This window comes from Lithobates pipiens, unplaced genomic scaffold (assembly GCF_037356315.1).
Source record: "Lithobates pipiens isolate NorthernLeopardFrog02 unplaced genomic scaffold, aLitPip1_a1.2 Scaffold_22, whole genome shotgun sequence".
Lineage (NCBI taxonomy): Eukaryota > Metazoa > Chordata > Amphibia > Anura > Ranidae > Lithobates > Lithobates pipiens.
In genome coordinates this window covers 213,460,569-213,532,657 of record NW_027507784.1, presented here as the reverse complement: position 1 = coordinate 213,532,657, position 72,089 = coordinate 213,460,569, and positions in this window count along the sequence as shown.

The window sequence follows — 72,089 nt, the reverse complement described above, 5'->3', positions numbered from 1 at the left end:
CTGAGGTACAGTTTGCAAATCACTAGCTACTAGGGCCACAAAGGTCCTTGTAAGGACTGGTATAGGTGTACAATATATAGGGTTGTGGTGCACTGCTGCTGACTGTTGCCCTTTTCTGCAGCAGTCCTTTATCAGTGTAGGGACTGAGGTACAGTCTGCAAATCACTAGCTACTAGGTCCACAAAGGTCCTTGTAAGGACTGGTATAGGTGTACAATATATAGGGTTGTGGTGCACTGCTGCTGACTGTTGCCCTATTCTGCAGCAGTCCTTTATCAGTGTAGGGACTGAGGTACAATCTGCAAATCACTAGCTACTAGGTCCACAAAGGTCCTTGTAAGGACTGGTATAGGTGTACAATATATAGGGTTGTGGTGCACTGCTGCTGACTGTTGCCCTATTCTGCAGCAGTCCTTTATCAGTGTAGGGACTGAGGTACAGTCTGCAACTCATTAGCTACTAGGTCCACAAAGGTCCTTGTAAGGACTGGTATAGGTGTACAATATGTAGGGTTGTGGTGCACTGCTGCTGACTGCTGCCCTATTCTGCAGCAGTCCTTTATCAGTGTAGGGACTGAGGTACAGTTTGCAAATCACTAGCTACTAGGGCCACAAAGGTCCTTGTAAGGACTGGTATAGGTGTACAATATATAGGGTTGTGGTGCACTGCTGCTGACTGTTGCCCTTTTCTGCAGCAGTCCTTTATCAGTGTAGGGACTGAGGTACAGTCTGCAAATCACTAGCTACTATGTCCACAAAGGTCCTTGTAAGGACTGGTATAGGTGTACAATATATAGGGTTGTGGTGCACTGCTGCTGACTGTTGCCCTATTCTGCAGCAGTCCTTTATCAGTGTAGGGACTGAGGTACAATCTGCAAATCACTAGCTACTAGGTCCACAGAGGTCCTTGTAAGGACTGGTATAGGTGTACAATATATAGGGTTGTGGTGCACTGCTGCTGACTGTTGCCCTATTCTGCAGCAGTCCTTTATCAGTGTAGGGACTGAGGTACAGTCTGCAACTCATTAGCTACTAGGTCCACAAAGGTCCTTGTAAGGACTGGTATAGGTGTACAATATGTAGGGTTGTGGTGCACTGCTGCTGACTGCTGCCCTATTCTGCAGCAGTCCTTTATCAGTGTAGGGACTGAGGTACAGTTTGCAAATCACTAGCTACTATGTCCACAAAGGTCCTTGTAAGGACTGGTATAGGTGTACAATATATTGGGTTGTGGTGCACTGCTACAGATTACTGCCCTATTCTGCAGCATTCCTTTATCAGTGTAGGGACTGAGTACAGTCTGCAAATCACTAGCTACTAGGTCCAAAAAGGTCCTTGTAAGGACTGGTATAGGTGTACAATATATAGGGTTGTGGTGCACTGCTGCTGACTGTTGATCTATTCTGCAGCAGTCCTTTATCAGTGTAGGGACTGAGGTAAAGTCTGCAAATCACTAGCTACTATGTCCACAAAGGTCCTTGTAAGGACTGGTATAGGTGTAGAATATATAGGGTTGTGGTGCACTGCTGCTGACTGCTGCCGTATTCTGCAGCAGTCCTTTATCAGTGTAGGGACTGGTACAGTCTGAAAATCCATAGCTACTAGGTCCACAAAGATCCTTGTAAGGACTGGTAAAGTTGTACAATATATAGGGTTGTGGTGCACTGCTGCTGACTGCTGCCCTATTCTGCAGCAGTCCTTTATCAGTGTAGGGACTGAGGTACAGTCTGCAAATCACTAGCTACTAGGTCCACAAAGGTCCTTGTAAGGACTGGTATAGGTGTACAATATGTAGGGTTGTGGTGCACTGCTGCTGACTGCTGCCCTATTCTGCAGCAGTCCTTTATCAGTGTAGGGACTGAGGTACAGTTTGCAAATCACTAGCTACTAGGGCCACAAAGGTCCTTGTAAGGACTGGTATAGGTGTACAATATATAGGGTTGTGGTGCACTGCTGCTGACTGTTGCCCTTTTCTGCAGCAGTCCTTTATCAGTGTAGGGACTGAGGTACAGTCTGCAAATCACTAGCTACTATGTCCACAAAGGTCCTTGTAAGGACTGGTATAGGTGTACAATATATAGGGTTGTGGTGCACTGCTGCTGACTGTTGCCCTATTCTGCAGCAGTCCTTTATCAGTGTAGGGACTGAGGTACAATCTGCAAATCACTAGCTACTAGGTCCACAGAGGTCCTTGTAAGGACTGGTATAGGTGTACAATATATAGGGTTGTGGTGCACTGCTGCTGACTGTTGCCCTATTCTGCAGCAGTCCTTTATCAGTGTAGGGACTGAGGTACAGTCTGCAACTCATTAGCTACTAGGTCCACAAAGGTCCTTGTAAGGACTGGTATAGGTGTACAATATGTAGGGTTGTGGTGCACTGCTGCTGACTGCTGCCCTATTCTGCAGCAGTCCTTTATCAGTGTAGGGACTGAGGTACAGTTTGCAAATCACTAGCTACTATGTCCACAAAGGTCCTTGTAAGGACTGGTATAGGTGTACAATATATAGGGTTGTGGTGCACTGCTGCTGACTGTTGCCCTATTCTGCAGCAGTCCTTTATCAGTGTAGGGACTGAGGTACAGTCTGCAACTCATTAGCTACTAGGTTCACAAAGGTCCTTGCAAGGACTGGTATAGGTGTACAGTATATAGGGTTGTGGTGCACTGCTGCTGACTGCTGCCCTATTCTGCAGCAGTCCTTTATCAGTGTAGGGACTGAGGTACAATCTGCAAATCACTAGCTACTAGGTCCACAAAGGTCCTTGTAAGGACTGGTATAGGTGTACAATATATAGGGTTGTGGTGCACTGCTGCGGATTACTGCCCTATTCTGCAGCATTCCTTTATCAGTGTAGGAACTGAGGTACAGTCTGCAAATCACTAACTACTAGGTCCACAAAGGTCCTTGTAAGGACTGGTATAGGTGTACAATATATAGGGTTGTGGTGTACTGCTGTAGATTACTGTCCTATTCTGGAGCAGTCCTTTATCAGTGTAGGGACTGAGGTACAGTCTGCAAATCCATAGCTACTAGGTCCACAAAGGTCCTTGTAAGGACTGGCATAGGTGTACATTATATAGGGTTGTGGTGCACTGCTGCTGACTGCTGCCCTATTCTGCAGCAGTCCTTTATCAGTGTAGGGACTGAGGTACAGTCTGCAAATCACTAGCTACTAGGTCCACAAAGGTCCTTGTAAGGACTAGCATAGGTGTACAGTATATAGGGTTGTGGTGCACTGCTGCTGACTGCTGCCCTATTCTGCAGCAGTCCTTTATCAGTGTAGGGACTGAGGTACAATCTGCAAATCACTAGCTACTAGGTCCACACAGGTCCTTGTAAGGACTGGTATAGGTGTACAATATATAGGGTTGTGGTGCACTGCTGCGGATTACTGCCCTATTCTGCAGCATTCCTTTATCAGTGTAGGAACTGAGGTACAGTCTGCAAATCACTAACTACTAGGTCCACAAAGGTCCTTGTAAGGACTGGTATAGGTGTACAATATATAGGGTTGTGGTGTACTGCTGTAGATTATTGCCCTATTCTGGAGCAGTCCTTTATCAGTGTAGGGACTGAGGTACAGTCTGCAAATCCATAGCTACTAGGTCCACAAAGGTCCTTGTAAGGACTGGCATAGGTGTACAGTATATAGGGTTGTGGTGCACTGCTGCTGACTGCTGCCCTATTCTGCAGCAGTCCTTTATCAGTGTAGGGACTGAGGTATAGTCTGCAAATCACTAGCTACTAGGTCCACAAAGGTCCTTGTAAGGACTGGTATAGGTGTACAATATACAGGGTTGTGGTGCACTGCTGTAGATTACTGCCCTATTCTGCAGCAGTCCTTTATCAGTGTAGGGACTGATGTACAGTCTGCAAATCACTAGCTACTAGGTCCACAAAGGTCCTTGTAAGGACTCGTATAGGTGTACAATATATAGGGTTGTGGTGCTGACTGCTGCTGACTGCTGCCGTATTGTGCAGCAGTCCTTTATCTGTGTAGGGACTGAGGTACAGTCTGCAAATCACTAGCTACTAGGTCCACAAAGGTCCTTGTAAGGACTGGCATAGGTGTACAATATATAGGGTTGTGGTGCACTGCTGCTGACTGCTGCCCTATTCTGCAGCAGTCCTTTATCAGTGTAGGAACTGGGGTACAGTCTGCAAATCACTAGCTACTAGGTCCACAAAGGTCCTTGTAAGGACTGGTATAGGTGTACAATATATTGTTTTGTGGTGCACTGCTGCTGACTGCTGCCCTATTCTGCAGCAGTCCTTTATCAGTGTAGGGACTGAGGTACAGTCTGCAAATCTCTAGCTACTAGGTCCACAAAGGTCCTTGTAAGGACAGGTATAGTGCAGCGATACTACAAAGAGTGACAAATAGTGTTGCCATCTGCAATCTTTGCAGTCAACGCATAAGTCGCGGTAAGCCCAAAACTCACCTAGGGACGACCGCCTCAAGAAGGCACATGAGCTGCCATCACCAAGCCCAGTAGGAGCAACGGAACACACAAAGCCACACTCCAGGCTCTCACCATCCAGCCTCGTCTTCTGCTTCTCCTTCTCCTCTCTCCTCACAATTGTCCTCCACTCCACCTTCCCTCATGCCAAGCTCATGTTTTTCTGCAAAAAGGCAGGCTTCCGTGGGCCAAATGTTAGAGCATAAAAAAATGTTGATGCTGGATAACCCTGTTGCCCAATAGTTGACGGCTGGCTTGTCAGAACTGATAGCCCGCCAACTACTGCTATATAAACTGTTGGACTTGGAGGCATTTCAAAAATTTGTGGCCATTGGAACACCACAATGGAAGGTCCAAGGAAGGAAGTATTTCTCAGAGAAGGGCATCCCAGAGCTATATGGCCATGTTCAGCGGCAAGTGAATGTATCTCTGGCACACAGTGTCGGTGCCAAGATACATCTGACACAGACATGTGGTCTAGCAAACACGGGCAGGGAAGGTATATCACTTTTACTGCCCACTGGGTGAACCTTCTGACGGCCATCAAGCATGTAACCCGTGGTACTCATGTCGATTTGGTTTTACCGCCACAGATTGCATGCAGGCCTGGCTCTTCTTCTCCTCCTCCTCCTACTCCATCTTCCTCCCTCTCCTCCTCGGCTGACTCCTCCTTTTCCGCTGCTAGTGTCTCTTCTGCTGTGCCACCCAAGCTCCCCAGAACCTATTTGACATGCCAGGTGAGACGTTGCCATGCCTTGCTGCGTCTGTTGTCCCTGGAAGCCAAGAGCCACACTGGCCCGGCACTCCTTTCAGCTTTGCATTCACAAGTAGATCAGTGGCTAACACCACTCAAATTGACAGTTGGTAAAGTGGTGTGTGACAACGGTGCCAATCTGCTTAGTGCATTGAAACAGGGCAAAATTACGCACGTGCCATGTATGGCACACGTCTTCAACTTGGTCGTGCAGCGATTCATTGTCAAATACCCTGGGGTCCAGGACATCTTGCGGCAGGCAAGGAAAATCTCGACCCATTTCAGAAGATCTGACACGGCCATAGCTCGCCTTGCTGACATTCAGCAGCGGCACAATCTGCCAGTCAGATGTCTTATTTGCGATTGCCCGACGCGATGGAACTCAACCTTCTATATGCTTGATAGGCTGCTACAGCAGAAACGTGCAGTTAATGTCTAACTGTATGATCTCTGCGACAGAACAGGTTCTGCGGAGCTGGGGTTTTTTTTCACCGCGCCAGTGGCTGCTCATGCGCGATGCATGCAGACTTCTGCGGCCATTTGATGAGATCACCAAACTGGTCAGTCGCAGCCATGGCACCATCAGTGATATGGTACCTTATAAAACGGAAAATCAACCAGCGCTAAACACAATAAAATAAGTGAAAAAGTGAAAAAATTGCAGCTTGAATACTATAGGTCAAAATACCAAATCCCACATTACAAAGTAAAAAAGTAACAGTACAGCGCAAATATATAGTATGAATAATTAAATAACACTCAATAAAATAAAGTGCATGAAACACAAAAGTCCATAAGTGAGAAAAAAGGTGTAGTAATCAGGAAGAGTCCGCTTGTGCAGTGTGTCTTCAATCAATGTAACAAGTGATGATGTGATCCCTTCACCATTGAGCAAGATGGACTCTCACCTCAAATAACGGACCCCTGATATATCAGACAGGTCAGAAAACGCATGTTCCCATCAAGGGTAAATCATAAAATTCAGCAGACAAAACGGGAGTACTCCAAGATAGTGATGGACGAACGTTTCGCCCGGCGGTCGTTTCGCGGCGAATTTCCGACATTCGCGGTCCGCACGTTCGAACGCCTTTTTCCGTCGTTCGCCGCGGCGGACTTACGTGTTTAATGTATACAAGAACTTTAACCTTTGGTGACACGTTTATCATGTGATACAGGACAGCCAATTGAGACATGACAGCACATGGACACTTGTACATTCCCCCTAACCTATAAATACACCCGATCCGGTGGCCATTTTACATTCTTTCTTCTGTTACGATAGGGACAGGTTCCTGTGTGGAGTAGGGAGAGATAAACCACTAGCTATTTGGTACACAAAAGTTCTTTTCAGGACTGGTATAGGTGTTAGGTGTTGATAGGTTTGCTGTGCTGCTGATTCTTGCAGCAGCCTGAGTGTCTTTTGTTAGTTTAGAGAAAGGGAAAGGACGGTGTATGCTACAGGGACAGCCAGATTAGTCTTTCATCATCATCATCATCATCATCATCATTAGCTGTTACTATCAAGGTCCACAAAAGAGCTGTTCCAGTAACCACTAATCGTTCTCTTTTTTTGCCAATTTGTATAGGGACAGGAAGGAAGCAGTGTTGTCAGGCAGTGAGGGTAATTTTAAAGACTTGCTGTTATTATTAGTTCCACAAAGGTTCTTTTCAGGACTGGTATCAGTGGTACAGTAATAGGCTTGTACATGTATAATATTCTTTCTTCCAAATATAGAAAGGATATTATACTTGACTGCTGCCCTTCTGCTGCAGTCTGCTAAACATTCACAACTCACTTGTTCCACAAAAGTTCTTATAAGGACTGGTAACTTGGTATAGGGTGCTACGGTACATAGGCTTGAGTGCGGTACAGTCTGCTGTTCTGTAAGGACCGCTATCGGTCCACAATAGATAGGGTTGACGTGCACCACTGCTGACCGCTGTCCTATACTGCAGCAGTCCTTCAGCGGTATAGGGACTGACGTACAGTCTGCTAAACACTAATACACAACCTGCTTGGTCCACAAAAGTTCTTATAAGGACTGGTAACTTGGTATAGGGTGCTACGGTACATAGGCTTGAGTGCGGTACAGTCTGCTGTTCTGTAAGGACCGCTATAGGTCCACAATAGATAGGGTTGACGTGCACCACTGCTGACCGCTCACCTATACTGCAGCAGTCCTTCAGCGGTATAGGGACTGACGTACAGTCTGCTAATCACTAACACACAACCTGCTTGTTCCACAAAAGTTCTTATAAGGACTGGTAACTTGGTATAGGGTGCTACGGTACATAGGCTTGAGTGCGGTACAGTCTGCTGTTCTGTAAGGACCGCTATCGGTCCACAATAGATAGGGTTGACGTGCACCACTGCTGACCGCTGCCCTATACTGCAGCAGTCCTTCAGCGGTATAGGGACTGACGTACAGTCTGCTAAACACTAATACACAACCTGCTTGGTCCACAAAAGTTCTTATAAGGACTGGTAACTTGGTATAGGGTGCTACGGTACATAGGCTTGAGTGCGGTACAGTCTGCTGTTCTGTAAGGACCGCTATCGGTCCACAATAGATAGGGTTGACGTGCACCACTGCTGACCGCTCACCTATACTGCAGCAGTCCTTCAGCGGTATAGGGACTGACGTACAGTCTGCTAATCACTAACACACAACCTGCTTGTTCCACAAAAGTTCTTATAAGGACTGGTAACTTGGTATAGGGTGCTACGGTACATAGGCTTGAGTGCGGTACAGTCTGCTGTTCTGTAAGGACCGCTATCGGTCCACAATAGATAGGGTTGACGTGCACCACTGCTGACCGCTGCCCTATACTGCAGCAGTCCTTCAGCGGTATAGGGACTGACGTACAGTCTGCTAAACACTAATACACAACCTGCTTGGTCCACAAAAGTTCTTATAAGGACTGGTAACTTGGTATAGGGTGCTACGGTACATAGGCTTGAGTGCGGTACAGTCTGCTGTTCTGTAAGGACCGCTATCGGTCCACAATAGATAGGGTTGACGTGCACCACTGCTGACCGCTGCCCTATACTGCAGCAGTCCTTCAGCGGTATAGGGACTGACGTACAGTCTGCTAATCACTAACACACAACCTGCTTGTTCCACAAAAGTTCTTATAAGGACTGGTAACTTGGTATAGGGTGCTACGGTACATAGGCTTGAGTGCGGTACAGTCTGCTGTTCTGTAAGGACCGCTATCGGTCCACAATAGATAGGGTTGACGTGCACCACTGCTGACCGCTGCCCTATACTGCAGCAGTCCTTCAGCGGTATAGGGACTGACGTACAGTCTGCTAATCACTAACACACAACCTGCTTGTTCCACAAAAGTTCTTATAAGGACTGGTAACTTGGTATAGGGTGCTACGGTACATAGGCTTGAGTGCGGTACAGTCTGCTGTTCTGTAAGGACCGCTATCGGTCCACAATAGATAGGGTTGACGTGCACCACTGCTGACCGCTGCCCTATACTGCAGCAGTCCTTCAGCGGTATAGGGACTGACGTACAGTCTGCTAAACACTAATACACAACCTGCTTGGTCCACAAAAGTTCTTATAAGGACTGGTAACTTGGTATAGGGTGCTACGGTACATAGGCTTGAGTGCGGTACAGTCTGCTGTTCTGTAAGGACCGCTATCGGTCCACAATAGATAGGGTTGACGTGCACCACTGCTGACCGCTCACCTATACTGCAGCAGTCCTTCAGCGGTATAGGGACTGACGTACAGTCTGCTAAACACTAATACACAACCTGCTTGGTCCACAAAAGTTCTTATAAGGACTGGTAACTTGGTATAGGGTGCTACGGTACATAGGCTTGAGTGCGGTACAGTCTGCTGTTCTGTAAGGACCGCTATAGGTCCACAATAGATAGGGTTGACGTGCACCACTGCTGACCGCTCACCTATACTGCAGCAGTCCTTCAGCGGTATAGGGACTGACGTACAGTCTGCTAATCACTAACACACAACCTGCTTGTTCCACAAAAGTTCTTATAAGGACTGGTAACTTGGTATAGGGTGCTACGGTACATAGGCTTGAGTGCGGTACAGTCTGCTGTTCTGTAAGGACCGCTATCGGTCCACAATAGATAGGGTTGACGTGCACCACTGCTGACCGCTGCCCTATACTGCAGCAGTCCTTCAGCGGTATAGGGACTGACGTACAGTCTGCTAAACACTAATACACAACCTGCTTGGTCCACAAAAGTTCTTATAAGGACTGGTAACTTGGTATAGGGTGCTACGGTACATAGGCTTGAGTGCGGTACAGTCTGCTGTTCTGTAAGGACCGCTATCGGTCCACAATAGATAGGGTTGACGTGCACCACTGCTGACCGCTGCCCTATACTGCAGCAGTCCTTCAGCGGTATAGGGACTGACGTACAGTCTGCTAATCACTAACACACAACCTGCTTGTTCCACAAAAGTTCTTATAAGGACTGGTAACTTGGTATAGGGTGCTACGGTACATAGGCTTGAGTGCGGTACAGTCTGCTGTTCTGTAAGGACCGCTATCGGTCCACAATAGATAGGGTTGACGTGCACCACTGCTGACCGCTGCCCTATACTGCAGCAGTCCTTCAGCGGTATAGGGACTGACGTACAGTCTGCTAAACACTAATACACAACCTGCTTGGTCCACAAAAGTTCTTATAAGGACTGGTAACTTGGTATAGGGTGCTACGGTACATAGGCTTGAGTGCGGTACAGTCTGCTGTTCTGTAAGGACCGCTATCGGTCCACAATAGATAGGGTTGACGTGCACCACTGCTGACCGCTGCCCTATACTGCAGCAGTCCTTCAGCGGTATAGGGACTGACGTACAGTCTGCTAATCACTAACACACAACCTGCTTGTTCCACAAAAGTTCTTATAAGGACTGGTAACTTGGTATAGGGTGCTACGGTACATAGGCTTGAGTGCGGTACAGTCTGCTGTTCTGTAAGGACCGCTATCGGTCCACAATAGATAGGGTTGACGTGCACCACTGCTGACCGCTGCCCTATACTGCAGCAGTCCTTCAGCGGTATAGGGACTGACGTACAGTCTGCTAAACACTAATACACAACCTGCTTGGTCCACAAAAGTTCTTATAAGGACTGGTAACTTGGTATAGGGTGCTACGGTACATAGGCTTGAGTGCGGTACAGTCTGCTGTTCTGTAAGGACCGCTATCGGTCCACAATAGATAGGGTTGACGTGCACCACTGCTGACCGCTCACCTATACTGCAGCAGTCCTTCAGCGGTATAGGGACTGACGTACAGTCTGCTAAACACTAATACACAACCTGCTTGGTCCACAAAAGTTCTTATAAGGACTGGTAACTTGGTATAGGGTGCTACGGTACATAGGCTTGAGTGCGGTACAGTCTGCTGTTCTGTAAGGACCGCTATAGGTCCACAATAGATAGGGTTGACGTGCACCACTGCTGACCGCTCACCTATACTGCAGCAGTCCTTCAGCGGTATAGGGACTGACGTACAGTCTGCTAATCACTAACACACAACCTGCTTGGTCCACAAAAGTTCTTATAAGGACTGGTAACTTGGTATAGGGTGCTACGGTACATAGGCTTGAGTGCGGTACAGTCTGCTGTTCTGTAAGGACCGCTATCGGTCCACAATAGATAGGGTTGACGTGCACCACTGCTGACCGCTCACCTATACTGCAGCAGTCCTTCAGCGGTATAGGGACTGACGTACAGTCTGCTAATCACTAACACACAACCTGCTTGTTCCACAAAAGTTCTTATAAGGACTGGTAACTTGGTATAGGGTGCTACGGTACATAGGCTTGAGTGCGGTACAGTCTGCTGTTCTGTAAGGACCGCTATCGGTCCACAATAGATAGGGTTGACGTGCACCACTGCTGACCGCTGCCCTATACTGCAGCAGTCCTTCAGCGGTATAGGGACTGACGTACAGTCTGCTAAACACTAATACACAACCTGCTTGGTCCACAAAAGTTCTTATAAGGACTGGTAACTTGGTATAGGGTGCTACGGTACATAGGCTTGAGTGCGGTACAGTCTGCTGTTCTGTAAGGACCGCTATCGGTCCACAATAGATAGGGTTGACGTGCACCACTGCTGACCGCTGCCCTATACTGCAGCAGTCCTTCAGCGGTATAGGGACTGACGTACAGTCTGCTAATCACTAACACACAACCTGCTTGTTCCACAAAAGTTCTTATAAGGACTGGTAACTTGGTATAGGGTGCTACGGTACATAGGCTTGAGTGCGGTACAGTCTGCGGTTCTGTAAGGACCGCTATCGGTCCACAATAGATAGGGTTGACGTGCACCACTGCTGACCGCTGCCCTATACTGCAGCAGTCCTTCAGCGGTATAGGGACTGACGTACAGTCTGCTAAACACTAATACACAACCTGCTTGGTCCACAAAAGTTCTTATAAGGACTGGTAACTTGGTATAGGGTGCTACGGTACATAGGCTTGAGTGCGGTACAGTCTGCTGTTCTGTAAGGACCGCTATCGGTCCACAATAGATAGGGTTGACGTGCACCACTGCTGACCGCTCACCTATACTGCAGCAGTCCTTCAGCGGTATAGGGACTGACGTACAGTCTGCTAAACACTAATACACAACCTGCTTGGTCCACAAAAGTTCTTATAAGGACTGGTAACTTGGTATAGGGTGCTACGGTACATAGGCTTGAGTGCGGTACAGTCTGCTGTTCTGTAAGGACCGCTATAGGTCCACAATAGATAGGGTTGACGTGCACCACTGCTGACCGCTCACCTATACTGCAGCAGTCCTTCAGCGGTATAGGGACTGACGTACAGTCTGCTAATCACTAACACACAACCTGTTTGTTCCACAAAAGTTCTTATAAGGACTGGTAACTTGGTATAGGGTGCTACGGTACATAGGCTTGAGTGCGGTACAGTCTGCTGTTCTGTAAGGACCGCTATCGGTCCACAATAGATAGGGTTGACGTGCACCACTGCTGACCGCTGCCCTATACTGCAGCAGTCCTTCAGCGGTATAGGGACTGACGTACAGTCTGCTAAACACTAATACACAACCTGCTTGGTCCACAAAAGTTCTTATAAGGACTGGTAACTTGGTATAGGGTGCTACGGTACATAGGCTTGAGTGCGGTACAGTCTGCTGTTCTGTAAGGACCGCTATCGGTCCACAATAGATAGGGTTGACGTGCACCACTGCTGACCGCTGCCCTATACTGCAGCAGTCCTTCAGCGGTATAGGGACTGACGTACAGTCTGCTAAACACTAATACACAACCTGCTTGGTCCACAAAAGTTCTTATAAGGACTGGTAACTTGGTATAGGGTGCTACGGTACATAGGCTTGAGTGCGGTACAGTCTGCTGTTCTGTAAGGACCGCTATCGGTCCACAATAGATAGGGTTGACGTGCACCACTGCTGACCGCTGCCCTATACTGCAGCAGTCCTTCATCGGTATAGGGACTAAGAGTTTTGTCACAGGGTCATTTAAAAAATGACAGGCAGAGGAAGAGGCAGGCCCTTCCGCAGGGGTGGTAGGGGTAGGGCAGGAGCAACAGGCTTGAGCCAAAGTGGGAAGTTGCAGAAGGTGCGTTCAATTACTTTAAAGGATGCACCAGACTTGGTTGAGTGGCTCGCTCAGCCTTACTCTTCTGCACCCTCCTCATCCTCTCGATCTGCACCCTCTTCTTCACTCTCTGCTATGTGCACCCCCAAAGACACTACCACCAACAACACGACCACCACCACCACCACCACATACCTTCCGCTTGAGTCACTGGAATTATTTTCCGATCCATATCAAGAGGACATTTCTGATGCGCAGCCACTCTTGGTATTGGATCAGGAAGAGGAGGTAGCAACAAGCGCTACTCAGCAGTCTGACGCCAGTACCCAGATCAGCCCAAGGAGGAGGTTGGTCCCCGGTGTTGCTGCCTACTCCGAGATCTCTACTTATAGCGGTGGGGAAGGTGACGTTGATGATGACGTGTCTAGTGATGTCACGTGGGTGCCCACAAGAGAGGAAGAGGAGGGGAGTTCAGAGGGAGATATGGACCAGCAGATAGGGAGGAGAAGCAGCAATGACTTACATTGCACAGCAGGGACAAAGCAGACTGCAAATGTATCAGGAGCGAGTCATCGACCATGTACGGTCACATCTGGCGCTCCCAGGACACCGGCACATGGCTCCGCAGTGTGGGCTTTTTTTAACGTGTCCGCTGCTGACAATAGCGTTGCCATCTGCAATCTTTGCAGTCAACGCGTTAGTCGCGGTAAGCCCAATACTCACCTAGGGACGACCGCCTTAAGAAGGCACATGAGCAGCCATCACCGAGCCCAGTGGGAGCAACGGAACACACAAAGCCACACTGCAGGCTCTCACCGTCCAGCCTCGTCTTCTACTTCTCCTTCTCCTCTCTCCTCACAATTGTCCTCCACTCCACCTTCCATCACGCCAAGCTCACATTTTTCTGCAAAAAGGCAGGCTTCCGTGGGCCTAATGTTTGAGCGTAAAAAAATGATGACGCCGGATAACCCTCTTGCCCAACGGTTGGCGGCTGGCTTGTCAGAACTCATAGCCCGCCAACTACTGCCATATAAACTGGTGGACTCGGAGGCCTTTCGCAAATTTGTGGCCATTGGAACACCACAATGGAAGGTCCCAGGAAGGAAGTATTTCTCAGAGAAGGGCATCCCAGAGCTATATGGCCATGTTCAGCGGCAAGTGAATGTATCTCTGGCACACAGTGTCGGTGCCAAGATACATCTGACCACAGACACGTGGTCTAGCAAACACGGGCAGGGAAGGTATATCAGTTTTACTGCCCACTGGGTGAACCTTCTGACGGCCGTCAAGCATGTAACCCGTGGCACCCGTGTAGATTTGGTTTTACCGCCACGGATTGCATGCAGGCCTGACTCTTCTTCTCCTCCTCCTACTCCATCCTCCTCCCTCTCCTCCTCAGCTGCCTCCTCCTTTTCCGCTGCTAGCGTCTCTTCCACTGCACCGCCCAAGCTCCCCAGAACCTATTCCACATGCCAGGTGAGACGTTGCCATGCCGTGCTGCGTCTGTTGTGCCTGGAAGCAAAGAGCCACACTGGCCCGGCACTCCTTTCAGCTTTGCGTTCACAGGCAGATGAGTGGCTAACACCGCTCAATTTGACAGTTGGTAAAGTGGTGTGTGACAACGGTGCCAATCTGCTTAGCGCATTGAAACAGGGCAAAATCACGCACGTGCCGTGCATGGCACACGTCTTAAACTTGGTCGTGCAGCGATTCCTTGTCAAATACCCTGGGGTCCAGGACATCTTGCGGCAGGCAAGGAAAATCTCGGCCCATTTCAGAAGATCTTACACGGCCATGGCTCGCCTTGCTGACATTCAGCGGCGACACCATCTGCCGGTCAGACGTCTTATTTGCGATTGCCCGACGCGATGGAACTCAACCTTCTATATGCTTGATAGGCTGCTCCAGCAGAAACGTGCAGTTAACGTCTACCTGTATGAACTCTGCGAAAGAAACGGTTCTGGGGAGCTGGGTTTTTTTTCACCGCGCCAGTGGCTGCTCATGCGCGACACATGCAGACTTCTGCGGCCATTTGAGGAGATCACCAAACTGGTCAGTCGCAGCCATGGCGCCATCAGTGACATGGTACCTTATGCCTTCTTTCTGGAGCGTGCATTGCGTCGTGTCATTGATCAGGCTGTGGAGGAGCAGGAGCGGGAAGATGAGGAAGTCGCAATGCTGGATGAATTCCCAGGGGGGGCTACTCTATCTGAGACAAGTCAACAACAGGAGTCTGATGAGGAGTCAGAGGAGGATGGTGCCGGGGCGGATGAGCAGGAGCAAGAAGAGCATGCTTTAAACCTTTCTGGGATCCCTGTTGTGCGAGGATGGGGAGAGGAGAATGAAGAGGACGACATTATCCTGGATGATGAGCAGGAGCCAGGCCACCACACCGCTTCCACTTTAGTGCAAATGGGGGCCTTCATGCTCCAGTGTTTTAATAGGGACCCCCGTATAAAAAGCATGAGGGTCAAGGACCAGTACTGGGTGGCAACGTACTTAGACCCCCGGTACAAACACAAAATGGCGGAAATGTTACCGCCGTCGCAGAGGGCTGTCAGAATGCAGCACTTCCAGGCCTTGCTTCGAGAAATGCTGCATTCTGCTTTTGCGTGCGCTGGCAGAGGAGCAATTCCCACTCCCAGAGAAGGATTTGCGGGTACCAATCCAACAGCGCCTGCAAGAAGAGGCCGGTTTGAAGATGTGTTGGTGACTTCGGATATGAGGTCATTCTTTCAGCCGACCCATCGACAGGTGTCATCCGGATCCAGCATCAGGGAACGCCTAGACCGTCAGGTGTCCGACTACATTGGGTTAACGGCCGATGTGGACGCTCTGAGGAGTGATGAACCCCTAGACTACTGGGTGGGCAGGCTTGACCTCTGGCCAGAGCTTGCCCAATTTGCAATCGAACTGTTGGCTTGCCCCTCATCCAGTGTCCTGTCCGAAAGGACGTTCAGCGCAGCAGGGGGGATTGTGACCGATAAGCGTACTCGCCTAGCTCACCACAGTGTTAACTACCTCACATTTCTAAAAATGAATGAGGCATGGATCTCGGAGGAATTCAACACATGTGACCAGTAGACCATGTATATGTCTATAAACTATTTTTTTAATCAAGCACACAGACCTTCTTAATTCATTTGGCTCACTTCCTTGACCCAAAAAAGCACACCGTACTATATGCCCCTACCCTCCTCTTTGAAGAGGTTGAGCGGTGTCATATTTCTACTGGGGCTGCTTATGATATCCCTGTGCTGTGCTGACTTCCTCCTGGGGGTTCTTATTATGAAGGGATCACACTATCCCTGTGCTGTGCTGACTTCCTCCTGGGGGTTCTTATTATGAGGGGATCACACCATCCCTGTGCTGTGCTGACTTCCTCCTGGGGCTGCTTACGGTGCTGCTGTCAGTGCTGTATGTCACGGTGCTGCTGTCAGCGCTGTATGTCACGGTGCTGCTGTCAGCGCTGTATGTCACGGTGCTGCTGTCAGCGCTGTATGTCACGGTGCTGCTGTCAGCGCTGTATGTCACGGTGCTGCTGTCAGCGCTGTATGTCACGGTGCTGCTGTCAGCGCTGTATGTCACGGTGCTGCTGTCAGCGCTGTATGTCACGGTGCTGCTGTCAGCGCTGTATGTCACGGTGCTGCTGTCAGCGCTGTATGTCACGGTGCTGCTGTCAGTGCTCTGTATTACGGTGCTGCTGTCAGATGCCTCTATCACGGTGCATGTGTCATTCCGGTATGTCACGCTGCTGGTGATCATCTCCTGCACCCTCTTCTTTGCCTACCCTGGTCCCTGACCTTCCCTCTCCTCCATTGCCTTCATTAGCTCCATAGTCCTGAATTGTTAGAACAATTTCCCAAATAAAATAAAAATGCTTGTAGTTATCGATCCCAAATTCACCTCATACATGTATTATGTCATTGTCCAGATGGTGGGACTACGTTTTACCCCCTAATAATTACCACGTGGCCGCAAATTCGACATGAAGGTTTGCAAAGTTCGCCTCCCATTGAAGTCAATGGGGCCCGCGGCGAACGTTCGGTTTCGCGAACGTTTGGGTCCGTTCGCATTTCGCTTTCGCGAAACGTCCCGTCGGAAGTTCGTCCATCACTACTCCAAGATAAAATCCTTCTCCATGTCATCAAATCAGTGTGATTCCATATATAAACATAAAGAACAAACAAAATCTAGTGCTCTCCGTTGATGCGAATTTATTAAAAGACAATATTAAAAAGAAGTTACACTCACATTCAGAAGCACTGATCTCCAGTGCCGAGTGCTGAGCATGAAAACAAATGCAGCCCAAAATCCATGCGCGGATCAGTGTGATAGCTTGCGGATGACGTCACGGCTTAGGTCACGTGGTCCGTATGCGTTGTGTCCCAAAAGTAGGCGGGACTTCATCAGCGGCCGTGGCGGTGGTTGGCAACGTACTTAGACCCCTGGAACAAACACAAAAGGATGTAAATGTTACCACCGTCATAGAGGGCTGTCAGAATGGAGCACTTCCAGACCTTGCTTTGAGAAATGCTGCATTGTGCTTTTGCGTGCACTGGCAGAGGAGGAATTCCCACTCCCAGAGAAATAGTTGCGGGTACCAATCCAACAGCGCCTGCAAGAAGAGGGCGGTTTGAAGATGTGTTGGTGACTTCTGATATGACGTCATTCTTTCAGCCGACCCATCGACAGGTGTCACCCGGATCCAGCATCAGAGAACGCCTAGACTGACAGATGTCCGACTACATCGGGTTAACGGCCGATGTGGACGCTCTGAGGAGTGATGAACCCCTGGACTACTGGGTGGGCAGGCTTGACCTCTGGCCAGAGCTTGCCCAATTTGTAATGGAACTGTTGGCTTGCCCCTCGTCCAGTGTCCTGTCCGAAAGGACGTTCAGCGCAGCAGGGGGGATCGATAAACGCACTCGCCTAGCTCACGACACTGTTGACTACCTCACATTTCTAAAAATGAATGAGGCATGGATCTCGGAGGAATTCAACACATGTGACCAGTAGATCATGTATATCTCTATAAACAATTTATTTAATCGAGCACACAGACCTTTTTTCGACATTTGGCTCACTTCCTTGTACGAAAAAAGCACACTGTACTATATGCCCATACCCTCCAGTTTGAAGAAATTGAGTGGTGTCATATTTTTGGGGCCCAGCAGCGAGTTACTGTTATGAGTGCTGCTGTCAGTGCTCTCTATCTCGGTGCTGGTGTCAGTGCTCTATATCACAGTGCTTGGGTCAGTGCACTCTATCTCAGTGCTGGTCTCAGTGCTCTCTATCACGGTGCTGGTGTCAGTGTTCCCTATCACGGTGCTGGTGTGGTGTCAGTGCTCTCTATCTCGGTGCTGGTGTGGTCTCAGTGCTCTTTATCACGGTGCTGGTGTCAGTGATCTCTATCACAGTGCTGGTGTGGTGTCAGTGCTCTCTATCACGGTGCTGGTGTCGTGTCAGCGCTCTCTATCTCGGTGCTGGTGTGGTCTCAGTGCTCTCTATCATGGTGCTGGTGTCAGTGCTCTCTATCATGGTGCTGGTGTGGTGTCAGTGCTCTCTATCTCAGTGCTGGTGTCAGTGCTCTCTATCACGGTGCTGGTGTCAGTGCTCTATATGACGGTGCTGGTGTCAGTGCACTCTATCACGGTGCTGGTGTCAGTGCACTCTATCACGGTGCTGGTGTCAGTGCTCTATATCACGGTGCTGGTGTCAGTGCGCTATATCACGGTGCTGGTGTCAGTGCACTCTATCACGGTGCTGGTGTCAGTGCTCTATATCCCAGTGCTGGTGTCAGTGCTCTATATAACGGTGCTGGTGTCAGTGCACTCTATCACGGTGCTTGTGTCAGTGCTCTATATCATGGTGCTGGTGTCAGTGCTCTATATCACGGTGCTGGTGTCAGTGCACTCTATCATGGTGCTGGTGTCATTGCACTCTATCATGGTGCTGTTGTCAGTGCTTTCTATCACGGTGCTGGTGTCAGTGCACTCTATCACGGTGCTGGTGTCAGTGCTCTATATCACGGTGCTGGTGCCAGTGTACTCTATCACGGTGCTGGTGCCAGTGCACTCTATCACAGTGCTGGTGTCAGTGCACTCTATCACGGTGCTGGTGTCAGTGCTCTATATCATGGTGCTGGTGATCATCTCCTGCACCCTCTTCATAGCCTACCCTGACCTTTCCCCTAATCCATTGCCTTCATGCGCTCCTGAGTCCTGAATTGTCAAAATTTTACATATAAAAAAAGAATGCTTGTAGTTTTCGATCCCAGATTCACTTCATACATGTGTTATGTCAGTGGCCATGTAGTGGGACTATGTGTGCACAGCTAGTAATTATTTTGTAGCTGGAAATATGACCTGTAGGTTTTTAAAGTTCGCCTGCCATTGAAGTCAATGGGGCCTGCCGCAAACTTTGCAGTTCGCAAACTTTCGGCCGCGTTCGCGGTTCGCGTTCGCAAAACGTACCGTCTGAAGTTTGTCCATCTCTTGCTACCGATCTCCCCCTCTGTTGAACCAAGGTCTTTGTATATAATGTCAAAAGCCAGAGGCTCCTCCACTTAACACCAATACTTTCCTCTAAGGACCAGGGGACTTGACCTTACATCTTATCACTACCACACTGACACCTTCCACTTCTCCACACGATGGGAATACACCCATTCCCGATAACCCTTACCGGACCACGCGATACACCATAAGGAAGGTCTTAACACCTTTCCTTACTTCCGGTACACTTCCTACCCCCTTCCCTCATCCTCGGTAATTCTCCCGTTCCTTTCCTCCTAACCCTCTATAACCCCCTCCTACAACACCCCCCCTCTTCCTCACCCACCCCCTTTATACTCTTCACTTCTCCTCTCCCCCCACTGATCCCCATCCCCACCCCCCTCTGACCTCCTTGGTCTCTGCTACCCCAATATCTCGCCCACAACCCTACCCCCCAGGTAATCAATATTTCCATTACCCACCCAAGCGAGATATCAGACAAAAACTCCTAGCTTTCTCATTTACTAAAAACCTCGCCACCCACACAAATGCCAAATATAAGACCTTTCACTAAACATACCACGCTGAAAATAGTATCTCTGAATGCAAAAGGGCTCAATATTCCAGAAAAACATAGCCAATTCCTTACCCAGATGCACAAACTAAAAGCCAACATCGTCTTCCTACAAGAATCACATTTTTGCACAGATAAGATTCCTAAACTCACAAACCATTTGTTTCCAACTTCCTATCACTCTACTAACTCACAGGCAAAAACTAAAGGACTTTCAATTTTGATCTCCAAAAACATATACTGGAAACATATGGATTCACTTATAGATAAAGAAGGCAGATACATATTTTTAAAAGGGAAGATTCAAGGCTGACCTGTATCCTTGGCTAATATCTACAGCCCAAATTCTGCACAAGCCAGCTTCTTTAGGTCTCCCAACTCCTAACAGAGTTTTCTACTGGAATAACCATTTTTGGTGGAGACTTTAATGTGGCCCTATACCCAATATTAGACACTTCTTCAGGTACCACCTCATTGCCCTATAGAACCCTTCGCCATATCAAAATGCAACTTCAAAAACTACTGCTACATGACACATTGCACACCCTGCATCCCAACGAAAAAGATTACACGTTCTTCTCTGCCCCTCATAATTAATATTCTAGAATTGATTACCTCTTCCTCTCCCACGTGACTATTGAACCAATGCTCCTATCCAATCACCACCCAATCATCATGACATTAACTTTCCCAGACATAAATACCTGTTCGAAGACCTGGCGCCTAGACTCCACCCTACTGACAGCAGAAGAAGATATAATAGCCGTTAGGCAAGCCATTCAAAACTTCTTCCTAGAAAATGATAATGAAGAAACTGCTCCACTAACACAATGGGAGGCTCACAAGTGCAAATGGATTGCCTTAAAAACTGCTTGAAAGAAGGCCCATCAAGCCCCATTCACAAACCTGATCCAAAAAATTTTAACTCTAGAGTTAGCTCATAAACAGACTGTCAGGAACCATGAAACAGACTGAGACAGAAGTACAATCAAATCACACTTGTTGATTAATAAAAGTAAAAAGGCAAAAAGAAAAAGTGTAGTCAAGCATAGCCAGAGTCCAGTAGCCAGATCGGGTAGTCAGCTAGTCCAAAGTTCATTAACCAGATTGGGAAATCAGCCAGGCCTGAAGTCGGGGATCCAAGGAGAGCAACTGCAAGCAGGATAGAAGCCAGGAGGGATGTCAGCAAGCCAGTCTTTAAACAAACAGCAGGAGATGGTTCCTTGTGATGTGACCACATGAAGGCAAAGGATAAATGAGCTGGAAGGCTTTAAATAGGCAGGTCAGGCGAGCATAATCGGGAACAGCTGGTAACTGTGGAAAGAGAAGAGATCTGGCAATTAGCCGACAGCTGAACGGCCAGCCCAGAGGAGGAAGGACTAAGCCAGCCCTGACACAGACCCAAGCCCAACAGACATACCTTGACCTTACACAAAACCGGGAACTTCTCTTGACGGAACTATCCCACGAAACAAAACGTAAATCTGTTCTACAACAGAAGTTATTCTACGAATTTGAAAACAAATGCGGAAAATGCCTAGCCAGAGCTATTCAGAAAAATAAAGCCCAGACCAATATTCATACCATCAATGACTCCCAGGGCAGGCCGAAAGTCATAGCCCCAGATATAGCTTCCCAGTTTGAGGCATACTACTCCAACCTTTACAATATTAACACAGAATCAGTCGACCCCACAGCAAATAACAATCAACGCACCCTTATTAAGAACTTTTTACATGATCATTGCCCGAACCCATTGACAAGGAAGATGCCTGTCACTTAGACAATCCCATCTCAGAAGATGAACTAAAAATTGCAATCAAACAGCTAAAATCAGGAAAGAGCCCAGGCCCAGATGGATTTACAGCCATCTATTTCAAAACCTTTACAGAAATACTCACTAACCCCTTCCTCAACTCTCTCTCGTCCTCTACACTCCCCTTCCACAGACTTCTTGAGGCACACATTACAGTCATACCAAAAGATGGAAAAGATACAACACTAGTTGCTAATTATAGACCGATTTCTCTACTAAACGTAGACATAAAGCTTTTTGCCAAAATCCTTGCCAATCGCTTGCTTCCCTTCCTTCCATCTCTTATAAAAAAAGACCAAGTAGGCTTTGTTCCAGGAAGGGATGCAAGGGATAACACGATTAAGGCCATAAATCTGCATCACTGCAACAAACATAAAGGTTTCTTCTTGTCATTGGACGCGGAGAAGGCTTTTCACAGACTGGCCTGCGATTACATGGGAGCAGTGTTGAGACACCTAGGACTTCAAAATCGAATGTTCAACTCAATAATGTCCTATATACAACACCAACAGCTAGGGTACGGATCAATGGCCATCTGTCGGATCCCTTCTCCATAACCAGTGGAACTAGACAAGGATGTCCTCTATCTCCTATTCTTTTCATACTAACCCTAGAACCTCTCCTAAATTGCCTCAGAAACAACAAAAATATTAAAGGAATACCCTTAGTGAATCACACCTATAAGCTAGAAGCTTTTGCTGATGATATTCTACTTTTCCTTACCGAGCCCCATATTTCAATCTTTCAATCAATCCAAATTTACTAAAAGACTTCAAACTCTTCCAACTCCTTTCTAATTTCAAAATCAACTTTTCTAAATCCCATGCCCTTAATATTACCATCCCACAAGAAATAGTTACACAATGTGAAAACAACTTCCCCTTCCAATGGCGACATAACACGATCAAATATTTAGGGATTAATCCAAAAGCGAATCTCTCAGATCTCTATGCCAGAATCTACTTGCCCATTCTCAAAACTATATCCGATGATCTTAGAAGATGGAATAAACCACAATTCCCCTGGGCCGTGCTGCAATTCTCAAAATGAACATACTGCCTCGTATTTTATACATCGTACAAATTATCCCCATAAAACTCCCCCCATCTTTCTTCCTATATTACAAAAGAATGTCTACAAGATTTTTATGGGGACAAAAACATCAGAGAATTGCATATGACACCCAGACGCGACCAAAAATGAAAGGAGGCATTGGACTTCTGGACCTCAAAAAATATTACTGGGCCTGCTATCTTACTAGAATTGTAGATTGGACCTTACACAACCAATGCAAAGACTGGGTTAACTTAGAGAATTTGATGTCCCCCATGCCATTACACTCAACACCCTGGATATCGTCTATCCATATACCCTCCCCACTAAAGGATCACCCTCTTATCAACCCGACACTTCGATCTTTTAGAGAGACGTGCAAAAACTACAGATCTCCTCTGCCCCAGGACCCCTAACTCCTATAAGACTTAACCCAGCCTTCCTTCCTGGAATGTCTACGCAATTCTTAATACAACATTGGAAACACCCAGAAATACTAGTGCACCAATTTTTCCACAACGGCTCTTCACTAGACCGCCTCTTACTGATTCCCACTCACACTGACGACAACCCTATCCCATAATGGACCTATTTCCAAATTCTTACAAGAAATAAATCACGAATCCGCTATCACACAAGAGTTAACCCCATTTGAACACCTGTGCTCCCGGTCCAGCCCCCAACAACACTGGATCTCCAACATATACACTATGCTATTTGCAGATATCTCCCCTAAATATGGGAAAGCCTCCAAGTCATGGGAAAGAGAAATACAATTAGAATTAACAGAAAAAATGGGTACATATATTTACAATCGCCCACAAGGCATCCCTAAATGTCTCCACTCAGGAAAACAATTACAAGACCCTAACTTGCTGGTACAGAACCCCAGCAATCCTAAACAAATACAACTCTTCCTATCCTAGCAAATGCTGGAGATGTGCCGGAGAACCAGGTACATTGCTACACATCATGTGGTCGTGTCCAATAATACAGCCACTCTGGTTACTGGTAAGGGAACTCACAGAAACAATATCTACATATACCTTAGACCACACTCCAGCCCACTGCTTATTTCATCTATCAGACATACCAACTCACCAATATCATAAGACCTTGATCCTACCCCTACTTAACGCAGCCAAAATGTGCATTCCTAGGCACTGGGGCTCGCCTCAAATCCCAACCATCCCAGAATGGTTCAAACAAATCAATAGAATAGCTGAAATGGAAGAACTCATTGCCGTTGCTCGTGATTCCCCAGCCAAATTCACCAGGACATGGGCCTGTTGGAAACATTTCCAAACAACCGATAGGTATCTTGCACTGATGAACTAACCCACAACCAGGCCATACACATATATGACGACCACCTAAGGAGTAAACCACGTGACCACTCACCCCCATCTCCCACCACCCCCCTTTTTCTTCTTTCTTCCTCCACTCCCCCTCCTCAGACGACATGGGTCTCCCACCCCTACCCAAGGGACGAGTATGGAAGACCATATGTCGTTACTCACCATATGCTGTATATAATCCTGAATAGCATTTTCACATGCTTAACCCCCACCACACAAAAGCGACAATAGACCGAAACAGCTTACTGAATAGCGGAGACCGTGGAGGCATCCTCCAATACTCACCATCACCCCATCACTACCCCCCAAACTTAACAACCTAACCCCTCACCCCCTCGCTTCCTGATATACACCAAAATCCAGACTCACCAGCTACTATTTGGCTGCCCAAAACAAGGCATCCAGTTGTAATCTCATACATCTGTAAGCGGATTTGTCATACAGATACCCACTTTACTACTCATACAAATGTAGCCTGCCATGAAGATCTGTACCAAAAGATAGAACAAGATGTAATAATACCTGTGTTTTAGCAGACAAAGAGAAAAAACAAAAGGAAAATTAACCTTAGTGTTATTGTGGGACAGAAAGTATACTGAACATACATAATATTAGTAGTATGAACAACGGTGGATTATGTATTGATCGTTCTACACATACCTTGTCAGTAGGCAAAAAAGAAAATCTTGCAGATGGACGTGCATGAACTGAGTGGAGAGAGCTCAGAAGGTTATCTAGAACCAGCGCATAGAGGTCCCAAATAATCTGAGAAAAGAAAGAGGAGGACATAATATATGATTGATTACAATCATATATAGGCCTGCAATACCTACAGAGTGGTATAGGATTGAAATGAAAATCCACACATCACAGAGTCAGAAAAAACAGACCCACCCATGTCGTTGAGGACTGTCATAGACTCTCCATGATAGATTATCAGGGTGTTGTGTTATGCAGTAATCTCATAAGGACACGCAGGAAGAAATTAGGTTTACCTTTAGGAGTATAGATACCCATGATCCACTCGATGCTGACAGCAGCATAGGACTGTACGCACAAATGTCCGTCTTATGTTGTGCAGCTAATTAGCAAGAAAAGCCTACAGCTGGCCACTAAGATGAGACAGGGGTTGGACGGAGGAGGTGCCCTCCAAGTCCCCGGCACGCAGGCCCACCCCATCCCACAAATAGACACACCGCTGGTGAAGGGTGGCGCCATGACGTCACGCACTCGATGGAAAGAGGCATGTATACAAAGTGGGCGGGTGATCGGCGTCTGTGTCGGTGGCTAGCGGTGCTGTGAGTGTCATGGTAACGAGGATAAACCCCGGCCATGTACGCCCATATAGTGGGAGGCCAAATGCATCAAAACAAAAAAGGAAGACGCAATGGCCCCCGTGCACCAAGTGGACAGTTATGTCCTGAGCAACACATCTCCTATACATTGCAGAGGTTGAGATCATAATCCGTGGCAGCAAAATAGAAGAACTCCCACGTAAAAGAAACATATATTGGCACAAAAAGGAACAACAGAAGAACAGCATGATTATAAATAGTGATGGACGAACTTCCGACGGGACGTTTCGCGAACGCGGACCGCGAACGCGGACCGCGAACGCGGCTGATAGTTCGCGAACCATAACGTTTGCGGCGGGCCCCATTGACTTCAATGGGAGGTGAACTTTGCAAACCTACAGTTCAAATTTGCAGCCACAAAATATTTACTAGCTGTGCAAACATAGTCCCACCACATGGCCAATGACATAACACATGTATGAGGTGAATCTGGGATCGATAACTACAAGCATTCTTTTTTTATATGTGAAATTGTGACAATTCAGGACTGTGGAGCGCATGAAGGCAATGGAGGAGAGGGAAGGTCAGGGTAGGCAAAGAAAAGGGTGCAGGAGATGATCACCAGCAGCGTGACATACAGCAATGACACCTGCACCGTGATAGAGTGATCTGACACCAGCACCGTGATAGAGAGCACTGACATCAGCAGCGTGACATAAAGCAATGACACCTGCACCGTGATAGAGTCACCTGACACCAGCACCGTGATAGAGAGCACTGACATCAGCAGCGTGACATACAGCAATGACACCTGCACCGTGATAGAGTGATCTGACACCAGCACCGTGATAGAGAGCACTGGCATCAGCAACGTGACATAAAGCACTGACACCAGCCCCGTGATATACAGCACTGACACCAGCACCGTGATATACAGTACTGACATCAGCAGCGTGACATACAGCAATGACACATGCACCGTGATAGAGTGATCTGACACCAGCACCGTGATAGAGAGCACTGACATCAGCAGCGTGACATACAGCAATGACACCTGCACCGTGATAGAGTGATCTGACACCAGCACCATGATAGAGAGCACTGACATCAGCAGCGTGACATACAGCAATGACACCTGCACCGTGATAGAGTGATCTGACACCAGCACCGTGATAGAGAGCACTGGCATCAGCAACGTGACATAAAGCACTGACACCAGCACCGTGATATACAGCACTGACACCAGCATCGTGATAGAGAACACTGACATCATCAGCGTGACATACAGCAATGACACCTGCACCGTGATAGAGTGATCTGACACCAGCACCGTGATAGAGAGCACTGACATCAGCAGCGTGACATAAAGCACTGACACCAGCACCGTGATATACAGCACTGACACCAGCACCGTGATAGAGAACACTGACATCAGCAGCGTGACATACAGCAATGACACCTGCACCGTGATAGAGTGATTTGACACCATCATCGTGATAGAGAGCACTGACATCAGCAGCGTGACATAAAGCACTGACACCAGCACCGTGATATATAGCACTGACACCTGCACCGTAAGCAGCCCCAGGAGGAAGTCAGCATAGCACAGGGATGGTGGGAGCCCCTCATAATGAGCATAGCACAGGGATGGTGGGAGCCCCTCATAATGAGCATAGCACAGGGATGGTGGGAGCCCCTCATAATGAGCATAGCACAGGGATGGTGGGAGCCCCTCATAATATGCACAGCAGAGGTACCGTGATAGAGAGCACTGACATCAGCAGCGTGACATAAAGCACTGACACCAGCACCGTGATATATAGCACTGACACCTGCACCGTAAGCAGCCCCAGGAGGAAGTCAGCATAGCACAGGGATGGTGGGAGCCCCTCATAATGAGCATAGCACAGGGATGGTGGGAGCCCCTCATAATGAGCATAGCACAGGGATGGTGGGAGCCCCTCATAATATGCACAGCAGAGGTACCGTGATAGAGAGCACTGACATCAGCAGCGTGACATAAAGCACTGACACCAGCACCGTGATATATAGAACTGACACCTGCACCGTAAGCAGGTGGAGGAAGTCAGCACAGCACAGGGATGGTGGGAGCCCCTCATAATAAGCAGCCCCAGGAGGATGTCAGCATAGCACAGGGATGGTGGGAGCCCCTCATAATAAGCAGCCCCAGGAGGAAGTCAGCACAGCACAGGGATGGTGGGAGCCCCTCATAATGAGCATAGCACAGGGATGGTGGGAGCCCCTCATAATATGCACAGCAGAGGTACAGCCCCAGGAGGAAGTCAGCACAGCACAGGGATGGTGGGAGCCCCTCATAATATGCACAGCAGAGGTACAGCCCCTGGAGGAAGTCAGCAAAGCACAGGGATGGTGGGAGCCCCTCATAATAAGCAGCCCCAGGAGGAAGTCAGCACAGCACAGGGATGGTGGGAGCCCCTCATAATAAGCAGCCCCAGTAGAAATATGACACCGCTCAACCTCTTCAAACAGGAGGGTACGGGCATATAGTACGGTGTGCTTTTTTTGGACAAGGAAGTGAGCCAAATGAAGAAAGAAGGTCTGTGTGCTTGATTAAAAAAATCGTTTATAGACATATACATGGTCTACTGGTCACATGTGTTGAATTCCTCCGAGATTCATGCCTCATTCATTTTTACAAATGTGAGGTAGTTAACACTGTTGTGAGCTAGACGAGTACGCTTATCGGTCACGATCCCCCCTGCTGCGCTGAACGTCCTTTCGGACAGGACACTGGACGAGGGGCAAGCCAACAGTTCGATTGCAATTTGGGCAAGCTCTGGCCAGAGGTCAAGCCTGCCCATCCAGTAGTCTAGGGGTTTATCACTCCTCAGAGCGTCCACATCGGCCGTTAACCCAATGTAGTCGGACACCTGATGGTCTGGGCGTTCCCTGATGCGGGATCCGGATGACACATGTCGATGGGTCAGCTAAAAGAATGACCTCATATCCGAAGTCAACAACACATCTTCAAACCGGCCTCTTCTTGCAGGCGCTGTTGGATTGGTACCCGCAACTCCTTCTCTGGGAGTGGGAATTGCTCCTCTGCCAGCGCACGCAAAAGCAAAATGCAGCATTTCTCGAAAGCAAGGCCTGGAAGTGCTCCATTCTGACAGCCCTCTGTGACGGCGGTAACATTTCCGCCATTTTGTGTTTGTGCCGGTGGTCTAAGTACGTTGCCACCCAGTACTGGTCCTTGACCCTTATGCTTTTTATACAGGGGTCCCTATTAAAACACTGGAGCATGAAGGCCCCCATTTGCACTAAACTGGAAGCGGTGTGGTGGCCTGGCTCCTGCTCATCATCCAGGATAATGTCGTCCTCTTCATTTTCCTCTCCCCATCCACGCACAACAACAGGGATCCCAGAAAGGTTTAAAGCATGCTCTTCTTGCTCCTCCTCATCCGCCCCGGCACCATCCTCCTCTGACTCCTCTTCAGACTCCTGTTGTTCACTTGTCTCAGATAGAGTAGCCCCCCCTGGGAATTCTTTCAGCATTGCAACTTCCTCATCTTCCTGCTCCTGCTCCTCCACAGCTTGATCAATGACACGACGCAATGCACGCTCCATAAAGAAGGCATAAGGTACCATGTCACTGATGGAGCCATGGCTACGACTGACCAGTTTGGTGATCTCCTCAAATGGCCGCAGAAGTCTGCATGCGTCGCGCATGAGCAGCCACTGACGCGGTGAAAAAAACGCAGCTCCCCAGAACCTGTTCTGCCACAGAGTTCATTCAGGTAGACGTTAACTGCACGTTTCTGCTGGAGCAGCCTATCAAGCATATAGAAGGTTGAGTTCCATCGCGTTGGGCAATCGCAAATAAGACGTCTGACCGGCAGATTGTGTCGCCGCTGAATGTCAGCAAGGCGAGCCATGGCTGTGTAAGATCTTCTGAAATGGGCCGAGATTTTCCTTGCCTGACGCAAGATTTCCTGGACCCCAGGGTATTTGACAACGAATCGCTGCATGACCAAGTTTAAGACGTGTGCCATGCATGGCACGTGCGTAATTTTGCCCTGTTTCAATGCGCTAAGCAGATTGGCACCGTTGTCACACACCACTTTACCAACTGTCAAATTGAGTGGTGTTAGCCACTGATCTGCCTGTGAACGCAAAGCTGAAAGGAGTGCCGGGCCAGTGTGGCTCTTGGCTTCCAGGCACAACAGACGCAGAACGGCATGGCAACGTCTCACCTGGCATGTCGAATAGGTTCTGGGGAGCTTGGGCGGCACAGCGGAAGAGACGCTAGCAGCGGAAAAGGAGGAGTCAGCTGAGGAGGAGAGGGAGGAGGATGGAGTAGGAGGAAGAGGAGGAGAAGAAGAGCCAGGCCTGCATGCAATCCATGGCGGTAAAACCAAATCTACACGGGTGCCACGGGTTACATGCTTGACGGCCGTCAGAAGGTTCACCCAGTGGGCAGTAAAAGTTATATACCTTCCCTGCCCGTGTTTGCTAGACCACATGTCTGTGGTCAGATGTATCTTGGCACCGACACTGTGTGCCAGAGATACATTCACTTGCCGCTGAACATGGCCATATAGCTCTGGGATTCCCTTCTCTGAGAAATACTTCCTTCCTGGGACCTTCCATTGTGGTGTTCCAATGGCCACAAATTTGCGAAAGGCCTCCGAGTCCACCAGTTTATATGGCAGTAGATGGCGGGCTATCAGTTCTGACAAGCCAGCTGTCAACCGTTGGGCAAGAGGGTTATCCGGCGTCATCATTTTTTTACGCTCGAACATTAGGCCCACGGAAGCCTGCCTTTTTGCAGAAAAACGTGAGCTTGGCGTGATGGAAGGTGGAGTGGAGGACAATTGTGAGGAGAGAGGAGAAGTAGAAGATGAGGCTGGACGGTGAGAGCCTGAAATGTGGCTTTGTGTGTTCCGTTGCTTCCAATGGGCTCGGTGATGGCTGCTCATGTGCCTTCTTAAGGCGGTCGTCCCTAGGTGAGTGTTGGGCTTACCGCGACTAATGCGTTGACTGCAAAGATTGCACATGTTAACACTATTGTCAGCAGCGGACACGTTAAAAAAAGCCCACACTGCGGAGCCATGTGCCGGCGTCCTGGGAGCACCAGATGTGACCGTACATGGTCGATGCCTCGCTCCTGATACATTAGCAGTCTGCTTTGTCCCTCCTGTGCAATGTAAGTTATTCCTGCTTCTCCTCCCTATCTGCTGGTCCATATCTCCCTCTGAACTCCCCTCCTCTTCCTCTCTTGTGGGCACCCACGTGACATCACTAGACATGTCATCATCAACGTCACCTTCCCCACCGCTATAAGTAGAGATCTCGGAGTAGGCAGCAACACCGGGGACCAACCTCCTCCTTGGGCTGATCTGGGTACTGTCGTCAGACTGCTGAGTGGCGGTTCTTGCTACCTCCTCTTCCTGATCCAATGCCAAGAGTGGCTGCGCATCAGAAATGTCTTGATATGGATCGGAAAATAATTCCTGTGACTCAAGCGGAAGGTATGTGGTGGTGGTGGTGTTGTTGGTGGTAGTGTCTTTGGGGGTGCACATAGCAGAGAGTGAAGAAGAGGGTGCAGATTGAGAGGATGAGGAGGGTGCAGAAGAGTAAGGCTGTGTGTGCCACTCAACCAAGTCTGGTGCGTCCTTTAAAGTAATTGAACGCACCTTCTGCAACTTCCCACTTTGGCTCAAGCCTGTTGCTCCTGCCCTACCCCTACCCCCCTGCGGAAGGGCCTGCCTCTTCCTCTGCCTGTCATTTTTTAAATGACCCTGTGACAAAACTCTCAGTCCCTATACTGATAAAGGACTGCTGCAGTATAGGGCAGCAGTCAGCAGTAGTGCACCTCAACCCTATATATTGTGGACCTATACCAGTCCTTAAGGAATAGCAGACTGTACCTCACTCAACCCTATGTACTGTAGTAACCTATACCTTACCAGTCCTTATAAGGACCTTTGTGGAACTAGTAGGTTGTGAATGATTAGCAGACTGTACCTCAGTCCCTATACTGATAAAGGACTGCTGCAGCAGAAGGGCAGCAGTCAGCAGTAGTGCACCTCAACCCTATATATTGTGGACCTATAGCAGTCCTTAAGGAATAGCAGACTGTACCTCACTCAACCCTATGTACTGTAGTACCCTTTACCTTACCAGTCCTTATAAGGACCTTTGTGGAACTAGTAGGTTGTGAATGATTAGCAGACTGTACCTCAGTCCTTATACTGATAAAGGACTGCTGCAGTATAGGGCAGCGGTCAGCAGTAGTGCACCTCAACCCTATATATTGTGGACCTATACCAGTCCTTAAGGAATAGCAGACTGTACCTCACTCAATCCTATGTACTGTAGTACCCTATACCTTACCAGTCCTTATAAGGACCTTTGTGGAACTAGTAGTTTGTGAATGATTAGCAGACTGTACCTCAGTCCCTATACTGATAAAGGACTACTGCAGCAGAAGGGCAGCAGTCAGCAGTAGTGCACCTCAACCCTATATATTGTGGACCTATACCAGTCCTTAAGGAATAGCAGACTGTACCTCACTCAACCCTATGTACTGTAGTACCCTATACCTTACCAGTCCTTATAAGGACCTTTGTGGAACTAGTAGGTTGTGAATGATTAGCAGACTGTACCTCAGTCCCTATACTGATAAAGAACTGCTGCAGTATAGGGCAGCAGTCAGCAGTAGTGCACCTCAACCCTATATATAGTGGACCTATACCAGTCCTTAAGGAATAGCAGACTGTACCTCACTCAACCCTATGTACTGTAGTACCCTATACCTTACCAGTCCTTATAAGGACCTTTGTGGAACTAGTAGTTTGTGAATGATTAGCAGACTGTACCTCAGTCCCTATACTGATAAAGGACTACTGCAGCAGAAGGGCAGCAGTCAGCAGTAGTGCATCTCAACCCTATATATTGTGGACCTATACCAGTCATTAAGGAATAGCAGACTGTACCTCACTCAACCCTATGTACTGTAGTACCCTATACCTTACCAGTCCTTATAAGGACCTTTATGGAACTAGTAGGTTGTGAATGATTAGCAGACTGTACCTCACTCCCTATACTCATAAAGGACTGCTGCAGTATAGGGCAGCAGTCAGCAGTAGTGCACCTCAACCCTATATATTGTGGACCTATACCAGTCCTTAAGGAATAGCATACTGTACCTCACTCAACCCTATGTACTGTAGTACCCTATACCTTACCAGTCCTTATAAGGACCTTTGTGGAACTAGTAGGTTGTGAATGATTAGCAGACTGTACCTCAGTCCCTATACTGATAAAGGACTACTGCAGCAGAAGGGCAGCAGTCAGCAGTAGTGCACCTCAACCCTATATATTGTGGACTTATACCAGTCCTTAAGGAATAGCAGACTGTACCTCACTCAACCCTATGTACTGTAATACCCTATACCTTACCAGTCCTTATAAGGACCTTTGTGGAACTAGTAGGTTGTGAATGATTAGCAGACTGTACCTCAGTCCCTATACTGATAAAGGACTGCTGCAGGGGGGGCGTGGCTTGGTGCGCGCGGAGAATGGCTGCCTGAACCCAGAGCTCCGGGAGACCCGCAGTCCTGTAGCCTTCTCCTTGGCAGTACCGCAGCTGAAAATGAGCAAATCAGGGCGCCACAACACGGGGACACGATCGTGCTGGCCCTCTGCTCCCTCATGCACCCGTAGCATCCAGGATATCTTCGCCACTCAGACTCGCTCGGGCTGCAACACGCCGACCAAGATGGCGCTGACACGAGGCGAGGAGGAAGAACTCAGCGACGGGTCCCAATCAGCGGCGGAGGACGCGGTAAGCGGATCAGGGCATCCCAATCACCCTCTCACATTAGGGGATATGACCTCCATTGCCGCAGACATCAAAACTACTCTCTTTTCTGCTATCACTGACTTAAATGCGGACCTATTGTCACTGACTGAAAAGATGACTACTATGGAGAGGGCGGAGGGCAGGAGAGACAGAGCTATAGTTAGGCTGGAAGCCACCGCTGCATCCCACTCTGCCCATTTGATTGAAATTAACCGTCATTTAGAAGACCTCGACAATAGAGGCAGGGGGAGCAACCTAAGGGTGAGGGGGGTCCCGGAGTCGGTGGGCCCTGAATAAATTCCTTCCGCCCTAAGATCAATTTTTAACAATTTATTGGAGAACCGGATTGATACCCCTATAGATCTGGTGCGAGCGCACAGGGCCCTGAGAGTGAAACCCTCAGACTCCGCACCCCCCAGGGATATTGTCTGCTGCCTCCAAAGCTTCCCATTGAAGGAAGAGATCCTAAATCAAGCACGGAAAAATGACCATGTGTTCTTTAATGACAGTGAGATCTCCCTGTTCCAGGACTTGTCACCTATCACCTTGCGCAACAGGCGGGCATTGCGCCCACTTCTGGAGGCTCTCAGGAACAAGGGGATTGTTTACAAGTGGCGATTCCCTTTTGCCTTGCAGGCCACGCTGGATGGGAGGCAATTCGTTTTGCGGATGCCGGAAGAGCTGCCAGACTTTTGTAATGCCCTAAACATTCCGTACACGGAGCTACCAGACTGGTATGCGGAGTTCAGGCTTCCTCCGACGGATCACAGTCCTGTGAACACACCCCACTCATCCCCTGCTAAACCTCCGCCTAAGAGAAGCAAAGTGGGAAAATCTGGAGGCCAAGGCCCGAGCCGCTCGTCCCTTTCGGTTCACCCTCCTAGACAGCGTGACTGCCCCTGAGCAACCTGCTCGACCCAGTGGGATGGTCCTTGCTACCCTACACCGTAGGCATTACATGGTAACTGTTGTTCGTGTTGTCTTATTCCCCTGTTAAACTGAGGACTCTCACCACTGTTACGTTGGCGCCTAGTTGGCATTCTCCTTCTCTCCCCGTTTGCAGAACTCGGGATGGATGGACTGCTACCCGGAGGCTGTTGGCTGCGGCCTTTCGTTTATAGTCCGAGCGGCTGATTGACTGCCTATTGAGACTCAGCCTGAAGTTTTTCTATACCCCTGGTCAATATCCTAGCTCTTATCTTGTGTCGATCCGTTTATTGTTTTATGAAACATTTATACTTAATTTAGCCCTGTTTTTATACTGCCAAGGAACTCTTACTTGTGTTTTCATTTTAAGAATTGCTGGACTGCGGGGCCTTCTGATTCTAGCTCTCCTATATGGATCTCAGTTTGGTTGATTGTTTTTGTACACGTTGCAGATTGCATATAGTTCAGAAGTATCCTAGCATCCTCTGCTCGGAGTTCCTCCCACTTACCCCGCAAGTGAGTAGTGTCGTGCCGTGATTGCGCACAGGTACTGCTCACATCCTATTACAAAGCTTGCAGTCTTGTGTACTGCAGGCAGATTCTTGTTTTTTTTCCCCCGATATATAGCCTGAACCCACGGGCTAGATCCCTATCTCCCCTCATTTTTTCCCTCCCCTCTTATCCCTCCCCTATTCTCTTCTTTCTCTGCCTTTCCCCCCTTTTCTGTTTCTTTTTCTTTCAGGTTGCAAGGCTGCGAGGAGAGGGTGGAGTGTCTGCACAATGGCGTACTCAGGGCTGGGCCACGGTCCTACCCTGATATCTCACAACGTCCGAGGTCTGAACACCCCGGAGAAGCGCTCTTCCTTGCTCAGAGAACTTAATAAGGTAAAACCTATGTTTGTTTTTTTACAAGAAACGCATTTCCAGTCCACTAAAATTCCTACTCTACGGCATAAAAATTTCCCTAAGGCATATCATGCCACAAACCCCTTGGCTAAGACCAAGGGAGTCACGATTTTGCTGCATAAAGCGGTGGGTTTCGAGGTCACTCAGCAACTAGTAGACCCTGACGGTAGGTACCTGTTCTTGAAGGGGACTTGGGGAACGGTTCCGCTGACGTTAGCTAACGTATATTTCCCAAACAGGGCCCATATAACTTTTTGCAGACACCTTATTGAGGAACTCAAAGGTTTTGCAGAGGGAGGTATTTTGCTCGGGGGGGGATTTCAATATACCGCTAAACCCCTCCCAAGATACGTCTTCGGGAAAATCCAGTGTGACCTACGGTACTTTGAAACGTATCAAGAATCTTTTGCACTCGGTAACATTGGTAAATTCGTGGCGCACCTTAAACCCGTCCGGTTAAGATTTTACTTGCTACTCAGCACCCCATGATAAATATGCGCGCATCGACTACATTTTTGTTACGCAAAAAGATTTGCCGGTATTAAGTGAGGCGCACATAGGTATCCAATCACTCTCGGACCATGCTCCCACTTCCCTCTGTATCGAGCGTGCAGATCGCAGGCCGAAGCCATGCATGTGGCGCCTGAACTCTTCCTTGTTAGATATTGAACTACTACCAAAACTAACTGACGTTTTGCGCCACTATTTTTCTGAGAATAGCTCTGATGATCTCTAATTTGGGAAGCACACAAGTGCGTGATGAGGGGGGAGCTCATCAGAGCAGGGGCTGTCCACAAGCGGGAAGCCGAAAAACGGATTAAGACCCTTTCAGCCAAAATTGCCGGTCTGGAGGCCCAGCATAAACAATCCCTGGACGCTCAAAAAGCACAAGAACTTTTGGCGACACGCGGCGAGCTCCAAGATATCTTGGAAGCTAGCAGTAAACGCGCACTTTTCCTTAAGCACAAAATTTATTACGAGCACGGAGATAAGGGGGGGAAATTTTTGGCGAGGGCGTTAAAAGAGGCCTCCTTAGTTAACAACATTATGGCGATTAAAACCATTGACGGCCCGCTAACAAACAGAACGGATGAGATTGCGGAGAGTTTCCACCGTTTTTATTCGAAACTCTATGACATTCCCCACCAACACAAACCTGGGGAGCTGGGGGGAGACAGGGCTCAAATTATTCAGGATTATTTGCAGCAGAGCGGGCTCCCATCGCTCTCCCCTGAGGATGCGGAGTCTCTGGAGCAACCGATTTCCTCAGAGGAGCTATTGCATACTATCAAAAATCTCAAGCCCGGAAAGAGCCCGGGGCCTGACGGGCTGTCGGCTCTTTATTATAAGACATTCGGGACCATTTTGGAAGCCCCACTTTTACAAACACTTAACTTTCTTATGGACCCCCACCAAATTCCTACCACGTTTTTGGGAGCTCATATCACGGTGCTCCCTAAACCAGGCAAGGACCCATCGGAGTGTGCAAGTTATAGGCCCATTTCTCTTCTTAACCTGGATTTAAAAATTCTAGCCAAAATAATCGCCTGCGCCCCTTTCTACCCCACATAATCGGTCCAGAGCAGGTTGGGTTCATGCCGGGGAGGGAAGCCAAGGATAATGTGATTAAGGCCCTGAACTTGACATACCACTGCCGCAGACTGGGACTCGAGGGCCTTCTCCTGTCTACTGACGCGGAGAAGGGCTTCGACAGGGTCGCGTGGGATTATTTGTTGGCAACTTGTGCCCACATAGGTCTGAAATCCCACATGATGTCCTGGATCTCCTCCCTGTACAGGAACCCCACGGCTCAGTTAAAAATCAATGGATCCCTATCAGAACCGGTGACTATTAAAAATGGGACGCGGCAGGGCTGTCCCCTGTCACCCCTTCTATTTAGGACCGCCGTATTGCCAATGTACGTCAACACAATGGCACAGGCAGGCACAATCACGTAGATGTACGTGATTGCCTTCCAGCTGGTGGGGGGTCCGATCGGTCCCCCTCCCGCTGGTTACGGCGGTCCGGTTCGCTCCAGGAGCGCTCCGTGATGAGGGGATGGCCGTTGGTTTTCGGCCACCCCCTCTGGATCGCTCCTGGCCAATGAGAAGCTTCCTCCCACTGTGTATTGTTTACACAGGAAGGAGGAAGTGATGTCATTCTCCTCGGGGCGGTCTTTTTGACCGGACTACGAGGAGAAGACTAATAGTAAGTGTGCACCAACACTACACTGACATGTAGGTACACACAGGCACACAAACCCCCCCCGATCCCCCCCCCCCCGATCGCCCCCCGATCCCCCCCGCCCCCCTCCCCCCCCAGTCACAGTGTCACTGATTGCATTGATCATTTCTTTACTGATCAATGCATTCAGTGTCAGTTGTGACAGTAAAAACTGTCAGGACAGTTAGTGTTAGGTCCAGGGTAGCCCCCTATCACCCCCCAATAAAGATTTAACCCCCTGATTGCCCCTAGAGTTAACCCTTTCACCCCCTTTTGCCAGTGTCACTAAGCGATCATTTTTCTGATCGCTGCATGTGTCGCTAGGTAGCTAGTTATTTTTTTAGGTTCACCGCCAGGTTTTTATATCGCTAGGTACCCCGATATACTACCCAATAATGGTTTTAACCCCCTGATTGCCGCTAGTTAACCCTTTCACCCCCTTTTGCCAGTGTCACTAAGCGATCGTTTTTCTGATCGCTGCATTAGTGTCGCTACAGTCGCTAGGTAGCTAGTTATTTTTTTAGGTTCACCGCCAGGTTTTTATAGCGCTAGGTACCCCGATATACTACCCTATAATGGTTTTAACCCCCTGATTGCCGCTAGTTAACCCTTTCACCCCCTTTTGCCAGTGTCACTAAGCGATCATTTTTCTGATCGCTGCATGTGTCGCTAGGTAGCTAGTTATTTTTTTAGGTTCACCGCCAGGTTTTTATATCGCTAGGTACCCCGATATACTACCCAATAATGGTTTTAACCCCCTGATTGCCGCTAGTTAACCCTTTCACCCCCTTTTGCCAGTGTCACTAAGCGATCATTTTTCTGATCGCTGCATTAGTGTCGCTACAGTCGCTAGGTAGCTAGTTATTTTTTTAGGTTCACCGCCAGGTTTTTATAGCGCTAGGTACCCCGATATACTACCCAATAATGGTTTTAACCCCCTGATTTCCGCTAGTTAACCCTTTCACCCCCTTTTGCCAGTGTCACTAAGCGATAATTTTTCTGAACGCTGCATCAGTGTCGCTAGTGTCGCTAGGTAGCTAGTTACTTTTTTAGGTTCACCGCCAGGTTTTTATAGCGCTAGGTACCCTGATATACTACCCAATAATGGTTTTAACCCCCTGATTGCTGCTAGTTAACCCTTTCACCCCCTTTCACCAGCGATCACAGTATAAGTGTCACTGGTGACGCTGGTTAGCCAGTTAGTTATTTAGGTTCCCCGTCAGGTTTTTATATAGCGCCAGGGACCCCCATATACTACCTAATAAAAATTTGAACCCCCTGATTGCCCCTAGTTAACCCTTTCACCACTGATCACCGTATAAGTGTTACGGGTGACTCTGGTTAGTTTGTTTTTTATAGCATCAGGGCACCCACCATTTATTACCCAATAAAGGTTTAACCCCCTGATCACCCGGCGGGTGATATCAATTAGGTTTTAGGGTCAGGGTCTGCTTCGCCCCAGGCAGCGCTAGGTTAGTGCCAGTACCGCTAACACCCACACGCAAAGCATACACCTCCCGTAGTGGTATAGAATCTGAACAGATCAATATCTGATCTGATCAGATCTATACTAGCGTCCCCAGCAGTTTAGGGTTCCAAAAAAACGCATTGTTAGCGGGATCAGCCCAAATACCTGCTAGCACCTGCGTTTTGCCCCTCTGCCCAGCCCACCCAAGTGCAGTATCGATCGATCACTGTCACTTACAAAACACTAAACACATAACTGCAGCGATCGCAGAGTCAGGCCTGATCCCTGCCATCGCTAACAGGTTTTTTGGTAGCATTTTATATTCAAATCCGGAAGGCAGTGCTTGGTTTTCGGGGTCCCGTACGTGGCTAGGCTCCCAAAAAGTCCCCCACATGTGGTATCCCCGTACTCGGGAGAAGCAGCAGAATTTATTTTGGGGTGTAATTTGACTTCTGCCCATAGCATGTGTGAGCAATATATCATTTAGTGACAACTTTGTGCAAAAAGAAAAAAGTTTGTAATATTCCCGCAACTTTTGGCAAAATATAAAATATTCCATGGACTCAACATGCCTCTCAGTAAATAGCTTGGGGTGTCTACTTTCCAAAATGGGGTCATTTGGGGGGGTTTTGTGCTATTTTGGCATTTTATGGTCTTCGAAACTGTGATAGGTAGTGAGGAGTTAAATCAAAAATTTGCACCCTTAGAAATCCTGAAGGTGGTGATTGGTTTTCGGGGTGCCGTGCGCGACTAGACTCCCAAAAAGTCCCACACATGTGGTATCCCCGTACTCAGGAGAAGCAGCAGAATGTATTTTGGGGTGTCATTTCACATATGCCCATAGCATGTGTGAGCAATATATCATTTAGTGACAACTTGGTGCAAAAAAAAAAAAGTTTGTAATATTCCCGCAACTTGTGGCAAAATATAAAATATTCCATGGACTCAACATGCCTCTCAGTAAATAGCTTGGGGTGTCTACTTTCCAAAATGGGGTCATTTTGGGGGGTTTTGTGCTATTTTGGCATTTTATGGCCTTCGAAACTGTGATAGGTAGTGAGGAGTTAAATCAAAAATTTGCACCCTTAGAAATCCTGAAGGTGGTGATTGGTTTTCGGGGTGCCGTGCGCGACTAGACTCCCAAAAAGTCCCACACATGTGGTATCCCCATACTCGGGAGAAGTAGCGGAATATATTTTGGGGTGCAATTCCACATATAACCATGGCATGTGTGAGCAATATATCATTTAGTGACAACTTTTTGTAAAAAAAATTTTTTTTTGTCATTATTCAATCCCTTAGGACAAAAAAAATAAATATTCAATGGGCTCAACATACCCATCAGCAATTTCCTTGGGGTGTCTACTTTCCAAAATGGGGTCATTTGGGGGGGATTTGTACTGCCCTGCCATTTTGGCACCTCAAGAAATGAGATCGGCAGTCATAAATTAAAAGCTGTGTAAATTCCAGAAAATGTACTCTAGTTTGTAGACGCTATAACTTTTGCGCAAACCAAAAAATATACGCTTATTGACATTTTTTTTACTAGTCATGTGGCTGAATAAATTTTGCCCTCAATGTATGACTAAAATTTAGTTTATTCGATTTTTCTTATAACAAAAAGAAGAAAATATCTTTTTTTTTCAAAATTTTCGCTCTTTTTCCATTTATATCGCAAAAAAAAAAATCGCAGAGGCAATCAAATACCATCAAAAGAAAGCTCTATTTGTGGGAAGAAAAGGACGCAAATTTCGTTTGGATGCAATATTGCATGACCGCGCAATTACCAGTTAAAGCAGCGCAGTGCGAAATTGCAAAAAGACCTCTGGTCCTTAAGGTGTTTATTGGTCCGGAGCTGAAGTGGTTATACTCTCATTAGAACCCTTCATACGCGTCGTTAATCAAAATCCTGATATCACGGGCTTCCAGATCGGCTCTAAAACCTACAAAACGGCAGCATACGCTGATGATCTGTTGTTTTTTTTTACTCAGCCCCACGCATCCATCCCCAATCTATTAAAGGCATTCTCTATCTATGGCTATGTTTCTAATTTAAAAATTAATTATACTAAGTCAGAAGCCATGAATATTTCACTCCCGCCCGAGGTTTTAGATCAGGCTCAGACCAATAACACCTTTAGATGGGAGGTGAATACGCTTAAGTACTTGGGAATCTTGCTGCCCTCTCAGCTCGACAGTGCTTTCTACAGCAATTTTACACCCATGCTGAGGCGGATTCAATCCGACTTAACGAAATGGTCCCTTAAATCCTTCTCGTGGTTTGGGAGAGCAGCAATAATAAAGATGGTGGTGCTCCCTAGACTGCTTTATCTTTTTCGTACCTTACCAATCACGGTACCGGTCAGTTTTTTTAAACAATTACAGTCTGTGCTCTGGAAATTTGTTTGGGCCGGCAGGAGGCCACGCGTTGGCCTTCGCCTGTTGATGAGGCCGAAGGCAGCGGGAGGCTTAGGCTTCCCGAATTTTAAGCTTTATTATTACGCTGCACATTTGGCCAGAGTTATAGATTGGCATTGTCATTCTGAAAATAAAGACTGGGTAGCTTTAGAAGAAGCAGTTTCCCACACCCCTTTAAAATTCTCCCCGCGGATACCCTGTGCTAGATGTCCCCCAGATCTGTTACAACACCCTCTTATTAGGGCAACCCTACAAGCCTTTCATAAATCCTCTACAGAGTATTCAATTGCTACTTCACCAGGACCTTTGACCCCCTTGTTGAACAACCCGGATTTCCCTCCGGGGGTGGACACAAGTACATTCGCCTGGAAGGGGTCGTTACCCCTTCTGGCTCTACATCTGACTCAGTCTGGACAGTTTCTTTCTCAGGCCGACTTGCTGGGTGGCCCTGAACCCCCGGGTGCTCCCCTCCTGGAATTACAGACAGGCACGTCACTATGTCATGGCACCCGTGAGACGGAAAGAGATGCTGAGAGACCCTACCCCTTTTGAAACTCTTTGCTTGGAGGGCGGGCCGGTGGAGAGGACGACTTCGCTTATGTGCACATGCCTCCAACAGCACGGGGGTGCGGAACCGGTGCGTTTCAGAGACCAATGGGAAACGTCACTCCAGACTCGCTTTACGGATCTGCAGTGGCAAAACGCATGTATTTTGGCCCACAAGTGCTCTATTAGCACTAGGCTACAAGAAAACTCTTATAAACTATTGTCACAATGGTATGCCACTCCAGAAAAAGTAAAGAGATGGTACCCTGCTTCCACGGACCTCTGTTGGAGGTGTGGTGAGGCCAAAGGAGACATGTTGCACATATGGTGGAATTGCCCCCGGATTTCTGAATTCTGGGGCAAAATTTGTGACCTGATTTTACGCATTACGAATACGACCCTACCTCTGTCACCGGCTTGCTGCCTGCTTCATATTTCTGATTGGCCTCTTGGCAGATACAAAAGATCTTTAACGAAGCACCTCCTTATTGCCGCTAAGTCCCTGATTCCTAGGTATTGGAAGTCGACCTCAGCCCCATCAGTGGGGGAATGGTTGAGGGAAGTTAACCGAATTTTCGCAATGGAAGAGACGCTGGCCACAGCTAATGAATCCTCTGAAAAATTTCATAATACCTGGTCCCCATGGGTCCAGTTCAAATATTCGGACTCATTTGCTAGCTTGTCCACGGGTTGATGGGTTCCCCGATCTTAGTGGATCGTCTATTTAGGTGTCTGCTGACCTATTTCAGAGGGCGCAGATGTGGACTTCTGTGTGAAGACCGCCTTTACCGCAGTCTTGCTCCTTGACTACTTATTTCTATTTCTTTTCTACCTTTTCTCTCTTACCCTTTCATTACCCTCCTTTGTTCCCCTATAACCCCCCCCTTCCCCCCTTGTTAAACATGTACCTTACAGATCAGTTGTACTATTTGTTCACAGGATACTGTACTGTTTAAATAGGTGCTGTTACATTGTTCTTTTTTTTCTGGTACTCATTTTTTTCACGAAAGCTGTTATTGCCGATCCGGACCTTGAGTCCGCGATTATATCATAGCTACCAGAAGATATTTATAATTATATCTGTATCTATAAGTACGAGTATAATTGCTATGCACTATTTGTTTCTTACATTGCACACTGTGATTTCTTCAGCTTGTTATGTGATTTAACTTGAATTAAAAAACTTTTATTGGGGGAAAAAAAAGGACTGCTGCAGTATAGGGCAGCAGTCAGCAGTAGTGCACCTCAACCCTATATATTGTGGACCTATACCAGTCCTTAAGGAATAGCAGACTGTACCTCACTCAACCCTATGTACTGTAGTACCCTATACCTTACCAGTCCTTATAAGGACCTTTGTGGAACTAGTAGTTTGTGAATGATTAGCAGACTGTACCTCAGTCCATATACCGATAAAGGACTACTGCAGCAGAAGGGCAGCAGTCAGCAGTAGTGCACCTCAACCCTATATATTGTGGACCTATACCAGTCCTTAAGGAATAGCAGACTGTACCTCACTCAACCCTATGTACTGTAGTACCCTATACCTTACCAGTACTTATAAGGACCTTTGTGGAACTAGTAGGTTGTGAATGATTAGCAGACTGTACCTCAGTCCCTATACTGATAAAGGACTGCTGCAGTATAGGGCAGCAGTCAGCAGTAGTGCACCTCAACCCTATATATTGTAGACCTATACCAGTCCTTAAGGAATAGCAGAATGTACCTCACTCAACCCTATGTACTGTAGTACTCTATACCTTACCAGTCCTTATAAGGACCTTTGTGGAACTAGTAGGTTGTGAATGATTAGCAGACTGTACCTCAGTCCCTATACTGATAAAGGACTGCTGCAGTATAGGGCAGCAGTCAGCAGTAGTGCACCTCAACCCTATATATTGTGGACCTATACCAGTCCTTAAGGAATAGCAGACTGTACCTCACTCAACCCTATGTACTGTAGTACCCTATACCTTACCAGTACTTATAAGGACCTTTGTGGAACTAGTAGGTTGGGAATGATTAGCAGACTGTACCTCACTCCCTATACTGATAAAGGACTGCTGCAGTATAGGGCAGCAGTCAGCAGTAGTGCATCTCAACCCTATATATTGTGGACCTATACCAGTCATTAAGGAATAGCAGACTGTACCTCACTCAACCCTATGTACTGTAGTACCCTACACCTTACCAGTCCTTATAAGGACCTTTGTGGAACTAGTAGGTTGTGAATGATTAGCAGACTGTACCTCAGTCCCTATACTGATAAAGGACTGCTGCAGCAGAAGGGCAGCAATCAGCAGTAGTACACCTCAACCCTATATATTGTGGACCTATACCAGTCCTTAAGGAATAGCAGACTGTACCTCACTCAACCCTATGTACTGTAGTACCCTATACCTTATCAGTCCTTATAAGGACCTTTGTGGAACTAGTAGGTTGTGAATGATTAGCAGACTGTACCTCAGTCCCTATACTGATAAAGGACTGCTGCAGCAGAAGGGCAGCAGTCAGCAGTAGTGCACCTCAACCCTATATATTGTGGACCTATACCAGTCCTTAACCACTTTCAGACCGGACCAATTTGCTGGTCAAAGACCAGACCACTTTTTGCGATTCGGCACTGCGTCGCTTTAACTGACAATTGCGCGGTTGTGCGACGTGGCTCCCAAACAAAATTGACGTCCTTTTTTTCCCACAAATAGAGCTTTCTTTTGGTGGTATTTGATCACCCCTGCGGTTTTTATTTTTTGCGCTATAAACAAAAATAGAGCGACAATTTTGAAAAAAACGCATTATTTTTTACTTTTTGTTATAATAAATATCCCCCAAAAATATATAAAAAAACATTTTTTTCCCTCAGTTTAGGCCGATATGTATTCTTCTACATATTTTTGATTAAAAAAATCGCAATAAGCGATTATTGATTGGTTTGCGCAAAAGTTATAGCGTTTACAAATAGGGATAGTTTTATAGCATTTTTATCAATAATTTTTTATTATTTTTTTTTTTACTAGTAATGGCGGCCATCTGCGATTTTTATTGTGACTGCGACATTGTCGGGGACCCATCGGACATTTTTGACACATTTTTGGGACCATTGTCATTTATACAGTAATCACTGCTATATAAATGCAGTGATTCCTGTGTAAATGACACTGGCAGTGAAAGGGTTAACCAGTGGGTGGCAGTGTAGGGGTTAAGTGTTCCTAGGGGTGTGTTACTAACTGTGGGGGGGTTGGGCTTTCATTTAGTGTACACTGATCTCTGCTCCAATCACATGGAGCAGAGATCAGTGTCACTAGTTGCTAGGCAGAATGGAAAAATGTTGTTTACACAGCATTTCCTCCATTCGGCCGCTCCGTGAGACGATCGCGGGGATGCCCGCGGCGATCGAGTCCGCGGGTCCCGCGACCGGACTCACGGGGGTCCCGACCAGCGCGGGAGTGCGCCGCCGGCGGCGCGCTCCCGTTGGCAGGGCGGCATCGAATATTGGACGTACCTGTACGCCAATATGCCTGCCCGTGCCATTCTGTCGAAGTACATCGTCGTGCGCTGGTCGGGAAGTGGTTAAGGAATAGCAGACTGTATCTCACTCAACCCTATGTACTGTAGTACCCTATACCTTACCAGTCCTTATAAGGACCTTTGTAGAACTAGTAGGTTGTGAATGATTAGCAGACTGTACCTCAGTCCCTATAGTGATAAAGGACTACTGCAGCAGAAGGGCAGCAGTCAGCAGTAGTGCACCTCAACCCTTTATATTGTGGACCTATACCAGTCCTTAAGGAATAGCAGACTGTCCCTCACTCAACCCTATTTACTGTAGTACCCTATACCTTACCAGTCCTTATAAGGACCTTTGTGGAACTAGTAGTTTGTGAAAGATTAGCAGACTGTACCTCAGTCCCTATACTGATAAAGGACTACTGCAGCAGAAGGGCAGCAGTCAGCAGTAGTGCACCTCAACCCTATATATTGTGGACCTATACCAGTCCTTAAGGAATAGCAGACTGTACCTCACTCAACCCTATGTACTGTAGTACCCTATACCTTACCAGTCCTTATAAGGACCTTTGTGGAACTAGTAGGTTGTGAATGATTAGCAGACTGTACCTCAGTCCCTATACTCATAAAGGACTACTGCAGCAGAAGGGCAGCAGTCAAGTATAACATTCTTTCTATATTTGGAAGAAAGAATATTATACGTGTACAAGCCTATTACCATACCAGTCCTGAAAAGAACCTTTGTGGACCTAATAGTAACAGCTACTGATTAAACTGACTGTCCCTCACTGCCACACACAGCTTCCTGCCTGTCCCTATTTAAACTGACAAAACACAGGCTGCTGCAACAATAACTTGAATAGCACTCAAAACTATATCCTGTGACTACTTACCATACCAGTCCTGAAAAGGACTTTTGTGGACCTAATAGTAACAGCTAATGATTAAACTGACTGTCCCTGCTGCACACAGCATCCTGTCCCTCTCTCTACACTGATAAACGACAGGCTGCTGCAACAATCACTAGCACAGCAGTGCCTCAAACCTATATCCTGAACTACACCTAACACCTATACCATACCAGTCCTGAAAATAACTTTTGTGGACCTAATAGCTAGCGATTTGGGTCACTGCAGTCTCTCCCTGCTCCACACAGCAACCTCTCCCTATAGTGACATACGAAAGAATGTAAAATGGCCGCCGGATCGGGTCTATTTATAAGTTAGGGGGAATGTCCAAGTGTCCATGTGCTGTAATGTCTCAATTGGCTGTCCTGTACCCCATGATGGATGTGTCATCATAGGTCAAAGTTCTTTTACACAGTAAACACGGAAGTCCGCCGGGCGAATGGCGGCAATAGTCCGCCGGTTGGGCGGACCGCAAACAGCCGAAATTCGCCACGAAACGACTGCCGGGCGAACCGTTCGGCCATCCCTAGTTATAAACATACATATACATGCAGACATCGGCAGGCTGTCATAAAGACACTCAAACAAATATTAATATCTATATGTATGCATATACATCTAGGTATGCACAGACTGTCGTTACACGTGTCCAGCTGGTTTAATAAGTGCTGGTTGGAAAATTGGAGGTACTACCACCAAAAAAACGAAGGAAAAGGAAGGAGAAGGAACAAAAGAGAGGAAAAGCAAAAACGTGCACATTCAAGCAATATTTTATATATCCGATATTATATGTCTAACAGCAAAAAGGTATTTACTAATTTATATGATCTATATGATAGTCAACCTCAGGGGGAGGTTAATAAGATGTCATGTGAAATGACATGTCAATGTCGCATGCATGTGAACCTAGGCTTAAACCTAATTTCCAACGTAGTTACACAGTCAAATAAGGCATTCAGCTGGCAATTTAGAATTTACATTTTTTAGAGTATTTTTTTTCCCAAATGATAGCTCTGTATCATCTGGAATCACATAAATATTACTTTTAAATACTTTTAATTGCAAACTTAAACAATTCAGAGCCATATTTGTTAATCACTACTCTCTAAATACAGTTTTTAAGTTTGTTTCCAATTCATTTACAGAGAGAGAGTTTTATAAGCGTATAGATGTTATACATTACTTATACATACAGAATGTATACATTAGTTGTCTGTGGGCATCTGTGTCAAAAAAATTTGCAAAGACCAAGAATATCCACAACAGGGCACAGCAATGCAGTACAGTAACTAAAAAACTCAAGCGCTTTACAAAGGGGTGGCCCCCAAAATGCATTGTCTGAGTGGGTCCTCTTTTATTCTAGAAGATCAGAGACTGTGCTGAAAGTTTTACCACACATAGCCCTAAAGGGTGAAAGATTAGGAATTTCTGGGTCATATGCATACTCCATTTTTGAGTGTAAGCATTGATTTAATTGAACTAGGTATGTCGCAGAGTCCCAGGCCTCCTTCAGTCTAATGAGAATTTCCAGGGCCAGAGATAGCTGACATCCTTCTGTATATGGTGGGTTTTGAGGCATAGTCGGTGCAAGGCAGTTATACTCATTGGGTGCCAGACACTTCTTGAATGCAAAACAGATTTTTATCTCTCTTAAAAGAGCTTTGGGGGAGAGGGTTAGGGCCACCCTTAGGTAGTTGCAAGTTTAATTGGCACACTTCACCAGACTTCAACAGGAGGACAGCCATGCAGGGAAAGACATCCAGCAAGATGCCACATCTGCATGTGTAGGGAAGCTGTCTCCTATGGCAACAGTCTTTAACAGTTCCTATCACAAAGTATAGTTACATAGTAGGTACATAGTAGGTGAGGTTGTAAAAAGACACAAGTCCTTCAAGTCCAACCTATGTGTGTGATTATATGTTAGTATTACAATGTATATCCATGTAGGTTGAGGTCGTTCACGTGCTTATCTAATAGTTTCTTGAAACTAACAATGCCCCCCCGCTGAGACCACCGCCTGCAGAATGGAATTCCACATCCTTGCCACTCTTACAGTAAAGAACCCTCTACGTAGTTTAAGGTTACACCTCTTTTCTTCTAATTTTAATGAGTGGCCACGAGTCGTGTTAAACTCCCTTCTGCAAAAAAGCTTTAACCCTATTGTGGGGTCACCAGTATTGTATTTGTATATTGAAATCATATCCCCTCTAATGCATCTCTCTTCCAGAGAGAATAAGTTCAGTGCTCGCAACTTTTCCTCATATCTAATATCCTCAAGACCCTTTATTAGCTGTGTTGCCCTTCTTTGTACTCGCTCCATTTTCAGTACTCCCTTCCTGAGGATTGGTGCCCAGAACTGGACAACATACTCTCTAGGCGTGGCCGGACCAGAGTCTTGTAGAGCGGGAGAATTATCGATTTATGTCTGGAGTCGATCCCCCCCTTTTTTTTTTTTTTTTTTAATAATTTTTATTAGGAAAAAGAAAATACATAGACTCGTGTTAAGGCAAATTCAGTATAAAAGAGGTACATATCCAGGTCAATCCCTGGGGCAAATGAGAACCGTAAGACATAGGAACGTACAAAGACAGTACAAGTATGGAAACCGAGGGCAACAATGACCAGACTGGATGGATCAGCGACTATTTTGAACCTCAAATAGAACAGACGATAAATCCGGCTCCCCAAGGGCCAAATGCCTAACTGTAACTTATAAAGCAGTATATTAAGAGAAAAAGGGGGGGGTAAGCAAAAACAGGGAGAGACATGGAAGAGGGGGGGTTCAATTGTACTGTCCACATAGAAGGATCCTGGTGTGGAGGAGAGTTGAGGAGAGTCGGCCTATGTGGAAAAGTCACAACGTGGTATCAGGAAAGGAGCGAGTCATTGTAGACGAAAGAAAGTTGATCCAATGCGCGTTGATCCTGTAATGACATGGTTGTGGTCATGAACAACTGCCACCTGGCGAGGAAGGCCGCTTTTTGTTTGGCATGAGAGAAATCTGTTGTGAGCCTTTCCGTGTGTAGAAGGGATAGAAGATCCTTGTGGAGTTGGGAAGCTGGAGGGCCAGAAGGCTGTAGCCAAAATCGTAGTATGAGGCGACGGGCCACAAGTAAGCACAACAGGATCCAGTCCACTATAGCTCACGTCGGAGGTGACCCTAGAGAGGGTCCAGCGCCTGTAGAGGTAGACCATGGTAACAAAATGGGGTCCCAATAACCAAAGATTAGGAGTAGAGGTTCTTTAGGTAGTTTCAGCAAGGTGATGTCAAAAATTAAGGCCAAGACCTGGTCCCAGAAGGTGGATATAATAGGGCAAGACCATAAACGATGAAAGAGGGGCGGCTTCGAGTGATGACAGTGGGGGCAGGAGGCCCCATCGCGCTTGGATTTAGGAGAAAGAAAAGGAATGTAGGCCCTGTGGGCAATCTTAAGCTGAGTTTCCCTCCAAGTTTCGTTAGGCGTCAGACGTAAAACCTTGTTGAGACCACGCAGAATCTTATAGACAAGATCGGTGTCCGGGAAGGCTGAGGACCAGTTTGCAATGGACGTAGAGGATGCAGGTGTCTTCGACCGTTGCAGAAGAGGTTTATAGACATCTGAGATCTTGAAGCCTTTATCACATATCAGCTGATCCATGAAGCTGGTTTGAAATCTGCGGGAGTCCTCCTTACAAGTTTGGGTTATATAGCTGATGCACTGTCGGTAATGGAAAAAGTGAGAGGTGGGAATTGAGAATGAGTCCATCACTTTCTGAAAAGGAAGCGGTTTGCCAGTATGCGGGTCGCATAGGGAGGAGAAAAGGGACAGGCCCCGAGTCGACCAATCCGAGAAGGCTTTACAGTGAAGACCTGGAATAAAACAGGGATTTCCTTGGATAGGTAGATGAACGGATAAGAAAGGCGTAAGTCCGGCCAGTTTCCTGGACTCTCTCCACGCTATCGCGGTATCTCTGAAGATTGTGTTGGTGGGGGGGGGGTACTGATTTCCAGCGGGAATGCAGAAGGGCAGACAAAGAGAAGGGGTGGGCCATAGCGGATTCCAAATCAAAGTTAGAGTACCTGGACGAGTGGGTAATCCAGTCTAGACTGGTTCTAAGTAAACAAGCTAAATTATACAACCTAATATTGGGTAGACTGATACCACCGTCGCCCCTAGGAAGGTGCAATTTTTTGAAAGCGATACGTGGTCGTTTGCCGTGCCATAAAAATTTGGAAATAGCAGATTCTAATGAAGTAACATCTTTGTGTTTGAGCAAGAGTGGGAGAGTTTGCATAGGATATAGAAGTCTGGCAGAGCTGATCATTTTTATAAGGTGGCACCTTCCCAGGAGCGATAGGGGCAGATCCATCCAGTTGGTCAATTCTTGGGATATCTTAGTCAACAAAGGGGGATAATTCAGCTGATACAAAGAAGAAGGCAGTTTCCCAATTTTAATTCCCAGGTATGTGATGTATGAGGGGGCTACAGAAAATAGGGAGTCACTAACCCAGGAAGGGGAGGAGTGAGAGCCAATGGGTAAAATTTCACTTTTAGAGTAATTTATGCGTAGCCCTGAGCACAACCTGAACTCATCGAAAGTATTTTTAATGGTGTGAATGTCAGATGAGGGGTGTGAGGAGAATATAAGGATATCGTCTGCGAACAGGGATGTGCGGAGTTCCACGCCTCCTATTTTTATACCCCGGAGGGGAGCCGAGTGGGATAGGTATCTAGAGAGGGGTTCCAAGGCTATGTTAAAGAGGAGGGGAGATAGGGGGCAGCCCTGTCTGGTACCTTTGTGTAGGGGGAAATTTGGTGAGAGAAGGCCTGCCGCTACCAAACGGGCGGTGGGGGAGGCGTACATCGAGGTTATAAGGTGACTAAATGGGCCTGAGAATCCTAATTTGGAGAGGGTCATGGATAGCCAATCGAAACTGACGTTGTCAAAGGCTTTTTCAGCGTCTAAAGTGATGATGGCATAGGTACCATTGGGGTTTTGTTTGGCAGATTCGAGAGCTAGTAGAACTTTGCGGATGTTTAAAGTGGCTGTCCGACCTTTAACAAATCCCGATTGGGCTGGATGGATTAGGTGGGGAAGGATATCGGCTAGTCTCGTGGCCACAATCTTTGAGAGGATTTTCACATCTAGATTAAGGAGGGAGATAGGTCTATATGAACCGGGTTGCAACGGGTCTTTCCCTTTTTTAGAAAGAAGCTTAATGACAGCCTGATTCCCAGAAGGAAGATAAGGGCCCCCCGCCCAAATAGAGGAGTAGACTGAGAGGAGTGTGGGTGCCGTGAAGTGAACGAGGTTTTTATAAAAATCGCTAGTAAAGCCGTCGGGGCCCGGCGCTTTGTGGGAGTGGAGATGGCGAATGGTGGTTTCAATTTCAGCTAGAGTGATGGGGGCATTGAGGGACTCTAATTGCTGCGCTGAAAGGGTGGGAAGTGACACTTTGTCTAAGAAGGACCGAGCTTTTTCTCGTATGATGGAGTCTGGTGCGTAGAGATGAGTGTAATACTTCAACATAGTCTCATTTATGGCTTGAGGAGAAGAGTGTATGCGTCCCGTGTGATCACGGAGGGAAGTGATGTGAGTGGGGCGATGACCCCCTTTACACAGTCTGGAGAGAAGTTTACCGGCTTTATTGCCGTACTTGTGAAGGGTAGCATCCAAGTAAGCCTTTTTCGTACGTTCAAGGGTGTCGGCCCAATTGTCGAAAGCTGACTTGGCTGAAACCCACTCATCGTGATGTATGGTGGAGTTGAATAGTAAGAGCTGCCGTTGGGCTGCGTGTAGTCTGGCACTAGCGGATTTGTAATGCTTGAGAGCATTACGTTTAAATGATGTGGCGTAACAGATAATGCGACCTCTAAGGTACGCTTTCCCTGCATCCCAGAATAGATTAGGGTCTGTCGCATGGATGGCGTTTGTGGAGGAGTACTCCACCCAGGCTTTATCCATGAATGTAATAAAATCCGAGTTATTAGCCAAAAAGGCTGGAAAGCGCCAAAGGTTGGGGTGAGGGGGGAGATCAAGTCTGTCCAGGGCGATAGCTATTGGGGCATGGTCAGAGACCGCTATATCGTGGATTTCAGAATCGGAGACCATGGGTATGCAATCATCCGAACCAAAAAAATGGTCAAGTCTGGCCAGGGATCTATGGGGCTTGGAATAGAACGTGAATTCTCTGTCTGTAGGATGGGCGAGACGCCATAGATTCGTCATGTGTAGGGAGTCCATGGTGGAGGCAAATATAGTAGGACTTGGAGTGGTGGCGCCGTGCGATTGTTTGTTTGGGGAGGATCTGTCAACCGAGGGATGCATAACGTCATTAAAATCACCCCCTACCAAATGAGGCGAGTGGGTGAATTGAAGTAGCCACGACGAAAGTTCAGAGTAAAATTGCTTAGTGGGGTTATTAGGGGCATAAATGTTGGTGATAAAAATTTCTTTGGTGCCTATCCGTACCGTTGCGGTGAAAAAACGACCCATATTATCTGAGAGGGTAGATAGAACCGTACAAGAAAGATTTTTGTGAATTAGGAGTAGTACCCCCGCTTTTCGACCCACTGATTCGGCTCCATGTACCGATCCCACCCACAGTTTTTGCATGCGCAGAAAATCGGATGCAAGTAGGTGGGTCTCCTGCAATAGGGCAATGTCTGCCTTGAGCCTTTTAAGATGACGAAGGATCTTCACTCTCTTTTGAGGAGAGCGGAGACCCTTGACATTCCAGGAGATTACTCTAAAAGGGGCGGAATCTGTGGGTAGAAATGGCTGGGTGTGAGACGAAAAAAGGCGCGAATAGTTAGGAAGCATAGGCCGAGCTCAATAGAGATATAGGGCAAGGGGTTCTGTCCAGGGATCCTTGACTTATAAAGGGGAGAACCCAGGGGAACAAGGGGGGGGGGGACCAGGGAGGGGCAAGGAAAGGGAGGGTATGGGGGGTAAACGAAAATAGAGGAAGAATAACCAAACAAAGAAACAACAGCATGTACTTCTCTTTTTTCCGCATGAGTTCACTGTGTATAGGGGGGAGCTCCCCAGCAGAGCCCCGCGGGGGAAGGGGTAAATAGCGGGCAATGCCGTGAGACCCTATAGGGCCCGCCGGACTAGGATATGCGCCACAGCACAACGACTAGTCAGTAGAAGGAGGGTACAGTACACAGTGGAGTCATGCTAAGACCTGGCAAAAGTGTAGAAACAAAGGTAAAGCATGGTAAGGCAATAAGATTGTGAACATTAACTCAGAACATTGTGCAGAGCCTAAGAAACAAACACAGTATAATAAAAAACCTGAACACTTGTCCGTGGACACGGGCGTATAACCTGAAAGGAGATAGACAAATGCTGAAGGCTTACAGCATCTGTAGTCCAGAACCTCCGTGTCCGGCAGAGTAGCAGCTCCCGGTACTGGCTGGCCTCGAACCGAGCGGCCGGTATGGAGGGGAGGGAGAGATGAGGCGAATATCCAAGGGTGTAAGGGCAGCGGAGAGCCACTGCTCAGCACATCTTAGCTTGCCAAACAGGTGGAAGGAGGGGGGCATAAGAAAAACACAGAACCGTCGTAGGGAGACAGTAGAGGCCTCAGCGAGGAAAGGTACGGTGCCTATGGTCTGGATCCGAAGCTCGGAAGCATTTGGGGGAGTCTTTCCTAGGGCTCCTTTGATCCAGGGCTCGAAGAGTTGAGGCAGATTTGGATGGTGTAGCCGGTGAAGGGTCCGATCGGAGAGAGCGTAAAAATGCTTCCGCTTCAGAAGGATCTTGAAAGGAGAGTTGTTCCCCTTTGGGGGATTTTGGACGGAGCACGGCGGGGAAAGCCAGTGAGAACTTAATCTGTAGTTTAAACAGTTCCGAGCATATCGGTTTAAAGGCTTTACATTTTTTTGAAACCTCAATAGAGTAGTCCGCGAAAATTAAAATCTTGACCCCATCAACCTGTACAGGGGGGGACTGCCGGAATGCTTGTAGGATAACAGCTTTTTCCGCGTAGTTAAGATATTTGGCAATGATGGGACGGGGAGTTTTGCGGTCCGCATTAAATGATCCTATGCGGTGGGCCCTTTCCACTGTGAAGGGGCCAGTGAGTCCCAGGGCTTCCGGGATGCGTTTTGCGCAGAAATCACTCAAATTAGCATTGGGTAGCGACTCGGGGACACCGACGAATCGCAGGTTGGAGCGTCTGGATCTGTTCTCGAAATCATCTAACTTTTGGATGACATATTGAAGCGTTTTTTCCTGAGACTGCTCTGTGGCTTGGGACTGATAGAGATCATCTTCCACCTCAGAGACTCAGTGTTCAAGTTCATTAAGCCTTGTAGCATGTTCTGTAAGTTGGGTCTTAATTTGTTTCATCCCAGCCTGTATGGCTTTCTCAACAGAGGCTGTGATCATGGGAGAAAGCAGGGCCGCCACCGCTTGTGCTATGCGGTCTGTGTGTCCATCATCCCCTAGGGATGGCTGGTGGATATCCCCAGTCTGGTTGTGAAGGGTGGTTATAGCGTGCCCACGGGGGTGGGGGGGTCCGGTATTCACTGGGGATGCTGAAGAAGCGACCCCGCTTACCTCCATAGCCGCTTCCGGATGATCCATAGCAGAGGCCTGTGAAGCTGGAGCGGAGTAGGCCGAAGCCGGGGGCTCGATTTGCGGCCGTTCGGCGGACGCCGCCGCGGCCGCGTGCGAGCGGGCTCCCGTTTTCTCAACAAAACGATCCATAGGAGCGGGGATCGTGGGGGGATACCCGGATCCAAAGTGGGGCACTGGGGCCGCTGTAGCAGGTTTTTTAGGTCGGTTTGTGGGGCTCTGCAGCGGGAGCTATGCGGGAGCGCAGCTAGCTCATGCGGCGCCGGAACCGGAAGTCCTGATCCCCTTTTTAATGCATGTCAATATTCTGTTTGCTTTGTTAGCAGCAGCTTAGCATTCCCAACCATTGCTGAGTCTATCATCTACTAGGACCTCCAAATCCTTTTCCATCCTAGATTCCCCCAGAGGTTCCCCCCCCCCCCCCGTGTATAGAGTGCATTCATATTTTTGCCACCCCAAATGCAGTATTTTTAATTTTTCTACATTGAACCTCATTTGCAATGTAGTTGCCCACCCCATTAATTTGTTCAGATCTTTTTGCAAGGTTTCCACATCCTGCAGAGAAGTTATAAGAGTTCCTTCACTTCCACTACAATCACTTCTTGTTCTTCAGCCCACTGAGCTCCCAGTCTCTCACTAGAATTGATGATTCACTGCCACTGAATCCCTTGAGCTCCTCCAATCTTCACTGCTGTGTCTTCCTCAAGCATCACCCCTGCCTCTCTGCTGGGTCCCTAGCTTGGCACTCAAGATATTTCTCAAGCTTCACCCCACTGGCCTGCTCGGTCCCTGGCTTGACACACAAGGCTGGTCTGCAAGCATCACCTCGACTGGTTGGGTCCCTGGCTTGATACCCACTGAAGTTTCCAGATTTTTCACCTTCCCCGGTTGGTGAGGATTCTGCTCCGGGAACTTGCTTCAGATTCTCCGGCCGGCAGAACCGTCATATCTGGTTGGGACTGCAGTCCCAACCCTGGGCTGCTCTTTTGCTTCTAGATAGGCCCCCAGACAGCCTAGCAGCCAGATGTGCCTGGAATAGGCCCAATCCCCAGCCTAGCAGCACAGGCAGTACAACACATGTCCACCCAGACAGCCATCCAGGTGGCACAGAACACCAATCATCTGACTCCACCCAAAAATATATATTTTCCCAGCAGGCCAATTTAAGAAAACCTCTGCCTATTGGCTGGGATACCAAATATACCCATAATCTGACCTTGCAGTGCCCTTCTCATATCTAATGTCACAAGGTACCCAGCCACCTAGCGTCAAAAGAGAGAAGTGCAGCAATTACAGACAGAGGAGCAACCCTGCCTAAACACCAGGGTGGTACAGGTACATGTATCCTTGTGGACCATCTCTATTTGTGTTAGTGGCCTCAGTACCAGAAAGCGTATTTCCCCAGTATTTCATACAATTGTCATATTTGAATTGTTATAGACTTTAGTGACTGACACGTCTGGACCCAACGCAAAGGGTGATTCTTGTTTTTTATTTAACTTTTCCTTGTATATTTACAGCTACCCATTTGTACAGGCCTGTAGTTACTTGATAAAGACCTTGATTTCTTTTTCATAGTTTCATAGTTAGTAAGGTTGTATAAAGACACCAGTCCATCCAGTTCAACCTGAGTGAGTATCTACAATTGTCCCTATACCTGTACATTGCACACTCACATCGGTCCCTACCCTCAAGGAGCCCACAATTCAAGGTCCCCATTCATATACTAGGGCCAATTAACCTACCTGCATGTCTTTGGATTGTGGGAGGAAACCGGAGTACCCAGAGGAAACCCACGCAGGCACAGGGAGAACATGCAAACTCCTGGCAGGTAGTGTCGTGGTTGGGATTTGAACCAGTGATCCTTCTTACTGCTAGGTGAGAGTGCTAACCACTACACCACTGTGCTGCCCTGACTACACCACTGTACTGCCCTATATATAGGTAACACACTGGCCTTGCCCCAGTCTATTGGTACCAACCCAGCTCTTGAAAAGACTAAAATCTAAAGCAATGCCCTTTGTCAGGACATTGCCTACATAACACCATAGCTACCCATATAATATTAGCTAAAGAAAACTAAATATCACTAGAAAGTAGAAGTCCTCTAAGCCACCTGGACTGTCTAAAATAGTTAGTGATCCTAATATTAAATGCTCTGTAAAACAAATGATGGCCTTCAAAAAGATCATTCAATATGTTTCTTTACCAATGAGTCAGGGATACCACATCCACATATCCAGCAAGGATATCTAGATAACTAGATCAGTGGGCTTACCTTAAAGTGATTGTAAAGGATTGTTTTTTTTAAAATAACATGTTATACCTCCACTGTGCAGCTTGTTTTACTCTGAGTGGCCCGAGCATCCTCTTCTGGGGTCCCCAAGCTCCCCTCAGCTCCTGCCACATGAGATAAGCCCCTAGAAGCACTCTTCCGAGGGGATTACCTTGTGGGTGCGCTCCCGAGTCCAGCATTTGCATCCATGGGCACAAATGACGGACTTGGCCTCGCCCTCTGGCACCCGTGTCATTGGATTTGATTGACAGCGGTGGGAGCCAAAAGATGCGCTACTATCAATCAATCCAATCAAGAACCGGACCCCATGGAGAGAGGCACAGCGTGTCTCTGCCAAACAGATGAAGGGGCTCAGGTAAGTAAAATTGGGGGCTGACTGCCAGGTGTTTTTTCACCTTAATGCATAGGATGCATTAAGATGTAAAAACACAAGGGTTTACAACCCCTTTAAGAAATCATGATGAAGGAAGTTAAATTAAGTTAATTGAGGTAAATAACACACTTCCAGCACCAATCCAAACCAGTATGCCATAAACTATTCCTCTTTCAATCCCAGGAAAAACAGCAGGTGGCCCTAGTAATGACACCCATCCCAGATTTAACCTCATTTGATATGAAGAGAGGCACGGAGCAGCAGCAGTAGGCTGCTAAGCGGAGGGACAACATGACATTTCGTTTGCATGCACTGTCGCCGCTTTTAATATATTGCACGGGCCGCTTTAAGAAGTCGGGAGGCGGGGCCAGCAGGGGGCGGAGCCTATGCGTCCAGCGGGAAGCCGAGCGTAAGCTAGGCCACTCGTGGAGCGGAGGAGGAAGCGATTGGACGTACCCTCGCCGCTCCTCAGCTAATACAAGATGGCGTCCGCGGAGTTGATGGCCCAGCTCAGGGCTGCTATAGCACAGGAGGGCGCCGCATGGCTACAGGGGCAAGTGGCGGCCTTGGCGGCAGAGCGGGAGTCGGCGACGGACGGGGGGACGCCGGTGACACCCCGGGCGCGGCGTTCCAGGCCGCCCGAGCGGTACAGTCCCGGAGCGGGCCACGTGGGGCCCCCGCGGGGGGTGCCCACGACTGCAGCGCACGAGGATGGCAGCGAGCGGGATCCACAGCGGAGGACTGGGCCGGCGACCTCCACCCCATCGGGGGAAGGGAGTAGCAGGTACTCGGCCAGGAGCAGGGCCAGGAGGAGGGGTCTGGGGAGCGTGGCTGGGAGGCAAGGGGGATCGCCCCTGGATTCAGCGCCCCCTGCTCGACGTAGATGCATGGGCCAGGCCGGGGGGGAGAGAGAGGTCGGTCCACAGCGTTCGGCTGGACAGCGGGTGGGGGTACGGCCCGGCGTGGCGGCCCCCAGTCCCAGGGGAGAGGGCGGGCTTTCCGGTGGCAGCCTGGAAGATGGACGCAGCCTGGCCGTGGGGCAGGGGACGAGGAGCCGGCGAGCTGTGCGGTGCAGGAGCCCTTCAACTAGCGCCGTGGGTGGAGCGGGCGGTCGGGGCGGGCCGGGCCCCTAGAGAAGTGCATCGCAGAACCCCGGATGGCGGAGCGGGCCCATCTGGGTATCCTTCTTACAGACCGGAGACGGCAGTGGCCAGCGACCGATCGGAAGGGGAGCTGTCGGAGTCCGATGGCGGTGAGGTCCGTGACGCGGAGTCGGCGATGGGTTCCGGAGCGGCGGCTGCAGGGCCCAGTCCTGGGCAGCCCGGTGAGTGTGACTCTTCTTTTTCCATATCTACACTGTTGCTTGACTTGTTGGGGCAGGGTGGCGGACGGGGTGCGCCGGCGGCCGGTGGTGGGTCTGCGAGAGTGGCGGGTGCGTCAAAACCCGGGGAGCCGGCAGCGGGACGGCAGCAGGAGGGCCTAGGGGGGTTGTTGGCGGGCCTGAAGGCACTGGTTCAGAAATTTGAGGGGGGATTGGAGGGAGGGCCAGCCCAGGCGTGGGCGCCGGCGGCCGCCTCGGCGACCGCCGGAGCGGTCTCTTCTGACGCGGAGTCCGCGCCGGCGGTGGCTCTGGGGGTCCCAGCAGCGGGGGGGGCAGCACAGGCGGGCGTGGCGGCCCCCGCGGCTGACGGGGTTTCGCCGAAGGCGGGGGAACAGAGCGCGGACCGGGTCAGGTTGGCGGACGCGGCTAAGAGCGAGGTGTACGTTTGCTTCGAGGGACCCTTGGGGGCGCACTTGAAGCAGGAGGTGAAGGAGAAGATCTGGAAGGGTGAGTACATCGAGATCTTTACCCTGCTTCCTCTGGAAAAGTTCAACCTTGACCGGTTGAAGCCGGAGGAGCGGAAGAAGGAGGACGAGGAGAAGCGGAGGTATCGGTTGATTCCGCGGACATTTTCTAATTGGCTCCAGGCGTTTGCCATTCTGGCGAGCGTCGTGGGGGAGAAGGCACCGGAGCATTGCTCTGCGTTGTTCGTGTATCTGGAGGCTATCAGTGAGGCGCATAGGACGTACGGTGGGGTAGCATGGCTCAGGTATGACGAACAGTTCCGACAACGGATGGCGGTCAGACCCTCGCTTCGCTGGGACCACAAGGACATCAGCCTGTGGATGAAGTTGATGACGGCGGCGAGGGCTCCCAACCCGTTTTTTCAACACGGGGTCAGAGGTTCAGCTACCCCCGGACAGCCGACCGAGAAGCGCTGGGGTTACTGCTGGCAGTTCAACGAGGGCACCTGTAAATTCGGACCCACCTGCCGCTTCAAGCATTCGTGCTCGGGTTGCGGTGGGTCCCACCCCCTCACCAGATGTTTTAAAAAAGGGAAGGGACGCGCGGGAGATGCTGTCCAGAAGAGGGACGACCCCGGTGCGGGTGGAAAAGATGCGGCCTTTCCTCAATAGATATCCAGATCGGGAGGGGGCACGGGTGCTAGAGGAGGGTTTTACGGTCGGTTTTAGGATCCCCAGTTCGTTGGCTGCCCCTCCTCCAGTGGCCAATAATTTGAAGTCCGCGCTGGAGCACCCGGAGGTGGTGACGGACAAGTTGAGCAAAGAGGTGGCATTGGGCTGCATGGCCGGCCCGTTTACGGATTTGCCCCTCCCCCGGTTGGTGGTGTCACCGCTGGGGGTAGTCCCCAAGAAGGAGCCCAACAAGTTTCGTTTGATTCATCACCTGTCCTTTCCGAAAGGAGGCTCAGTTAACGACGCCATCTCGCCGGAGGACTGTGCAGTGACGTACACGTCCTTCGACGCGGCGGTGTCCTGGGTGCGGAGGTACGGACGGGGGGCCTTAATGGCTAAGGCGGATGTCGAATCGGCCTTCCGGCTCTTGCCAGTGCATCCAGATAGCTTTTGGCTTCTCGGGTGCTGTTGGAAGGGGGGGTTCTACGTCGACCGTTGCCTGCCCATGGGTTGCTCCATTTCCTGCGCCTTGTTTGAACAGTTCAGTTCTTTCTTGGAGTGGTCCGTGCGGGACGTGTCGGGGATCAACTCAGTCATTCATTATTTGGATGATTTCTTGTGTATAGGCCCGGCCGGCTCGAACGTTTGCGCCGTCCTCTTGGGGACGTTACAACACTTGGCAGGCCGCTTTGGGGTCCCGCTAGCGCCGGGGAAGACGGAAGGGCCCACGGCCTGCATTACGTTTTTAGGGATCGTGATCGACTCTGAAAGGATGGAATGCAGGTTGCCGCAGGACAAACTGGAGGCTTTGCAGGAGGAAGTGCGGGCGACAATTGGGGTTCGCAAGCTGCAATTACGGCAGTTGCAATCTTTATTGGGCAAGCTCAACTTCGCGTGTCGGATTATTCCGATGGGGCGGGTTTTCAGCCGCCGGTTGGCCTCGGCCACGGCGGGGGTCCGGTCACCGACTCATTTCGTGACTCTAAAACAGGAGCACAAGGACGATCTTGTGGTGTGGCAGGCCTTTTTGGCCTCCTTCAACGGGCGTGCACTGTGGATGTCGGGTCCCATCAGCAATTGGGATCTGGAGTTGTTCACTGACGCGGCGGGGTCGTCGGGTTTCGGCGCTTACTTTAAGGGTCAGTGGTGCGCAGCACCGTGGCCTGCGGAGTGGGCTGATGCCGGGCTCCTGAAGAACCTGGTGTTGCTTGAACTGTTTCCCATTGTGGTGGCCTTGGAGATTTGGGGGGAGTCTTTTCGGAATTTGAAGGTACGCTTCAATTGCGACAACTTGGGGGTGGTGCATGTGGTTAATCGGCTGACGGCGGCCTCTGGGCCGGTGGTCAGGCTAGTACGCCACTTGGTTTTGCGTTGTTTGCAGGTTAATGCGTTCATCTATGCTGTGCATCTGCCGGGAGTGGAGAACAATTTGGCTGACGCTCTGTCTCGTTTTCAGTGGGACAGGTTTCGGGGGCTGGCACCGGAGGCAGAGCGTCACGGGGTCGCATGCCCGGATTGGATGTGGAACATAGCAGTGGAATTGCAGCGCGGTTGATTGAGAGGTCGGTGTGTAAGGCAACATGGAGGGCATATTCAAAGGTTTGGCAGGAGTGGTTGGAATGTCTTGCGGCGATCGGCATGGCCCCGGGTGAGGCGGGCATGGCTCAAGCTGTATTTTACTTTCTTTGCAGGGATATGGACAGGGGGGTTTCGGCGGCATCCATAGACAGGAAGCTGGCTGGGTTGGCCTTCTTGTTTAAATGGGAAGGGAGTCCGGATTTTACCAAGGAGTTTTGGCTGCGACAGGCGGTAAAGGGGTATCGGAGGGAGCATAGACGGAGGGACGGGCGGTGCCCGGTTTCCTTTCAGATGCTTCGGGGTCTGTGCAAGGTGGTGGAGGCGGTGTGCGGGTCCTATTACGAACAGTGCCTCTTTAGGGTGGCTTTTTCTTTGATGTTTTTTGGGGCTTTCCGGATAGGGGAGCTGTTCTGCCCGGCCAAGTATCGGGTCGGGGGGTTGGAGGCGTGCGATGTGGAATGGGGTCAGGATGGGGTCAGAATTTGGTTGCGCAAGTCAAAGACGGATCAGGAGGGGAGTGGGGTACTGGTGGAAGTGGCCCCTATTGCGGAGAGGGCCATATGTCCGGTAGGGACGGTGGCGGCTTTCCTGGGCGTCCGGCCACGGGTGGCGGGCCCCTTTTTTATACATGCGGATGGTACCTTTTTGTCCAAGTTTCAGTTTAATGCCATATTGCAGAAGTGCGTCACGGCAGCGGGGTTTGACCGGGGCCGTTTTTCGTCGCACTCTTTTCGAATAGGGGCGGCTACGGAGGCGGCCAGGGCCGGGCTAAGTGCGGAGGCGGTGAAGAGAATAGGACGGTGGGAATCTGGGAGGTTTAGACTGTATGTTCGGCCACATCTGTTGGTTTAGGCCTGATCGGGTGGGGGGGGGGGGGAAAGGGGGGGACATACATCGGCATAGCACATCTGTTGTTGGTTGTTATGTATTTACTGGGTTTTATTTACAGGTTCGGAGGTGGCTTTGGTCTGGATTCTGGGCCATTCATATGTGTTCTGGGGAGCGAAGAGAGCTGATGTTCGTCCTAACGGGAGACAGCTTGGGATTCCCAGACAAGAAGCCCAGGTTCGATGGATTGGGGTCCCTGGTATGCGATGGAACAGGGTGCTGGGGGAAGTCCACAGGTTTGCCCGCTTGGACCGGCCGCCTGACGTATTGATCCTACATGTGGGGGGCAATGACATGGGGGTCAGGTCCATGAGGGACCTCATACGGGATATTAAGTGCGACAGCCTTCGGTTGAAGGCTGCCTACCCGGGCATGGTCTTGATATGGTCGGATATGGTGGGCAGGATGTCATGGCGGTGGGCGCAGTCAGACAAGAAGTTGGATAGGGCCCGGGTCAAGGTCAACAAAGAGGTCAGCAGGTTTTTCGGCAGGACCGGGGGGTTGGCCATCAGGCATCGGGAGTTGGAGTGTGAGACCTGGCGATACTTGAGAAGTGACGGGGTTAATTTAAATGAGGTGGGGACGGACTTGTGGGCGTTAGGCCTGCAGGAGGGGATCCAGAGGGGACTGTGCGTGTGGCGGTGCTCGAAAGGGTAAGGCTTTACCACCTTTCGAGCTGTGGCTGGTTGTTTGGGGGGTCAGTTTAGTGGTAATTAGGTTGTACCCATCCAGGGGGATGGGGATGGTTGTTGATGTACTTCCTGGTTACAAGGGGGTAACCGGAGGAGAAAAGGGGTGGGTCACTGCTTGGTTTGGGTTTAGCCTCCGAGACAGGGGATACCGTCTGGAGGTCAAGAGGTAAAATAGATGGTGCAGTGACCAGTAGGGTCCTTGATATGCTAAGGACCCATGTTCCAGTGTTAAAGGGAAAGTTTACAAGGTGTTATTATTAAAAGTTATTTATAAAAGTTGATATTTGTTATTTATACATTTTGGTTAATAAATCAAGGCCGTTGGCCATTTACTCCAAACTCAGTCTGGTCTGGTTTAATGGGGGGGAAGGGTTTGGAGGTATAGAAGGGTAGAAGTGTCAGACAATACAAATGTCAAGAGAGGCACGGAGCAGCAGCCGTAGGCTGCTAAGCGGAGGGACAGCATGACATTTCGTTTGCATGCACTGTCGCCGCTTTTAATATATTGCACGGGCCGCTTTAAGAAGTCGGGAGGCGGGGCCAGCAGGGGGCGGAGCCTATGCGTCCAGCGGGAAGCCGAGCGGAAGCTAGGCCACTCGTGGAGCGGAGGAGGAAGCGATTCCCACCCACCCTCCCCTGGGGTTTGGTAGGATGTTGGTGTAGGGGTGTGCTGGTTGTTTGGGGGGTCAGTTTAGTGGTAATTAGGTTGTACCCATCCAGGGGGATGGGGATGGTTGTTGATGTACTTCCTGGTTACAAGGGGGTAACCGGAGGAGAAAAGGGGTGGGTCACTGCTTGGTTTGGGTTTAGCCTCCGAGACAGGGGATACCGTCTGGAGGTCAAGAGGTAAAATAGATGGTGCAGTGACCAGTAGGGTCCTTGATATGCTAAGGACCCATGTTCCAGTGTTAAAGGGAAAGTTTACAAGGTGTTATTATTAAAAGTTATTTATAAAAGTTGATATTTGTTATTTATACATTTTGGTTAATAAATCAAGGCCGTTGGCCATTTACTCCAAACTCAGTCTGGTCTGGTTTAATGGGGGGGAAGGGTTTGGAGGTATAGAAGGGTAGAAGTGTCAGACAATACAAATGTCATGCTCACTGGTGCATTTATTTGAGATTAATTGTATACATTTTTTTCTGTTTAATTGTGGTTTATGCCAAATACCCTGGGTTGTAGTTTCTTTCTATTAAAATGTGTAAAAAGTTGTGAATACTATCCATACATCAGGTTATCCTCTAGCAAGGATGTCTCTTCATGCTAGTGTCAATAATTAAACATATGCTAACTATTACATTGAGATGAGGTGATTGTAATGTCTTGTTATTTAAAAAATAAATAACTAACAAACATTTTATACTTACCTCCACTATGCAATTGGTTTTTCATAGAGCAGCCTGGATCCTCCTCTTCTGGGGTTCCTCTTTGCCTGCTCCTGGCCCCTCTCTCCTGTCGAGTGCTTGCTGTGGGGGCATCCAAGCAGAGTCACAGCCCTGTGTGTCCATACAGACATGGAGCCCCTGACCCAGTCCCGTCCCCTCTCTCCCCTGATTGGTTCATTTACTTTGATTGACAGTGACACCACTGCTGTGTCTTAGTCAATCGGGGGAGAGTCCCGGATGGCTAAGACACTGGTAGTCATCGCTGGAGAGAGATGGGGCACACAGAAGGATTTTTATCTTTAACATGGGATGCATTAAGATAAAAATGTGTTTGCCTTTACAACTCCTTTAATTAACATAATGAATAGAACAATACAGAAAGCCAAATGACAATTTAACTATGTACAAAATGGAGGGAGCACATATAAGCATGTCAAGGTAAGGGCTGTGTTAAGAAAAAAGGGAAGCATGGAGCAAGGTACTGATAGCAGGGTATAGGGAGCAGATCACAGGATCAGGTACAGGAACTAGGAACAAAGATCAGGATCAGGAACAGAAACCAGGATCAGGAGCAGGATCAGGCAGGGATAAGGCTCAGGAGAAGAACACTGAGGCTGGGTTCAAACCTGCAAATTGGATGTGTGTTTCCCTGCATCCAATTCAAATAGCGGGAGATTGTGTCCAGATCTCTATGGAGCTGGTTCACATATCTCCGGGCAGCTGCGGAGCATACTGCATAGAAACACTGTGCATCTTAGGTTCAGTTTCAGGGCTAAATTTAGGCAAAGATCCCTGAACCGGAGAATGGGGACGCACATTGTTCCTGTGTGATCCGCAGCCGATTTCAGTGTGAATTGAGCCTTAAGCATTGAATTCCAGTCAAAGGGTAGGTTTATATACCCCCCAAGAGTCCACCCCAGGGCAGCCTGATTACTTGTATAGTCCAGTTGCTGAGAGACACCCGCTGGTGGCCGCCGGAATTACACACTTCAATTCCAAGAAAAACAGCAGGTGACACAGGTCCTGACACAATGGAATACATGACTTACCAATCCCAGATGCAACACCATTTAATATGATGCTCACTGGTGCATTTGAGATAAATTTTATATCATTTTCTCTGTTTAATTGTGGTTTGTGCCAAATAACCTGGTTTGTAGTTTTTTTTACAGTACTACACCAGTCAAACTAAAATGTGTAGAAAGTTGTGAATACTATCCATATACACCAGGTTATCCTCTAGCAAGGATGTCTCTTCATACTGTTGCCAAGAATTAAACATATGCTATTATATTGTGATGAGGTAACAAAGATATGCTTTCATGTGATTACTATAATGCTATGTACATGTGACAGCTTGCATTATATGATGTATTATTCTTTGTATTCATCACTTCATTTGTTTATCTAATATAACCTTAATAAAGAGCCCATGTTTTAAAAATAATTGTCTTGAGTTGCATCCTGTGGTATTGGACACACAATATCGGCACTATTAGCTGCCCTAAAGCTCTAAAGACCTACATATTAGTGATTGTTCCTTTTAGAGAGAGTTATGTTGACTAGTAGTACAAAGTGTTCATGAATCGTGACACCTTGGTTTTGTATAAGAAGGCCTTGCAGCATTTTTCATGTCAAACATGGAGTACACTGCAATTAAATAGAATTTTGCTTCGCTCAATCTTTTATATCCACTATAGTCTCTTCCCATTAATGTTACATGCTACCTATATAATTACTGCCCTGGAACTATTATTTGGTTTATACCAATAATTTTGCTTTGTGCTCTTAAATACAATATTTTCAATAAACATTAAAGTCTGCGTTAAAAACATATATCGATCTTTCAAGCATAAATACAGACTCATCTGTAGAATGCAGTATGGTGTACATAAAATCAATTGCAACAGACAGTGTTATATATCAATACTTTTAATTAGCAGTACTCTAGCCAACAGTGTCAACCAAAGGTGAGTTTTATCAGCTGCTTAAACAAGCAGTTAAAGGTCAATAAAGTAGAACTAACTTTGGATCCAAATCATCAGTCTCTTGAGTCATTAGGAAGACCAGTTTTATCAAGTTAAAGGTACTGTGGAGATGAGGGAGTGAATAAGGTATAGAAAATGTCATATTCATACAAGACTTTGTCATGTCTATTTTTAAAAGTCACCGCATAGTCTTTACTGAGAAACCTTTATGCCCCGTACACACGAGCGGACTTTTCAACATCCAAAGTCCGAAGGACCGAGTCCGTCAGACTATCCGATCGTGTGTGGGCTGCAACGGACTTTTGATTCGCCAAAGTCTGACGGACTTTAGAAATGAAGCATGCTTCAAATTTTCCCGAAGGAACTCCGCCGGACCCGGTCCCCTTCGAAAACTCCGCTCGTGTGTATGCTACTCCGACGGACTAAAACCGACGCTAGGGCAGCTATTGGCTACTGGCTATGAACTTCCTTATTCGAGTCGGGTCGTACGTCATCACGTTCGAATCCGTCGGAGTTTAGTGTGATCGTGTGTGGCCAAGTCCGTTCGGCCGAAAAGTCTGTCAGAACTCCGTCGGAACTCCAGCGGAACTCCTTTGGAAGTGTGTCGGACATAAGTCCTCTCGTGTGTACGGGGCATTAGCGATGTCTGTCTGTCTATCCATCTGTCCATCCTATCTAGTGAATCCACAAAGTAGTGGGTAGTAGTAGATGTGGCCAGACACGACTGACAAGCTACAATGTTGTAAATCAGTAGTGACAACTCTGATAGCTATTGCCCGTTACACATTTCTTAATCCCATCATAGTACAGCAGACACAGACTACATAAAGGCCCATATACAAGATTGGACTTTTTGACAACAAACATGCAAATTACCTGTTTTAAGGCAACATCTTACCGTGTGTACGCTCCATCGAACAAACTTTTTTGGTTTTCATCGGACAAATGTTGGCTGTGCAAACAGACAAACTTGCGGCAACAAAAGTCCTACGTTGGCTATCGTGTGTACACAAATCCATCGGACTAAAGTCCAAATTGCAAAAACGCATGACCTGCGTAGCCCAATGTCCCCTTTCCTATTGTTAACCCCATAACACCTCTGGCCCCTTATCAACCTTTTATAATAATAATGAGACCACACCTTTTCTTTGGAGTAAACTGGCCACAACAGCCTTTTATTAACACACCGAAATTTTAAACTCACTCCAAAGATATGTATATAAATATATAAATATATAAATATATATATAAACCATAAACAACATTTAAACCAAAGTCCAGTCTGGTGATCTCTGACGGTGACCCACTTTTATAACCAAAAACCAACCTCACTGCGGTACCATTAACATAAACAGGCCTCCAGCTGTGACCGCCCGGAGACAACCAATTCCTGCAGTGAAAAACACCCAGTATTCCGTCCAACGTTCGGGAATACCCCGGAGGGGCCCCCTATTACTGATGAGCCCCCCACCCCTTTTAGATCACCTCCATTTTACCGCCACCGTCAAAGACCACCAGAAAGATAACGCTGCAGCCCCCAATAGGGCCGTTTTCACTGCTGTGACGACCAAGCCTCTGTACCTGAAAGAAAGAAAGAAAAACAACGACCAGCCAGATACCAATAACCTGAATGCTCAAACAACCCCACATTAGGGAGGGAGGGTGGGAAAGCTGCCTCCTCCTGTGAACTCTCCACGTGTACTGGCCCCGTCTAAGCTCTGCCCCCTTTTTATATGGCTCCGCCCCCCCTCGCTTCTCTCAGTTCATTACAGACTCCTTTGCTTCTGTTGGCTCCTGGGCACCAGGTCATGCCCGCCCCTCATTACCCCTCCCCTTGGGGGTCGGCTCATTCCGTGGCTCCCTTGCTCGGAAGCCAGGACCAGCCGGAAGCGGTGGGTCTTGCAAAACTAGCGTTCGTAATGGAGATATCACATTCATGATGCAGCAAATTATGAAATTGAAATGCAACGCACAGTCTCTTCTTCTTTATAATGGGATAATAATAAAGCTGCTTTGCTGGTGATACTGAAGGAGTAATAACAAACATATTTACAAAGGATTTGTGTTCTAGCGATATCAATAAAAAAACTAAAAAATTATTTCGTTTTTGGCAAGTTAGCACAACCCCATCATCCCATAGTGGTTTTGAAGCTCAAAGCTCCAACTCTATTTGTGACCCTTGTTCCTAATTTTATAAATGTACCTGCCTACTCCCAAACTGTCATTAGAAGTTAAAGCGGAGGTCCACCCTAAAGTGGACCTTCTGCTCATCGGAACCCTCCCCCCCTCCGGTGCCACAATCGGCACCTTTCAGGGGGGAGGGGGGTGCAGTTACCTGGATAATCCAGGTAACTGCACCCACTTCCGGGATAGCTCTCTGCGGAAAGAGGCGTAACTTACGCCCCTTTCCGCAAGTGCCCGCCCCTTCCCGCAAGTGCCCCGCTGCCTGCTGGGAAACACACAGATCCCAGAGGCAGCGGGGAGCGTCCTTATTGCGCAGCGCGATTCGCGCATGCGCAGTAGGGAACCGGGAAATGAAGCCGAAAGGCTCCATTTCCTGATTCCCATACCCAAGATGGCGGCGGCAGGACCCGACAGACGACCTAGAGATCGGCTTCGGGTGCCGACATCGCGGGCGCGCTGGACAGGTAAGTGTCACTATTTTAAAAGTCAGAAGCTGCAGTATTTGTAGCTGCTGGCTTTTAAAAAAAGAAAAAAAACGCGGAGTCCCGGTGGACTCCCGCTTTAAACACATACCGTATATACTCGAGTATAAGCCGAGATTTTCAGCCTCTTTTTTGAGGCTGAAAGTGCCCCCCTCGGCTTATACTCGAGTCATCGCTGTCTGCCCGCTCGATCAGCGTGTCGAGCAGACAGACAGCGGCCATTCTATAATTCAAAAGCCGCGCCTCCGGCTCCGCCTTCGCCTGTGATAGGCGGAACACTGAATTTCCCAGCAGCCTGTGTTCCGCCTATCACGGACATCGTATCATCCTCGTACTACGGACGAGGATGATACGATGTCCATGATAGGCGGAACACAGGCTGCTGGGAAATTCAGTGTTCCGCCTATCACAGGCGAAGGCGGAGGCGCGGCTTTTGAATTTTACAATGGCCGCCGAGGCGCCGACGAAGAGGGCACGGGACGGAGGCAAGGCAAGGCACGGCACGGCACGGGACGGGACGGAGGCAAGGCAAGGCACGACACGGGACGGAGGCAAGGCACGGGACGGAGGCTCGGGACAAAGGCTCGGGACACAGGTAGGCTGGACACACACACACACACACACACACACACACACACACACACACACACACACACACACACACGGATGGATGGAGACACACACACACACAGGGATGGATGGATACACACACACACAGGGATGGATGGATGGATGGAGACACACACACACAGGGATGGATGGATGGAGACACACACACACAGGGATGGATGGATGGATGGATGGAGACACACACACACAGGGATGGATGGATGGATGGACACACACACACACAGGGATGGATGGACGGACACACAGGGATGGACGGACACACAGGGATGGACGGACACACAGGGATGGACGGACACACACACAGGGATGGACAGGCATGTCTCACCCTCGGCTTATACACGAGTCAATAAGTTTGCCAGTTTTTTTGGGGGTAAATTGGGGGCCTCGGCTTATATTCGGGTCGGCCTATACTCGAGTATATACGGTAATCTATTTTTTTTAATTCAATATTTTTAGAACAGTAGGCACAAGAATGCCATATCAAAATCAAGAGAAAGGCAGCAATGGATCAACTGGTGGAATTGGTGAAGCCTCTGTAGCCTAGGGCAGACATACATTTTGTGAAGAGCTAAATTGGGAACCTGAGGAGTGCATACAATAGGGAGCACAAGAAGGTCATGGATTCCAAGATATTGTGAGCAGCAGCAGACGACACATACGTCCCCAGGCTGTGGTACTACAACAGGCAGTGATTTTTGTCAGACCAGACCGAACCACGCACATCGCTCTCCACACTTCTTTACACGTCAGCTGAGGCCATTTTGTTTATTGTGCATTCACAACCTAAAGAAAAATAATAAATTAGTTGACATTCTCTGTCATCCAAATTCGAAATTAGAAACCAAAAGAGCAAATGATACAAAGAAAACTAAAAAAGTCTAACCTAGAAAATCATACTCAAATTAAAAATACAAAATTTAAAATTAGTAGCCCCTAAACTCCCCAGACCACTGGCCTTGTTGTGGATCCTGTGGTTGATTTGGCCACTGACCACCATGCTTCTGGGGTGGGTGGGTTTGCTGGGGTGGGGGAGGTGGAGGTGTGTGCTCCAAATGACACACGTGATTTTGGGGTTATCTCTTATTTCCTGGCCTTGCTGAGGAGCTGGATGATTATCCCCTCCCTTTGATCCACGTATGAGCTTATTAGCTGTAAAACAGCCAAACCCTTCAGCACTATTGGGTGCTGTCAGGAACAGTGTTATTGCTTGGATCGCCTGCTAATGTCACTGTTTCTTTCTGAATAAAAGGGTGCAGTTCTGGTGGCCACCAAAGGGTGTCTCCCAACAGATGGACGTTCTAGTGATCAAGCTGCACCTGATGTGGAACTGCTGGGAGTATATAAGCCCGCCCTTCACTGAGGCTCAGGGCTTCAGAATTCCTCCCTGCAAGCCTTGTCCCTGCCTGATCTGATCTGTTGCCTGAAACCCATTCCTGATCTGCTTCCTGCCCTGTCCTGGACTCTGTTTCCTGTATCTGGTTCCTGTGACTTGTCCCCAGATTCCTCCATCTGGCCTCCTGTTATCCTTGTCTCTCTGCCTTGTTGTTATATATGTGTTTGCTTCCCTTGTGTTTATATATATACACACATATCGTTAGTTAGATTAGGTGTTGCTGTGTATTAATTGCATTTTTGCTTGTTCATGGTTTGCTGTGTTTGGTTTGCACGTGTGTCTTTATGTTTAATAAATACAGTATATATATATATTTTCACTTACCTTTGTGCCTGATTCCTTTAGTGCAGCTCATTGATCTGTTTACTCTGTGCTGGATGCCTGTGTTAGGCATCTCTTCCATGACAGAATTCTGAAGTCATACAAACAGATTGGCCGCACTTGGGAATTGGGTCTGGACACTTGCTATTGCTAAAAAAAAATGCATCTGGAAGATATTCTGTATCTTTTGTTCCTGGCAACAGATGACAGAGATTTTTGTCAACAGACGTTAAGTGTATACCTTAGAGAGCACCTGCTGGAATGCATCCATATCCCATGTTTTTTTTGATGAGGGCAGTTTTCTATACACCCCCTTTTAGTGCAGCTCAGGTAAAGTCTTTGGTGTGGCTGTTGGAGGATGACTCAGCCTTTTTCTTTGAGCAATACTCAGCTTGTCCTAAACAGGTGCTTGCAAAAGGTATTGATTCAGTGCAGTCTCTGGTCAGACAAGCAGTGTGCAAACCTGATTTTGTGCAACCATTATTACAGGCCTGGTCAAGCTTGTTGTACTCAGCCTGTGTCAGCTCCCAACCACCCATTTCTGTGTCTAGATACCAACCTGCTGGGATGTCTTCCTCTCTATTACCCCCAACAACCACAGTTTCCAACCAGTACACCCTGCTACCAATGAAGTACCAGTACCCTGTTTCCTCCTGCTGTACCTACCCAGCCTTTAACCCCTCTGTTTCTTCTCGGCTCTCTCCATCAGTTCCA